Source organism: Bufo gargarizans, chromosome 7 (genome assembly GCF_014858855.1).
Source record: "Bufo gargarizans isolate SCDJY-AF-19 chromosome 7, ASM1485885v1, whole genome shotgun sequence".
NCBI classification, from domain to species: domain Eukaryota; kingdom Metazoa; phylum Chordata; class Amphibia; order Anura; family Bufonidae; genus Bufo; species Bufo gargarizans.
Window position 1 is genome coordinate 169,475,305 of NC_058086.1, and position 72,089 is coordinate 169,547,393.

Sequence of the window (72,089 nt, forward strand, 5' to 3'; positions counted from 1 at the left end):
TGCCTCCTATGTACAAGAATATAACTACTATAATACTGCTCCTATGTACAATAATATACCTACTATAATACTGCCTCCTATGTACAATAATATAACTACTATAATACTGCATCCTATGTACAATAATATAACTACTATAATACTGCCTCCTATGTCTGCCTTTATGTAAAGTCCTGTCTAAAGCCCACACTCCGTGAAGATATAAGTGAGGGACATGGACATGTGGAGTCTCTGTAAGTAGAGATACATAGAGCTAAAAACAACAATAAATTACTAATAGGAGTTTACTATAAACCACCTAATATACCAGAGTCCACAGAAAATCTACTACTAAATGAGATAGACGAGGCGGCAAATCATAATGAGGTGGTTATTATGGGGGACTTCAACTCCGCAGATATAGACTGGGAAACTGAAACTTGAATATCTCATAAAGGAAACAGGTTCTTGGCAATAACCAAAGACAATTACCTCTCCGAACTGGTTCCAGACCCGACTAGAGGGACGGCCATACTGGACTTAGTATTAACCAATAGGCCGGACAGAACAACAGACGTGCAGGTTGGGGGACACCTGGGAAATAGTGACCATAAAGTAATAACCTTCCAATTATCATTCAAAAGATCGTTTCTACAGGGAGGAACAAAAATACCAAACTTCAAAAAAGCTAAATTCAGCCAACTAAGAGAGGCCATAGGCCTAACTAACTGTGACAAAGTGCTCAAAAATAAAAATACAGCCACAAAATGGGATATCTTTAAAAACATCCTAAATTCTCATTGTGAAAGGTACATACCGTATGGGAATAAAAGGTTAAGGAACAAAAAGAAACCAATGTGGATAAATAGAACTGTAAAGAAGGCAATAAATGACCAAAAGAAAGCATATAAATCACTAAAACAGGAGGGTAGCACGGAAGCACTGAAAAACTATAAGGAAAAAAAATAGAACATGTAAAAAACAAATAAAAGCGGCCCAACTAGAGACCGAGAGATTAATTGCCAAAGAGAGTAAAACTAACCCTAAAATGTTCTTCAATTATATAAATGTTAAAAAGTATAAATCTGAAGGTGTCGGCCCTTTACAGAGCAATGAGGGGGGAGTCGCAGAGAGCGACGAGGAGAAAGCAAAGCTGTTAAATATTTTTTTCTCCAATGTATTCACTGAGGAAAATAAACTGTCAGATGACATGCCGAATGTTGAAATAAATTCCCCATTAAAAGTGTCCTGTCTGACCCAGGAAGAAGTGCAACAGCGACTTAAAAAGATTAAAATAGACAAATCGCCAGGACCAGATGGCATACACCCCCGTATCCTAAGAGAATTAAGTAATGTCATAGCCAGACCCTTATTTCTGATATTTGCAGACTCTATACTGACAGGGAATGTCCCACAGGATTGGCGCATGGCAAATGTGGTGCCGATATTCAAAAAGGGTCCAAAAACAGAGCCTGAAAACTATAGGCCGGTAAGTTTAACATCTGTTGTGGGTAAACTGTTTGAAGGTTTTCTGAGAGATGCTATGTTAGAGCATCTTAACGGAAATAAGCAAATAACGCCATATCAGCATGGCTTCGTGAGGGATCGGTCATGTCAAACTAATTTAATCAGTTTCTATGAGGAGGTAAGCTCTAGACTTGACAGCGGCGAATCAATGGATGTCGTATATCTGGACTTCTCCAAAGCATTTGACACTGTACCACATAAAAGGTTAGTATATAAAATGAGAATGCTCGGACTGGGAGAAAACGTCTGTAAGTGGGTAAGTAACTGGCTCAGTGATAGAAAACAGAGGGTGGTTATTAACGGTACACACTCAGATTGGGTCACTGTCACTAGTGGGGTACCTCAGGGGTCAGTATTGGGCCCTATTCTCTTCAATATATTTATTAATGATCTTGTAGAAGGCTTGCATAGTAAAATATACATTTTCGCAGATGACACTAAACTGTGTAAAGTAATTAACACTACAGAGGACAGTATACTGTGTATATATATATACTACAGAGTACAGTATACTGTATATATACTACAGAGGACAGTATACTGTATATATACTACAGGGGACAGTATACTGTATATATACTACAGAGGACAGTATACTGTATATATACTACAGAGGACAGTATACTGTGTATATACTACAGAGGACAGTATACTACTACAGATGGATCTGGATAGATTGGAGGCTTGTCAGATAAGTGGCAGATGAGGTTTAACACTGACAAATGTAAAGTTATGCACATGGGAAGGAATAATGCAAGTCACCCGTACATACTAAATGGTAAAACACTGGGTAACACTGACATGGAAAAGGATCTTGGAATTTTAACAAACAGCAAACTAAGCTGCAAAAACCAGTGTCAGGCAGCTGCTGCCAAGGCCAATAAGATAATGGGTTGCATCAAAAGGGGCATAGATGTCCGTGATGAGAACATAGTCCTACCACTTTACACATCACTAGTCAAACCACACATGGAGTACTGCGTACAGTTCTGGGCTCCTGTGAACAAGGCAGACATAGCAGAGCTGGAGAGAGTCCAGAGGAGGGCAACTAAAGTTATAACTGGAATGGGGCAACTACAGGACTCTGAAAGATTATCAAAATTAGGGTTATTCACTTTAGAAAAAAGACGACTGAGGGAGATCTAATTAATATGTATAAATATATCAGGGGACAGTACAGAGATCACTCCCATCATCTATTTATCTCCAGGACTGTGACGAGGGGACATCCTCTGTGTCTGGAGGAAAGAAGGTTTGTACACAAACATAGAAGAGGATTCTTTACGGTAAGAGCAGTGAGACTATGGAGCTCTCTGCCTGAGGAGGTGGTGATGGGGAGCTCACTAAAGGAGTTCAGGAGGGGCCTGGATGTATTTCTGGAGCGTAATAATATTACAGGCTATAGCTACTAGAGAGGGGTCGTTGATCCAGGGAGTTATTCTGATTGCCTGATTGGAGTCGGGAAGGAATTTTTTATTCCCCTGAAGTGAGGAAAATTGGCTTCTACCTCACAGGTTTTTTTTTTGCCTTCCTCTGGATCAACTTGCAGGATGACAGGCCGAACTGGATGGACGGAGGGCTTTTTTCAGCCTTATGTACTATGTTACTATGTACAAGAATATAGCTACCATAATACTGCCTGCTATGTACAAGAATATAACTACTATAATACTGCCTCCTATGTACAAGAATATAACTTCTATAATACTGCTCCTATGTACAAGAATATAACTGCCATAACACTGCTCCTATGTACCATAATATAACTACTATAATACTGCTCATATGTAGAAGAATATAACTACTATAATACTGCCTCCTATGTAGAAGAATATAACTACCATAATACTGCTCCTATGTACAACACTATAACTACTATAATACTGCTCCTATATACATGAATATAACTACTATAATACTACTCCTATGTACAAGAATATAACTACTATAATACTGCCTCCTATGTACAAGAATATAACTACTATAATACTGCCTCCTATGTACAAGAATATAACTACTATAATACTGCTCCTATGTACAAGAATATAACTACTATAATACTGCTCCTATGTACAAGAATATAACTACTATAATACTGCCTCCTATGTACAAGAATATATCTACTATAATACTGCTCCTATATACAAGAATATAACTACTATAATACTGCTCCTATGTACAAGAATATAACTACTATAATACTGCTCCTATGTACAAGAATATAACTACTATAATACTGCTCCTATGCACAAGAATATAACTACTATAATACTGCTCCTATGTACAAGAATATAACTGCTATAATACTGCCTCATATGTACAAGAATATAACTACTATAATACTGCTCCTATGTACAAGAATATAACTACTATAATACTGCCTATTTGTCCCACAGAGCTATATAACCAGTTTAAAATGTGACAGACTTCCTTTACAATGGCTGCTATTATACCCTCTATAGCGCCCCAGTAGTAACCATAGCCATAGTGACAAAAATAAAAATGAAATAAAAACACTCTCTTCACTGTCGTCCCCTGCCGCCTCTTCTGACCTGCATTGCCTGCTCTGCTGATGTGTCCTCTGACAGGCCTAGTTGTCCATTAAGGTGAAAGGTGGGGCAGGTAGATGTTGAGTGCCTGTATTGCTGTCTTGGGAATGGCTGTATACGTGAATGTAACGCCGCAATGTTCGGGGCACAGATATAACACCCGGGGGTCTAGCCTGGGATGTTCTGGGTTGGTGACGCTCCTGGACCCGCTGGGTCATGTGACCTTACTTTACGTCAGGTTATAGGAAGCAGCTCAGATTCTGAGATCTGCACTTCATTAGTTCGTCTTTGGCTTTGATTTTGAGATTTGCTATGTTTTTCTTCTAACTTTGTCAAGAAAATGAGAAACAGACAATAAAGTGGACGGAGTTGTCAGCAGATTGGCTGCAAGGGGATACGACTGGAGAAAATCCATCTTTTTAAACTGAGACCAGACGATCCGCTTAATCACTTGTCAGCTTTATTTAAATTGAGCGTCCAACTATTAATATCATTTTCATTTCATGTCCAAAAGCCACTAGTTCCTGGACCTATAATATCTTTATGGAGGTCTATTAGTGAACTGTTCCCTGCTTCTGTCACACTGTCATAGACTTACATAATAAAAATCTAGCTTTCTGCAACCACCACTAGAGGGAGCTCACTACATACAGATTATACAACCACCACTAGGGGGAGCTCACTACATACAGATTATACAGCCACCACTAGAGGGAGCTCACTACATACAGATTATACAGTCACCACTAGGGGGAGCTTACTACATACAGATTATACAGCCACCACTAGGGGGAGCTCACTACATACAGATTATACAGCCACCACTAGGGGGAGCTTACTACATACAGGTTATACAGCCACCACTAGGGGGAGCTTACTACATACAGATCATACAGTCACCACTAGAGGGAGCTCACTACATACAGATTATACAGCCACCACTAGAGGGAGCTCACTACATACAGATTATACAGCCACCACTAGAGGAAGCTCACTACATACAGATTATACAGCCACCACTAGAGGGAGCTCACTACATACAGATTATACAGCCACCACTAGAGGGAGCTCACTACTACAGATCATACCGCAACCACTAGAGGGAGCTCACTACATACATATTATACAGCCACCACTAGAGGGAGCTTATTACATACAGATGATACAGCCACCACTAGGGGGAGCTCCCTACATACAGATTATACAGCCACCACTAAAAGGAGCTCCCTACATACAGATTATACAGCCACCACTAGAGGGAGCTCACTACATACAGATTATACAGTCACCACTAAAAGGAGCTCACTACATACAGATTATACAGCCACCACTAGAGGGAGCTCACTACATACAGATTATACAGCCACCACTAAAAGGAGCTCACTACATACAGATTATACAGCCACCACTAGAGGGAGCTCACTACATACAGATTATACAGCCACCACTAGAGGGAGCTCACTACATACAGATTATACAGTCACCACTAGAGGGAGCTTACTACATACAGATTATGCAGCCACCACTAGAGGGAGCTCACTACATACAGATTATACAGGCACCACTAGAGGGAGCTCACTGCATACAGTTTATACAGCCACCACTAGAGGGAGCTCACTACATACAGATTATACAGCTACCACTAGGGGGAGCTCTCTACATACAGATTATAGTCACCACTAGAGGGAGCTCACTACATACAGATTATACAGCCACCACTAGAGGGAGCTCACTACATACAGATTATACAGCCACCACTAGGGGGAGCTCACAACATACAAATTGTACAGTCACCACTAGAGGGAGCTCACTACATACAGATTATACAGCCACCACTAGGGGGAGCTTACTACATACATATTATACAGCCACCACTACACTAAACAGCAGAGTAGTGGTGAGCGAACTTCTGTTCAAAGTTCGGCGTACAAGGTTTCGGGTTAGGCTACTTTCACACTCGCGTCATGGACGGATCAGTTCAGATAATACAACCGTCTGCATTGTATTGTCTTTAACATAGCGAAGACGGATCCATCATGAACACCATTGAATGTCAATGGAGGACGGATCCGTTTTCTTTTGTGCAGATTGTGTCAGGGAAAATCCGTTTGGCTCAGTTTCATCGGACGGACACCAAAACGCTGCAAGCAAAGTGGAATGGAGATTGAACGGAGGCGAACTGATGCGTTCTGAGCGGATCCTTTTCCATTCAGAATGCATTACAATGCAAAATGATCAGTTTTGGACCGCTGAGCCCTGAATGGATCTCACAAACGGAACGCCAAAACGCGAGTGTGAAAGTAGACTTATCCGTTATGGATTCCACTACCACGGGAAGTTATGATCCATGGTGGCGGAATCTCTAACGGAATTCTTAGATCTTGTACGTCGGACACAAGCTCGCTCATCCCTGCAGCCGAGCGGTTTGTGCTGCTTTTATTCCATAGCTGCCTCTCACTTGGAAATGGCGTAGAATAACCCGGATCTTCTCTGGATGTGGCATATGAGCGATATTCTGATTCCCCCTCTAATGCTCTGATATCGGCAGCAGGTAGGCGCTATGCCACGACGTTGCCACGTTCTTCCTGCAGATTTATAAACACACATTTCAGATGCATATGGACCCGGCAGTGGAAACCCCCATTATCTTGCATGGGACGCGGATTGTCATTGGATTAGATGTGGACTAGGACAATTATACACAAAGTAGGTATTTGTGGTTGGCCGAGGGTTTACGATATCGCGCAGATGTGGATTCAGATATTCGGATGAATTAGTGGTTAGACAATAACGGATCCATCACTTCCGGCCCTGCCCTATTTTTACACATGAAATGGCTGATAACAGGGAACAGTAGCCTGGATACAATGTATGAGAGGTGATGTTCAGCGGATCACTGTTCTTGGCCTGAATTTGCAGTAGCCGCGTGGCTGCGTACAGATGAATGTATCACCCGATGTAATAAAATCCTTATTTATCCTCCTGGTTTCCACCCCCCAGTAATGTTTAATGCTTCACTTGTGCTTTAGCTTGCAAATCCTGCAGGAAATAGTCAGTAATTGAAGCAGTTATAGAATTGCGCAATAAATAAGCATGGCGGAATGCGGTTTTTATTTTTAATTCGCTCCTCGCATATGGCCGGGTTGTAAGCAGTAGCCTTAAATTGTGGGAACTGTTGTCCTACTTAGTAGCAGAAATTAATTGATTCTGGTTACATTATGTACAAACACGTATTCTCCAGAGGCCGCGGCTGTGTCTGAACGCGGTGCGATGCTGAAAGTGAGCAAAATCAGGAGAGATAAATGAGTTTACCAACCAGAAATCCTCTGGTGTCATACAGTATGTCTTCCTGAATCACTGCGGGGCCGAAACATAAGGCAAGAGTCATTGGATGTGTGTCTAGATCACAGAACAGATGGGGTTAATTAGCAATAGAGTGGCCATGTTATAAAAAAGAATATCCAAGAACTCTGTACTGCTGGTGTATCTAAGCCTATCATGTGTGATACTGTCTGCTGAGCCGCTGTATCTAATCCTATCATGTGTGGTACTGTCTGCTGAGCTGTGTATCTAAGCCTATCATGTGTGATACTGTCTGCTGAGCTGTGTATCTAATCCTATCCTATGTGATACTGTCTGCTGAGCTGTGTATCTAATCCTGTCCTGTGTGATACTGTCTGCTGAGCTGTGTATCTAATCCTATCCTGTGTGATACTGTCTGCTGAGCTTTGTATCTAATCCTATCATGTGTGATACTGTCTGCTGAGCTGTGTATCTAATCCTATCCTGTGTGATACTGTCTGCTCAGCTGTGTATCTAATCCTATCCTGTGTGATACTGCCTGCTGAGCTGTGTATCTAATCCTATCCTGTGTGATGCTGTCTGCTGAGCTGTGTATCTAATCCTATCCTGTGTGATACTGTCTGCTGAGCTGTGTATCTAATCCTATCCTGTGTGATACTGTCTGCTGAGCTGTGTATCTAATCCTATCCTGTGTGATACTGTCTGCTGAGCTGTGTATCTAATCCTATCCTGTGTGATACTGTCTGCTGAGCTGTGTATCTAATCCTATCCTGTGTGATACTGTCTGCTGAGCTGTGTATCTAATCCTATCCTGTGTGATACTGTCTGCTGAGCTGTGTATCTAATCCTATCCTGTGTGATACTGTCTGCTGAGCCGCTGTATCTAATCCTCTCCTGTGTGATACTGCCTGCTGAGCTGTGTATCTAATCCTATCCTGTGTGATACTGCCTGCTGAGCCGCTGTATCTAAGCCTATTGTGTGTGTTAAGGCTGTATTAGGCCAATTGTCAGCCAGTTTATCGTTAACGAGTAGTGATGAGCGGCATAGGTAATATTCAAATTCATTTTCGAATATTGGTCATAAATTGGCAAATTTGAGAATTCGTGATCTTCAGTCATTATTTTCTTGATTGCAAAAATTGGCAATGTAATATAGTCGCGATAAAAATTCGCAAGTAGAATATTCGCGATCAACACTAAGGGGTAGGCAACTTTTCTATTGGTTGCCAGGGATGTTGCTAAGTGCCGGAATTCACGATTCGAATTTTCGCGATCAACACTATTCACGAATACGAATATATAGTACTATATTCTAAATATTCACGAATTCTCGAAGTGGCGATATTCGTGATTAAAATTCGCAATTCGAATATTTGCGCTCAACACTATTAACGAGTGTTCGCAGGAACCCTCGTTAGCGATGATCTGGCAGTGTAAGGGCTGTTTCACTCGAGCGGATGCCGTGCGTGTCGTCCGCAGCGTCAAAGAGAGCCGAGCCCCGCTCCGGAGAGCGGAGACACGGAGCAGTAACATGATTGATGACGCTCCGTCCCTCTCTGTGACCTTTTTACTACAAAATCACAGTGAGATAAAGTTGTCACCGTGATTTTGTAGTAAAACGGTCACAGAAAGGCTCAATCATAGGAGCGAGTTTTCCGCGCTGGTGCAATGCGTGACGTGAACGCATAGCACCTGCACTGAATCCGGACCCATTCACTTCAATGGGTCTGTGCACATGTACTTTCCACTTATCAGTTCTGCGTTTGTGTGAAAATCGCAGCATGTTCTATATTCAGCGTTTTTCACGCAGCCCTGGCCCCATAGCAGTGAAAGGGTCTTCAGTGGAAAATGCATTGTATCCGCAAGCAAGTGCGGCTGCGATGCGTTTGTCACTGATGGTTGCTAAGAGATGTTGTTTGTAAACCTTCAGGTTTTTATCACGCGCGTGAAAAACGCATCAATGCACATTGCACCCGCGCGGAAAAAACTGAACGCAGTCGCAGGCAAAGCTGACTGAACTTGCTTGCAAAATGGTGCGAGTTTCACTGAACGCATCCTGAACGCATCCGGACCTAATCCGTATCGTTCATGTGAAAGGGGCCTAATACTGCCGCCAATTACCTGATGAACGAGCAAAAATCGTGATCTTTAGCATGCGGAAAGATCATGACTTGCCGGCGGCAGATTGTGCTGTCTAATCTCGCTCTGTAATATCAGCCGTCTCCTCCGCTAGCGAGCAGAACGTTTCCCTCCCGAAAATTGCCTGCTAGATCAGGCAATGTAGGGCAGGCGTTACTGTCTGCTGAGCTGTGTATCTAATCCTATCCTGTGTGATACTGTCTGCTGAGCTGTGTATCTAATCCTATCCTGTGTGATACTGTCTGCTGAGCAGTGTATCTAATCCTATCCTGTGTGATACTGTCTGCTGAGCTATGTATCTAATCCTATCCTGTGTGATACTGTCTGCTGAGCTGTGTATCTAATCCTATCCTGTGTGATACTGTCTGCTGAGCAGTGTATCTAATCCTATCCTGTGTGATACTGTCTGCTGAGCTGTGTATCTAATCCTATCCTGTGTGATACTGTCTGCTGAGCTGTGTATCTAATCCTATCCTGTGTGATACAGTCTGCTGTGTGTATCTAATCCTATCCTATGTGATACTGTCTGCTGAGCTGTGTATCTAATCCTATCCTGTGTGATACTGACTGCTGAGCTGTGTATCTAATCCTATCCTGTGTGATACTGTCTGCTGAGCTGTGTATCTAATCCTATCGTGTGATACTGTCTGCTGAGCTGTGTATCTAATCCTGCCCTGTGTGATACTGTCTGCTGAGCTTTGTATCTAATCCTGTCCTGTGTGATACTGTCTGCTGAGCTGTGTATCTAATCCTGCCCTGTGTGATACTGTCTGCTGAGTTTTGTATCTAATCCTGTCCTGTGTGATACAGTCTGCTGAGCTGTGTATCTAATCCTATCATGTGTGATACTGTCTGCTGAGCTGTGTATCTAATCCTATCCTGTGTGATACTGTCTGCTGAGCTTTGTATCTAATCCTATCCTGTGTGATACTGTCTGCTGAGCTGTGTATCTAATCCTATCCTGTGTGATACTGTCTGCTGAGCTGTGTATCTAAGCCTATCCTGTGTGATACTGTCTGCTGAGCTGTGTATCTAATCCTATCCTGTGTGATACTGTCTGCTGAGCTTTGTATCTAATCCTATCCTGTGTGATACTGTCTGCTGAGCTGTGTATATCTATCCTGGTGAAGTTTTGAGCGTGTATCCTATCCTGTGTGATACTGTCTGCTGAGCTTTGTATCTAATCCTATCCTGTGTGATACTGTCTGCTGAGCTGTGTATCTAATCCTCTCCTGTGTGATTACGGTCTGCTGAGCTGTGTATCTAATCCTCTCCTGTGTGATACTGTCTGCTGAGCTGTGTATCTAATTCCTATCCTGTGTGATACTAACTGCTGAGCTGTGTATCTAATCCTATCCTGTGTGATACTGTCTGCTGAGCTGTGTATCTAATCCTATCCTGTGTGATACGGTCTGCTGAACTGTGTATCTAATCCTCTCCTGTGTGATACTGTCTGCTGAGCTGTGTATCTAATCCTATCCTGTGTGATACTGTCTGCTGAGCTGTGTATCTAATCCTCTCCTGTGTGATACTGTCTGCTGAGCTGTGTATCTAATCCTATCCTGTGTGATACTGTCTGCTGAGCTGTGTATCTAATCATATCCAGTGTGATACGGTCTGCTGAGCTGTGTATCTAATCATATCCTGTGTGATACTGTCTGCTGAGCTTTGTTATCTAATCCTATCCTGTGTGATACTGTCTGCTGAGCTGTGTATCTAATCCTATCCTGTGTGATACTGTCTGCTGAGCTGTGTATCTAATCCTATCCTGTGTGATACTGTCTGCTGAGCTGTGTATCTAATCCTATCCTGTGTGATACTGTCTGCTGAGCTGTGTATCTAATCCTATCCTGTGTGATACTGTCTGCTGAGCTGTGTATCTAATCCTATCCTGTGTGATACTGTCTGCTGAGCTGTGTATCTAATCCTATCCTGTGTGATACTGTCTGCTGAGCTGTGTATCTAATCCTATCCTGTGTGATACTGTCTGCTGAGCTGTGTATCTAATCCTATCCTGTGTGATACTGTCTGCTGAGCTGTGTATCTAATCCTATCCTGTTGATACTGTCTGCTGAGCTGTGTATCTAATCCTATCCTGTGTGATACTGTCTGCTGAGCTGTGTATCTAATCCTATCCTGTGTGATACTGTCTGCTGAGCTGTGTATCTAATCCTATCCTGTGTGATACTGTCTGCTGAGCTGTGTATCTAATCCTATCCTGTGTGATACTGTCTGCTGAGCTGTGTATCTAATCCTATCCTGTGTGATACTGTCTGCTGAGCTGTGTATCTAATCCTATCCTGTGTGATACTGTCTGCTGAGCTGTGTATCTAATCCTATCCTGTGTGATACTGTCTGCTGAGCTGTGTATCTAATCCTATCCTGTGTGATACTGTCTGCTGAGCTGTGTATCTAATCCTATCCTGTGTGATACTGTCTGCTGAGCTGTGTATCTAATCCTATCCTGTGTGATACTGTCTGCTGAGCTGTGTATCTAATCCTATCCTGTGTGATACTGTCTGCTGAGCTGTGTATCTAATCCTATCCTGTGTGATACTGTCTGCTGAGCTGTGTATCTAATCCTATCCTGTGTGATACTGTCTGCTGAGCTGTGTATCTAATCCTGCCCTGTGTGATACTGTCTGCTGAGCTTTGTATCTAATCCTGTCCTGTGTGATACAGTCTGCTGAGCTGTGTATCTAATCCTATCCTGTGTGATACTGTCTGCTGAGCTGTGTATCTAATCCTATCCTGTGTGATACTGTCTGCTGAGCTTTGTATCTAATCCTATCCTGTGTGATACTGTCTGCTGAGCTGTGTATCTAATCCTATCCTGTGTGATACTGTCTGCTGAGCTGTGTATCTAAGCCTATCCTGTGTGATACTGTCTGCTGAGCTGTGTATCTAATCCTATCCTGTGTGATACTGTTTGTTGAGCTTTGTATCTAATCCTATCCTGTGTGATACTGTCTGCTGAGCTGTGTATCTAATCCTATCCTGTGTGATACTGTCTGCTGAGCTGTGTATCTAATCCTATCCTGTGTGATACTGCCTGCTGAGCTGTGTATCTAATCCTATCCTGTGTGATACTGTCTGCTGAGCTGTGTATCTAATCCTATCCTGTGTGATACTGCCTGCTGAGCTGTGTATCTAATCCTATCCTGTGTGATACTGTCTGCTGAGCTGTGTATCTAATCCCATCACGTGTGATACTTTCTGATGAGCACCTGTATCTAAGCTGAGTATCTGTGATATTTGCTGTAACTGATGTACTTTCTAATATACATTGTCTATCACTTTTTCCCTATTTTCATGCAGAGGCTGAACACCCACACAGATCACATGCTTCTCACAGCTGAGGGTTTGTGACTATTGTGTCTTCTCTAGACAGCCCAGTCCTGATAGTTTGATACAATGTATCAGTGCAGGAGAAATGTAGCAGCCGGGGTCCAGGATGTGTGACACCCAGGTTGTCGGGGGCTTTGTGTCGGGATCAGATGATTGAAGGACGCTCAGGACAAGTGGTTTTATGTTGTTTTATTCCAAGAAGCATCATGGCAGCCAATGCCTTGTCAGGAGACTCTAGTTACCCCATTTCTTACAAGCAGTTTGGGGTACATTTACATGGATTGCAGGCAGGATATGCACGACCTCCACATCAGCCACACAGCAATCATCTGGTTAGGAAAAGCGGGGAATGAAAGTTGGGAGCAGTCAGAAATCTCCCACATCAGTAAGTACAGTCACGACCCAGGCAGCAGAGGATCCCCCGGCTGCTATGGGACACGTCGGCTTCTTACACAGCTTGGTTTGCACCAGGTTGCAATGAAAAAAATAAAGTTTAATCAGCAATGAAAAGTTCTGCAATTTTCTAGCATCTGTGTGTTTATAGCTCTTTACCATTTTCAAGGTCTCTGCTTGCTGTCAGTGTGTTTGCATTCACCGGGAGCGATCTGCTCTGGCCTGAGAGGTGGATACAATTGTATCAGTCTAGACCAGGCATGCTCAACCTGCGGCCCTCCAGCTGTTGCAAAACTACAACTCCCATCATTCCCGGACAGCCTACAGCCAACAGCCTACAGAAGGGCAAGGTGGGAGTTGTAGTTTTACAACAGCTGGAGGGCCGCAGGTTGAGCATCCCTGGTCTAGACAGTGCTCTGGACTCCTCGGTGATACATTGTATAAACTACTGGTGCAATCTGTGCTGCTGTTCAGTACACAGAGCATTCCTAGACCAGACACAATTGTATTCAGATGAGAGGAAGACTAGTCACTGACAGCAAGCAGAGATTTTGAAACTTGAGAGGAATTGAAGTGCAAAGAATATTAGAAAGTTGCAGAAATTATTATGCTTTCTTTACATACAGGACTCTGGATTACCATTGTTGATAGTGTCGCCATCAGAACATTTTATACCCCTCTTTACACCGACAATCACCAGTGACTTTAATCCGTCTTCACTTTACGCCCCCCTACTGACGAGGTTATGGGGTATTACCACTAAATCTGCCTCTGATTACTGGTATAGAACCAGAACAGAACACATATCCATGTGAGGAATACTCTGTACGATGGATTTAGAAATCTGACATCATATAACCTTATGGCGGAACACATTCTATAAGATCAATGGATGTTTACGGACACATCCAGGAAAATGTTACCTGCGGAAACAAGATATATCAGTGGTCACTGTACTGCCTCTGAAATCACAGAGATTTCCACTGAATTCCATATGTTTTTGCTTTGCAAAGATTTAAAGGGCGCGTCAACTATTGCAGTTAGAGGGGAATTTACAATTTCCAGTGCTTTTGGAGTCAGTTTTGTGAGGTTTCACCAAATTTATGAATAATATATTTGGCGCAAGTGCAAAGTGGTGAACATTTCTATGTCTGTAAAAGTACACCAGGGCGAGGCTCACCACGGATGCAGAATTTGACCAAATATCGGAAAAATATGCACTGATTGTCACACGCCGGCTTCACTTGTGACTTTTATATTCCGAAAAACTGGCCCAGCAGATTTGATAAATGACCTCCTTAGTGCAAAAAAATAGTAAAATAGTATAAAGCAATTTAGCAAATAGCTTCAGTGAGAACATACTCTACTCTGCAGACCGTCACCATAGCAACAGACTACAAACAAACCCTGTGTAGTCGGATCCTACAGTCGTGTTACTTTTGTCCTTTTCCCGCCTCTTCTCCTATCTGCAGGTCATTAAGGAGAGGGGGACAGAAGGGGTGAAGAAACACATGATCCTAGTCTGTACCCATGAAGACCCATTCTCCTGCATAGCAATTGTACAGGATTTGGTAAATTTTTGCAGAAGCATACACATGCTGTAGGACAAGGAAAAATCTTCTAAAAATTGCAACAATCTTTCCAATACCATCAGACAACCTATATATAAAGCTTCCTTGTCTTTGGCCAACACAAGGTCCCCTGGTCTTGTGATGTGTACGTCTCCACTGGTCACTCGCTGTTGGCCTTGAGATGTTGATCTGGAGCTGACACTTCACTAGTAACAATTAAAACAAAAACATACAAAAATAAATACAATATCTGTTAGTATTCCAGTATGCAGCGTTGAAACCTCCGGTCGCGATCTGCCGGCAGTGACATGCCAAGGTGTGCAATGGTCAGTCACAGTGATGACCGCTCCTCCAGTGACACCACAGCTCTAGGAGTGTCCATCCATATAGCCATGCTGGAGACACCTGGAAAGTCCAGAGATGATGGTGCAGCAGGGACACCAGGAACTATTTCAGGCAGAAGAGATCCAATGGACACCCCAGGATCTGGACACAGGAAGCCTCAATCTAATGAGCAGCTCGGTTCCTGCTGCAGGGGGTACAGAGGAGCAGAGCTCTGTCCAGGACAAAAGGCTGATTGGCGAGTGACTGCTCACAGCTCGTACAGGTAAAGTGCTCCCTGTGCCACGACTTCCCGTCATACTGGTGAAAGTGCTCAGAGAAAATCATCTACAGGATGAAAGTACACAAAATATAAATACTGCAAAATAGTCATAAAAAATTCAGCTTCATCCACAAATTTACATTCAGTAGACGGTAGTAGTTATATCCTTGTACATTGGAGGCAGTATTATAGTAGTTATATCCTTGTACATTGGAGGCAGTATTATAGTAGTTATATTCTTGTACATTGGAGCAGTATTATAGTAGTTATATTCTTGTACGTAGGAGCAGTATTATAGTAGTTATATTCTTGTACATAGGAGGCACTATTATAGAAGTTATATTCTTGTACATAGCAGCAGTATTATAGAAGTTATATTCTTGTACATAGGAGCAGTATTATAGTAGTTATATTCTTGTACATTGGAGGCAGTATTATAGTAGTTATATTCTTGTACATAGGAGGCACTATTATAGAAGTTATATTCTTGTACATAGCAGCAGTATTATAGAAGTTATATTCATGTACATAGGAGCAGTATTATAGTAGTTATATCCTTGTACATTGGAGGCAGTATTATAGTAGTTATATTCTTGTACATAGGAGGCAGTATTATAGTAGTTATATTCTTGTACATAGGAGGCAGTATTATAGTAGTTATATCCTTGTACATAGGAGGCAGTATTATAGTAGTTATATTCTTGTACATAGGAGGCAGTATTATAGTAGTTATATTCTTGTACATAGGAGGCACTATTATAGTAGTTATATCCTTGTACATAGGAGGCAGTATTATAGTAGTTATATTCTTGTACATAGGAGCAGTATTATAGTAGTTATATTCTTGTACATAGGAGCAGTATTATAGTAGTTATATTCTTGTACATTGGAGGCAGTATTATACTAGTTATATTCTTGTACACAGGAGGCAGTATTATAGTAGTTATATTCTTTTACATAGGAGGCAGTATTATAGTAGTTATATTCTTTTACATAGGAGGCAGTATTATAGTAGTTATATTCTTCTACATAAGAGCAGTATTATAGTAGTTATATTCTTGTACATAGGAGCAGTATTATAGTAGTTATATTCTTGTACATAGGAGCAGTATTATAGTAGTTATATTCTTGTACATAGGAGACAGTATTATAGTAGTTATATTCTTGTACATAGGAGCAGTATTATAGTAGTTATATTCTTGTACATAGGAGAGCAGTATTATAGTAGTTATATTCTTGTACATAGGAGCAGTATTATAGTAGTTATATTCTTGTACATAGGAGGCAGTATTATAGTAGTTATATTCTTGTACATAGGAGCAGTATTATAGTAGTTATATTCTTGTACATAGGAGAGCAGTATTATAGTAGTTATATTCTTGTACATAGGAGCAGTATTATAGTAGTTATATTCTTGTACATAGGAGAGCAGTATTATAGTAGTTATATTCTTGTATATAGGAGGCAGTATTATAGTAGTTATATTCTTGTACATAGGGGCAGTATTATAATAGTTATATTCTTGTACATAGGAGCAATATTATAGCAGTTATATTCTTGTACATAGGAGCAGTATTATAGTAGTTATATTCTTGTACATAGGAGCAGTATTATAGTAGTTATATTCTTGTACATAGGAGGCAGTATTATAGTAGTTATATTCTTCTACATAGGAGGCAGTATTATAGTAGTTATATTCTTCTACATAGGAGGCAGTATTATATATTTGTTTTCCATCCTCACCTCATCACATGCAGTGCAGCGTGGCCTCTCACTTTCACAGTAATGCCTTCCACACCACAAGCGATTGCCTTTCCAGAAATAAATTAGGTTCACCAGTGGCTCTCTGCACTGGCAGCACACAAAGCATGCTGGGTGCCATTGCGTCTTGTACCCTGCCTGGTCAGCGTAGACTGCTGGAGCATCAGCGGGCATTAAGTGTTGGCATAACTCACACAACTAAAAGAGATCAGAAGAAATTCAGTAACATCATTCCATTATATCAAGTTACTATAAATTATGAGTCTTCACACAAACGTTTTTTGCGTTCCGTATACAAGCAGTTTTTTTAGTTCTGTATACGGTCCATATACGGAACCATTCATTTCAGTTGTTCCTAAAAAAAAAAAAAGGAATGTACTCCGTATGCATTCCGTTTCGTTCAAAGATAGAACATGTCCTATTATTGCCTGCAAATCACATTCCGTGGCTCCATTGAAGTCAATGGGTCCACAAGAAAAACAGAACACATATGGAATGTACTCCGTATGTCTTCCCAGCCCAGTTTTTTATATGTAATTACTGTATACTATATATGCCATACGGAAAAACGGAACGGAACCGGAAACACTACTGAAACGAAAAACGAAAAAAATTAATCCATTAAAACCGGCCTGCAAAACACTGAAAAAGCCATACGGTCGTGTGAACAAGCCCTTAGTTTTATCTTTTTTTTTTGCTGCTGCAACCACAAGTCTTTCAGGATTTTTAGCCAATTTGTAGGAAACTGAGCCTTTTCCATGGGAGATGAACACGTCAGGATATGATCCGTGGAGAGGGTGCTGTACTCACATAATCCTTCTTGGCTGCGGGCTCCTCTGCGGCGCTGTTTGCAGTCTCTGTAGTGTTGGGTTTCTTTTCATCTTCTTTGGCACTACACGGTAACGCCACCTCTGCCACCCCCATCACATTCTCCTTGTATTGCTTCACAAAGGCTTCCATTGCAGACTTCTCACCCTCTTTCAGGCCTTTGCAATATTGGGGGTTATAGTCATAGCAGGGTAATTGCTTAATTAGCTGCAGGCGTCGATAGTGTGCCCCTTCTGTGCCAGCCACAGGCTGCATCTTCTTAGGGATTAATTCCATATAATGCATGGCCTGGAAAGACATAGATCATTGTTATATGAGCATTATTAAATGTACACTTGATGAGTAGGCTCCTTCTGGTACGCTGCTCCCTCTCCCCTCTCACAGCATGCAGTTTTACACACACCTGCAGCTGCATCCCCCTCCTCTCACACCTCCTTGTCTGTTTTACATCGACTGATGTTTTCTTGACTGTCATTTACAGAGATCCCCCAGTGAACAAAAGACAAACTATAGGTTGTGGGAAGGTGAGGAGGACGACATTTTAAATCTTTTGTTGATTATATAATGTGATGTCCCCAGTGATCGATGAGGGTTCTATTGGTCGGATCTTCATGGATCTAACATTCATCACCTGTCCCATAGATAAGTAATGCAGATTAAAGTCTAGAATATCCCTTTAAGGTAGAAGGGAACATTGCAACATTGTTGCGCCATTGTATACACTATAACACTGTGCACCAAGGAGATGCTCACACTATGGCGTCTTGATCAGGGATTATAATACTCTTGATATACATTTGACCAGAGGACAGGAGGAAATTCATGAAGAACTCAACGTACCAGTTTTTGGTTGAGTCCAGGCGGTGCCCACTCATAGGTGACGGTCAGGAAGGTGGGATCTTTTCGGGAGGTAATAGGGTTGGTAATGATCATACGATTCCTCTTGTAGACCCGCGCCCCTTCGCTGCCTTTCACACGCGCGGTCAGTCCTGAGTAGCGGGTATCTGAGAGCAGCTGCCCAATTCTATAGTCTTCTTCTACTTCTGGGGGTAGAGCGTGGTCTTCACGAGGGCAGTGGCAGAGCTCACACAATTTCCTGTAATAATATGAGATTGTGGTGTGAGCTGTAGTACATGGACATTTCTCCGGGATGTACTTCAGTTATGAGATGAAGAAGTGACTTCTGGAAAAGGTCATTCGCTTCTTTGCAAATTGTGACAGCAAAAATGTCGGCCATAATGATGCTTCTAGGGATTGCCACAGGCCCTTAGGTTATGTGGACCTAACAAGAAGTACTCAGTACCACCATACAGTGCTTAAATAAGACCACCATACAGTGCTCAACTGATACCACCATACATAATACCACCATATAGAGCATGGACAGCATTAGTGCTCAACCACAGTGTACTCAAATAATACCACCATGCAGCTCTAAAAAAATACTCCTATAGAGTAAATAAATAAAACCACTTTACAGAGCACATATAATACCAGCATACTGTCACGGACGTTCCCGGGACAGGTGGCAGGAGATCGGTGAGACTGGCAACACGTGGTTTGAGCTGACAGGTTTTCCGTTTGGATCAAATGACATCTGTGTTGTTTCTGGTGCTCGCCGCACCCTCTTTCCCCAGGTGTGGCTATTAGGGTCATATAACCTTCTCTAGTTATTGTTGTTTCTCCCACAATGCTGTGCAGTTTATGGCTTCAGTTTGAGTTGTGGATTGCTGGTGTGTGGATCTCGGCTGAGTTCCTGGTGCTTCTATTGCTCCTTTGAAGTTAAGTCTTTCCTTTCCCTTTTGTATTTTGTTTGGGTTCTGTGTGTTGCATTTCCCTATTGTTTGTATTAGGCCTGAAGGAGACTCCTGTTCATACTTCCTTTTGGAGAAACAGGTAGTCTCATCCCTGCCATTAGTACCAGGGTCCTATAGGGCTTGATAGGACTCTAGGTATTCCTGCGTATGAACTCACCTACCTTTAAGGTCTGTTCATACTGGTAGTCAGTCAGGATTTTGGTTAGGGTTTTCACTAGGAGGTGTCCATTTTCCTTCCCTAGTTCTCAGGCCTGATTCCCTGTTCCCCCCTTCCCTCCTATACTCGGTGTGGTGTGTCCCTCCCACAGAGAAGCGTGACACATACATAGAACCACCATAGAATTTTTAAATAATACTATCATACATACCTGTCCATGCTCCAGTGGCAAGTCCGGCCTCTCTGTTGCAGCCAGGGTTGTTCCATTGCGGTGGCGAGCAGCCTGACTGTCAAGCCTATCCGGGAGCAGGGATGCCGGGCCGATCAGGCTCAGTGCTGGCGTCACATGCTTCCTGTCAGTGGGAGATTTAAGCAGGCAGCTGCAGGCACTCATTTTGCCACTCCTGGATCTTGACTTCTGTTTTGGCTTTGACCTTGCCTCTGACCCCGATTATATTTCTGATGTTACCTCCTGGAATTGACACTGCCTGTTATTTGACTCTGTGATTATATCCTGTTTTGGCTCTGACGTTTTACCTCCTTTGTCAGACAGTATTTGTACCTCTTTTTGTTTAGGCCCCTGCACTTTGTTAAGTTAGGGACCATCGACCAGTTGGGGGCCGTCATTTAGGACGGATTGTCTAAGTAGGTAGAAATAGTGGTGTAGGGCTCCACTATTCCCTATCTAACATGACAATACGTTACTCAATACCATCATACAGAACATAAATAATACTACCATACAGTGCTGAATAGAGAACCCCAGATGGTAGCAGATCAGTTACCCTTTCTGCCTTTATTTAGCCCCTAGTACAATCTGAGGAGTGATGAGTCCAGGAGACTGGCTGTATCCGGCATGTCTTTGGAGGGTCTGCAATGAATATACCACACATTTCCTAGCAGGAATGACTTTCCCAGGCTTCATTACGAGACACCGATGACTGCATATGGGGGTGACACAGAAGCTTTGTGCTCCAGATTCCTACAGCCTCCCACCACAGAGGCGATACCAGCCCTGACCTTTATACTTATCCAAAAATTCCAGACCCAGACGTTCATTTTATCCCCCTCACTTTCTGCCAGAGAAGTCCTGATTAATGCCTGGGCTTTACATCTGCTCTGCTGGCACCAGGACGGGCTCACATGTGCGAATGTCTCAGGTGAATCTGTAATGACAGACTGAAGGTTTCGTGTTCTATCAGTGTCGGACTGATGTCCATTGGGCCCTCTGGAGGAAACTATTCTGAGGGCCCACCCTCTGCACATACAGAACCTTAAGGGCTCGGTTTTATTAGGGTCCCATTATTGTCAGAGCTTAAGCCCAGCACCGGATCCTCTGGTGGGCCAGTTCAACCCCATCTATAGATTCACTTTGCTGCCTATACCCTTACCAAGACAGAGTGGCACCAACCCCAGGGGTACATACCCCAGCAGCCACCCTATTGTGGAATACACATGGAACGGTGCCCGTGTATTGCGGATCCGCAAATGCGGTCCACAATTCAGCCACAGAGCGCACACGTTCGTGTGCAATAAGCCTTAATCTGATCACCTATCCTGAGGATACCAGAAAACCCCCTTTAATCATCGGTTTACAACTTTGCAATATCCTTTCAGATCCTCACCATTGCTGTCAATGAATGAGAACATCCTGGTTTCCATTCAGAGGCAGTCGGCTCCTCCTGCTCTTAGTGGATACAATTGTATCCAGAGCTCTATGAGGTAACCCCATAATCAGTAGCTTCACAGATCTCTCTGCTATGTTTGCTACAATGTAACATTCTGTGATTACATCACAGAGCTTTGTCTAGACTGTTACAATTGTATCCACTTCTCAGCGGAGAGCAGGAATCGCCATGTGCAGGTTTATTGCCTCTGAATGGAAACCAGAATGTGCTCATTTAATGACAGCAAACAAAGTCTAGTAGAACATTGCAGATTTATTTATTTTTTGCTTCTTTTCTCTAAAAACGGAAACCCCTTTAAGAACTTTGCAAGACGATTCCGTCACCCTTTGGTTATCCAGACATAGCCCCATCCACAATTCATATGCTTAGTGTTTTATTCCAGAAATCCTTACAATAATGGGACGCGTTTCGGCCCGTCCAGCCTTCGTCAGCAAACCTGCCATTTGTTTGGAGTTCGCTCTTTTCTCGTGCGGGCACAACGTCTAGTCGAGTGCTGATCTTCCCTATTTGCTCTATAGCCCCATCCACATTATTACATAGACCTCCGCCGGTCACAGCCCGTCAAACAGGCGACGAACAAACCTTCGACAACCTCTTCCGGCCCACACTGTATCAAAAGAATGAAAACCTCTGCGTTAATTGAGGCGTTTACATGCTGCAATTAAGTCTGAAGACCTGTGGTACGTTTTTCCCTGACTGCTCGCTCATTAGTTTGTAGTTCTGCGAGTTTATCGCTCGCTTTGCGTCACTGATCATCCGAGCGTGCACGAGACCTTCCAGACAGCTGGCTGACTACTTAAAGCTGCAGATTAAAAGGACCAGGCAGGATAACAAGTCAATATGTTTCCCTCATTTTCAGAATTACTTATAGCGCCAGATACGCTCCATAAATTGCTTCATTATTGAGGCGCGTGATTGATACAGAATATTCATTTGTCGCGCGGATTCCTGTTCAGAATGTTTATAATCGACATGAATCGACGCCTGGTTCTCGCCTCCGCTGCAGATGACGGTCATTAATAATTCACAAAAAGGCTGCTGAAGTAGCACCAGGATCGTTCGCCTTCATTTCTCATCTCACAACGCGTTGGTTATAGGCTTTGTTTATTTCAGTTTAATTTTGTACTTAGTCTTTGCTCTTATGGTGCCGTCTATCTGCGATTATGTCTCCCGCTCGCTGCTGAGACTCATCACGTTCTAGTGTCATTTGTCATTTCTTCTCTACTCTCTACAGACAAGAGCTTCCTGGCAGCCCTTAAAGAGAAACCCCTCAAAAATAAAAAGAACCCTAAGGATGGCACTGTTATGTGGGCACCTTACTGTAATATGCTGATAAATGGATGCTGTATGGTAGGGTTATTTGTACATTGTATGACCATACATCATAAGGGATAGGGGTACCAACAGAAGGTATCCCACAGGGTAACTATCACTCCTCTTAGAGCCCCCACAGGGTTTGTCATATAATGAAAGATGCCAGAATTTGGGGTCCCTTGCTTTATGATCAAGGGCCAAAGGGCTAAACTACATGTTTCCCTATGTAATACCTTAAGGCCCCTTGCAGACGAGTGTGTCCGGATTAGGTCCAGATGCGTCCCGGTGCATTGCGGCAAACCCGCGCGAGTAGGTACGCAATTGTAGTCAGTTTTGACTGCGATTGCGTTCCGATGTTCAGTTTTTATCGCGCAGGTGCAATGTGTTTTGCACGCGCGTGATAAAAAACTGACTGTGGTACCCAGACCTGAACTTCTTCACAGAAGTTCAGGTTTGGGTTTGGTGTTGTGTAGATTGTATTATTTTCCCTTATAACATGGTTATAAGGGAAAATAATAGCATTCTGAATACAGAATGCATAGTACAATAGCGCTGGAGGGGTTAAAAAAAAAAGAAAAAAATTAACTCACCTTAATCCACTTGATCGCGCAGCCGGCATCTCTACTGTGTTCTTCTTTGAGGAATAGGACCTTTGATAAGGTCGCTGCGCTCATCACATGGTCCGTCACATGAACCATCACCATAGTGACGTGGTCCTCAAAGGTCCTATTCTTCACAAATGCTGCGATTTTCACGCAACGCACAAGTGATGCGTGAAAATCACCGCTCATGTGCACAGCCCCATAGAAATGAATGGGTCCGGATTCAGTGCGGGTGCAATGCGTTCACCTCACGCATTGCACCCGCGCGGAAATCTCGCCTGGGTGAAAAGGGGCCTAAGGGTAAGTTCGCATCTGCAGCATGCCTGGCTGTTGGCCGGAGAAAAAACGCTGCATGCAATGTTTTTTGTCCGGCCGAAACCTGCTATTTATGCTGGAAATTGGTCTCATCACCACCAGACCTCAAGTCAACCGGGATCTGGAGGCGAGTTGTAGAATCCGACAATGCCGGATTTGACGAAATTCCGCAGGATGCTCTCTGCTGGATCTGCTGTCGCACATGCAAACTTACCTTTATTTGGCGCCTCACTGTCATATGGTTAAGGTCGTGCAGTGCACAAATAACCCTACCATGCAGTGTGCAGTTGTCGGCATATTACAGTAGGGTGCCCCAATAACAGTGCCATAGAATGGCTAAATAACACATCTATATAGCTGCCTAAATAACAATCCTATCAAGCGCTGACAACTTCACTGCAGCACTAGCACACAAAGCACATACCGCCATACAGTGGTCAAGAGTAATACCGCCATACAGTGACCAAAAACAGCATCTCAGAAAAAGTGCTCAAATAGCAGCGCAACATGTACACCCCAGAGAATGCTCCGCTTCTCAAGGCGAGGGTGGGGTAGGCAAGGGCCACAGTTATCTGGAGCTGATCCTGCTGGGGATGTAGGACTATAAGTCTAGGCAGGGCGACAACCCTTGTGGCAGCTGGCGTAGTGGCCATGTTGGTTGTCACCTACATTTCCTGGTAAAAAAGGGCGACTGAGGGCTTCAGACTGGGATTTTTATTGCTACTTGCAGCAATTACATGAACCCAGATGTGATCTCTCTTTGGAAACCAGAGGCGTTTCCTGATCATTCCTCATCTGTCTGATTGAATCCGTTCTCAGTTGCAGAAGTTCACAGTATAATGACCTTACCTCCAGGAGTGCGGCTGGAATCCTGTACACGTCCCCTTACACCTCATGCAGGGGGGGCTCCTCTCTGCGCCCTGCTGCCCCACTGGCATCTGGAAAACAAGAGGAGACGCCTGTAAGATCCGGGCAGTTCACAGCTGATTGCACACTCACACTCAGACATCATCCAGGATTTGTGTAGGCATCACCACCTAGGATTTTTGTGGTAGTTGCAAGAGCTACAGAAAATAAGAAAGTAATTGACTAAGATTTGAGGTCACATTGGATGCTGTTGACTCGTTGCCCTCATCTCCATCCGGGACTACTCCCTCTGCTAATGATTTAATGCCTGTGGAAAGAGGGAGCCCTGTGCAGCTTCACAAAGCCTACTGCCAAGGGTGCTAGGACCAGCCTGAGTTTGGGCCTGTCTGCAGACCCCATAGCGGTGCCCTTGAGTTTACCTCTCACATTGTTACGTTGCTACATGTGATCATCCACACAACGTCCTATGTCAGGTGGAATAACAGTGATGGAAGAGGAAGGGAATGTTCCACCCATCATCCATACTGCACTGGACCATTACTTTGAGTCTATTTTCATCTTGAGAAGATTAAAATGGTGCAACATAACCCGAAAGGCATGTGTTAATCTGCCTCACCTGTCCCCCTCAGGAGCATAGCTCTATGGTCGGACTATAGTGTGTTTTGTGGAAGGCATTTGGTCCCTGCAGGAGATCGTTCAGATACAGCCAGCTGGAAGCTCGAACAGCACGGTCCTTTGGTCCCAGGGGCTTAGACTGTTTAGCTGAGATATGTGGAGTCCAATGAAGTCATTACAGCCGTTACCTCTGTCACAGCAGACAGAAATAAGCCTGGCAGCTTCTCCGAGACCTCGCAAGACTTCACCAAACCAGGAAAGTGGACATGGAGAATTTTTTTCCTTTCAAATAAAAAAATTCTTCAGCTTGTACTTAGTGCATTCCTCGCTTATCACTGAGCTATAACTCGTTCTGGGAAATGAATGGAAGGGAGCGGATGACAAGTGGATTGTAGTGTTATGTACAGTGTGGAATGTAGGAAATGCTGCAGTGCACCGGTTATTAGAAAATACATTTCCTTGCAGGGACCTATAATGGTCAGAGCTTCCTTTTTTTTCTGATATAGCACCAAATCCAATGACTAAGAATTTACAATTGAGTTGAGATCTGTAGGCACCACCTCTAGTGGTGGCTGTATAATCTGTATGCAGTGAGCTCCCTCTAGTGGTGGCTGTATAATCTGTATGTAGCGAGCTCCCCCTAGTGGTGGCTGTATAACCTGTATGTAGTGAGCTCCCTCTAGTGGTGACTGTATAATCTGTATGTAGTGAGCTCCCTCTAGTGGTGGCTGTATAATCTGTATGTAGTGAGCTCCCTCTAGTGGTGGCTGTATAATCTGTATGTAGTGAGCTCCCTCTAATGGTGGCTGTATAATCTGTCTGTAGTGAGCTCCCCCTAGTGGTGGCTGTATAATCTGTATGTAGTGAGCTCCCCCTAGTGGTGACTGTATAATCTGTATGTAGTGAGCTCCCCCTAGTGGTGGCTGTATAATCTGTATGTAGTGAGCTCCCTCTAGTGGTGACTGTATAATCTGTATATAGTGAGCTCCCCCTAGTGGTGACTGTATAATCTGTATGTAGTGAGATCCCTTAGTGGTGACTGTATAATCTGTATGTAGTGAGCTCCCCCTAGTGGTGACTGTATAATCTGTATATAGTGAGCTCCCCCTAGTGGTGGCTATATAATCTGTATGTAGTGAGATCCCTTAGTGGTGACTGTATAATCTGTATGTAGTGAGCTCCCCCTAGTGGTGACTGTATAATCTGTATGTAGTGAGCTCCTCCTAGTGGTGGCTGTATAATGTGTATGCAGTGAGCTCCCTCTAGTGGTGGCTGTATAATCTGTATGTAGTGAGCTCCCCTAGTGGTGGCTGTATAATCTGTATATAGTGAGCTCCCTCTAGTGGTGGCTGTATAATCTGTATGTAGTGAGCTTCCCCTAGTGGTGGCTGTATAACCTGTATGTAGTGAGCTCCCTCTAGTGGTGGCTGTATAATCTGTAGGTAGTGAGCTCCCCCCTAGTGGTGGCTGTATAATCTGTAGGCAGTGAGCTCCCCCCTAGTGGTGGCTGTATAATCTGTAGGTAGTGAGCTCCCTCTAGTCGTGGATGTATAATCTGAATGTAGTGAGCTCCTTTAGTGGTGGCTCTATAATCTGTATGTAGTGAGATCCCCTAGTGGTGACTGTATAATCTGTATGTAGTGAGCTCCTCCTAGTGGTGGCTGTATAATGTGTATGCAGTGAGCTCCCTCTAGTGGTGGCTGTATAATCTGTATGTAGTGAGCTTCCCCTAGTGGTGGCTGTATAACCTGTATGTAGTGAGCTCCCTCTAGTGGTGGCTGTATAATCTGTAGGTAGTGAGCTCCCCCCTAGTGGTGGCTGTATAATCTGTAGGCAGTGAGCTCCCCCTAGTGGTGGCTGTATATTCTGTAGGTAGTGAGCTCCCTCTAGTCGTGGATGTATAATCTGTATGTAGTGAGCTCCTTTAGTGGTGGCTCTATAATCTGTATGTAGTGAGCTCCCCCTAGTGGTGGCTGTATAATCTGTGTGTAGTGAGATCCCCTAGTGGTGACTGTATAATCTGTATGTAGTGAGCTCCCCCTATTGGTGACTGTATAATCTGTATGTAGTGAGCTCCCCCTAGTGGTGACTGTATAATCTGTATGTAGTGAGCTCCTCCTAGTGGTGGCTGTATAATCTGTATGTAGTGAGCTCTCTCTAGTGGTGGCTGTATAATCTGTAGGTAGTGAGCTCCCTCTAGTGGTGGCTGTATAATCTGTAGGCAGTGAGCTCCCCCCTAGTGGTGGCTGTATAATCTGTAGGCAGTGAGCTCCCCCCTAGTGGTGGCTGTGTATTCTGTAGGTAGTGAGCTCCCTCTAGTCGTGGATGTATAATCTGTATGTAGTGAGCTCCTTTAGTGGTGGCTCTATAATCTGTATGTAGTGAGCTCCCCCTAGTGGTGGCTGTATAATCTGTGTGTAGTGAGATCCCCTAGTGGTGACTGTATAATCTGTATGTAGTGAGCCCCCCCTATTGGTGACTGTATAATCTATATGTAGTGAGCTCCCCCTAGTGGTGACTGTATAATCTGTATGTAGTGAGCTCCCTCCTAGTGGGCTGTATAATCGTGTATTTCAGTGAGCTCTCTAGTGTGGTGTATAATCTGTCATGTAGTGAGCTCCTCTAGTGGTGGCTGTATAATCTGTAGGTAGTGAGCTCCCCTCTAGTGGTGGCTGTATAATCTGTATGTAGTGAGCTCCCTCTAGTGGTGGCTGTATAATCTGTGTGTAGTTAGCTCCCTTAGTGGTGGCTGTATAATCTGTAATGTAGTGAGCTCCCTCTAGTGGTGGCCTGTATAACTGTAAGTAGTGAGCTGCCCTCTAGTGGTGGCTGTATAATCTGTATGTAGTGAGCTGCCTCTAGTGGTGGCTGTATAATCTGTATGTAGTGAGCTCTCTCTAGTGGTGGCTGTATAATCTGTATGCAGTGAGCTCCTCTAGTGGTGGCTGTATAATGTGTAGCGTGAGCTCTACTCTAGTGGTGGCTGTATAATCTGTAGGTAGTGAGCTCCTTCTAGTGGTGGCTGTATAATCTGTAGGTAGTGAGCTCCCTCTAGTGGTGGCTGTATAATCTGTAGGTAGTGAGCTCCCTCTAGTGGTGGCTGTATAATCTGTATGTAGTTAGCTCCCCCTAGTGGTGGCTGTATAATCTGTATGTAGTGAGCTCCCTCTAGTGGTGGCTGTATAACCTGTATGTAGTGAGCTCCCTCTAGTGGTGGCTGTATAATCTGTAGGTAGTGAGCTCCCCCCTAGTGGTGGCTGTATAATCTGTAGGTAGTGAGCTCCCTCTAGTGGTGGCTGTATAATCTGTATGTAGTAAGCTCCCCCTAGTGGTGGCTGTATAATCTGTATGTAGTGAGCTCCCCCTAGTGGTGGCTGTATAATCTGTGTGCAGTGAGCTCACCCTAGTGGTGGCTGTATAATCTGTATGTAGTTAGCTCCCCCTAGTGGTGGCTGTATAATCTGTATGTAGTGAGCTCCCCCTAGTGGTGACTGTATAAACTGTATGTAGTGAGCTCCTCCTAGTGGTGGCTGTATAATCTGTATGTAGTGAGCTCCCTCTAGTGGTGGCTGTATAATCTGTATGTAGTGAGCTCCCTCTAGTGGTGGCTGTATAATCTGTATGTAATGAGCTCCCCCAACTGGTGGATGCATAATCTGTATGCAGTGAGCTCCCACAACTGGTGGCTGTATAATCTGTATGTAGTGAGCTCCCTCTAGTGGTGACTGTATAATCTGTATGCAGTGAGCTCCCTCTAGTGGTGGCTGTATAATCTGTAGGTAGTGAGCGCCCTCTAGTGGTGGCTGTATAATCTGTATGTAGTGAGCTCCCTCTAGTGGTGGCTGTATAACCTGTATGTAGTGAGTTCCCTCTAGTGGTGGCTGTATAATCTGTATGTAGTGAGCTCCCTTTAGTGGTGACTGTATAATCTGTATGCAGTGAGCTCCCTCTAGTGGTGGCTGTATAATCTGTATGTAATGAGCTCCCCCAACTGGTGGCTGCATAATCTGTATGCAGTGAGCTCCCACAACTGGTGGCTGTATAATCTGTATGTAGTGAGCTCCCTCTAGTGGTGACTGTATAATCTGTATGCAGTGAGCTCCCTCTAGTGGTGGCTGTATAATCTGTATGTAGTGAGCTCCCTCTAGTGGTGGCTGTATAACCTGTATGTAGTGAGCTCCCTCTAGTGGTGGCTGTATAACCTGTATGTAGTGAGCTCCCTCTAGTGGTGGCTGTATAATCTGTATGTAGTGAGCTCCCTTTAGTGGTGACTGTATAATCTGTATGCAGTGAGCTCCCTCTAGTGGTGACTGTATAATCTGTATGTAATGAGCTCCCTCTACTGGTGACTGTATAATCTGTATGTAATGAGCTCCATCTAGTGGTGACTGTATAATCTGTATGTAGTGAGCTCCCTCTAGTGGTGGCTGTATAATCTGTATGTAGTGAGCTCCCTCTAGTGGTGGCTGCATAATCTGTATGCAGTGAGCTCCCACAACTGGTGGCTGTATAATCTGTATGTAGTGAGCTCCCTCTAGTGGTGGCTGTATAATCTGTATGCAGTGAGCTCCCTCTAGTGGTGGCTGTATATTCTGTAGGTAGTGAGCTCTCCATATTTATTATATATAGATCTGCCTAATATGAGAAAAACATGTATATTTCTTCCAGTCCCACCTGTGCCGCCATGGTGCCAACATGAGGCTGAGCTGCAGTTCCACACGCAGCCCACAGAGATGCGGACAATGGTGAGTACTATACATAGCAGGAACTCATTGAACATGTCATGGCTCCTCAGTCTACACCATGTCCTGACCCCTGGAGAGGTCACATCTATTCGCCCGTTATCTGGACTGATACGAGAAGATTCCACTTTAGTCCATAAAGCGACAGATCCTCCAGTTATGATCCACTTCCTCATGCACCATCTCAGTCCCTATAGGCCCCTCAGCGGACTGTGTGGCTGTCATCTCTCGTCCTCGGTACCCAGCAGCCTGAGGCGCTAAATACACGAGGCTCAGGGACAGAGATGAAAGGCAAGTCTCCAACAGGACAGCACAGGGCGGAGCGGGGCTCAGTGACGTCTGGGATTCTACATGAAGACATTGGAAGGTTGACTAGTTACAATGTATCAGTGGAGTCCTGGATCTGTGCTGCTGATGTGTTTATCACTTGGATGGGATACACTGTAGCAAAGCATCAGCTGCATGAGCAGGACTAGGTCTGTTCACACTTTAGGGTATGTTCAGAGGGTTTTAGGATATCAGCGGGAAGGTATATAGAAGTGACTGTATATTCTAGTATATGGCATGTACATCGGAGCTGGCGGTGTATGTTCTGTCCAGCAACGTAAAAAATGGCTAAAATAGGCTGTACAAAATCCAGCATCCTTGAAGTTTGTAGTGGAAACAGTCAACAAGGAGGCCGAATGATACTAGGAGGCAACAAGCAGGCCGAAGGCTATTGACTGAGCTTCTCATGGCGTTGTGTGTCGTCTTACTATGCTTCATGTGGCTACCTACCACAACTCACACATTATATATCATGCTCAGTAACGAGAGCGAAGGCATACGTATTCCAGGCTGCAGTGAGTATTAAGGGGTTAATCAGCCTATTCAAAGCACGACTATATTATAAACCCAATGGTGTACATAGAGTCACAGAAAATTAAAATCGGGTCCGTCAACAGCAACTTGCTGATGATCTCCACTAAAATGTAATGCAAACAAATGTGAAAATAAAAATCAGTTTCAGAGATGCAGGATTTAAAGTTTTTTTTTTTTTTTTTTTACTCTGGGGTCAATGTCGATCATAGACGGAGTGTCACTTTAACTTCAGGCTGCAATGTCACTAACAAGAAGCCAAATTCAGACTGGGGGAGGGTGAGTTAATGGTTAACCCCAGATAAGAGGGGTGTCATGTAGTCCGCACAAGAACTCATCTAGGCCTATTCACAATGCACAGACATTTCGTAGAACTTTGGCGCGGTTCTACCAGTTTGCGCCCTGTGCTGTTTGCATTAATAAGTGCGCCCCTGTATTTCCACTGCCCTGTATGTCTGAATGTGGCGCAGGTCTCGGACTCTCTGCAGCTTCATACAATGGGACCTGTGTGCTTACAGCGTAGACTGCGAATAAACCTCGGGATTTGCATCTGGAATCAATTTCTTGATAATAGTGGAGCAGAGAGGACGACCCTCCTCCAACCCTTCCTGGCAGCAGCTCCAGCGCCACATCCGGAACCGCGCACCTGGATCTGATGCAAAACTCCTCCACAATTGAGACATTTAGTGCAAGTTCCCGGTCTGAGGCTGCGGATTATCCCGTGTATCTAAGGAGGGGGATACCAAGCAGTCACCATAACGTACACGTATGTAAGAGCAGCCGCAGACCCAAGAGAATACACAGAATGCGTGTATCTAATCTTACCATGTGTGATACTGTCTGATGAGCTGTGTATCTAATCCTATTATGTGTGATACTGTCTGCTGAGCTGATGTATCTAATCTTACCATGTGTGATACTGTCTGCTGATCTGTGTATCTAATCCTATCCTGTGTGATACTGTCTGCTGAGCTGTGTATCTAATCCTGTCCTGTGTGATACTGTCTGCTGAGCTGTGTATCTAATCCTATCCTGTGTGATACTGTCTGCTGAGCTGCTGTGTATCTAATCCTATCCTGTGTGATACTGCCTGCTGAGCTGTGTATCTAATCCTATCCTGTGTGATACTGTCTGCTGAGCTGTGTATCTAATCCTATCCTGTGTGATACTGTCTGCTGAGCTGTGTATCTAATCCTATCCTGTGTGATACCGTCTGCTGAGCTGTGTATCTAATCCTGTGTGATACTGTCTGCTGAGCTGTGTATCTAATCACATCATGTGTGATACTGTCTGCTGAGCTGTGTATCTAAGCATATGTGACACTGCCTTCTGATCTGTGTATCTAATCTTACCATGTGTGATACTGTCTGCTGAGCTGTGTATCTAATCCTATCCTGTGTGATACTGTCTGCTGAGCTGTGTATCTAATCCTATCCTGTGTGATACTGTCTGCTGAGCTGTGTATCTAATCCTGTCCTGTGTGATACTGTCTGCTGAGCTGTGTATCTAATCCTGTCCTGTGTGATACTGTCTGCTGAGCTGTGTATCTAATCCTGTCCTGTGTGATACTGTCTGCTGAGCTGTGTATCTAATCCTATCATGTGTGATACTGTCTGCTGAGCTGTGTATCTAATCCTGTCCTGTGTGATACTGTCTGCTGAGCTGTGTATCTAATCCTATCCTGTGTGATACAGTCTGCTGAGCTGTGTATCTAATCCTATCCTGTGTGATACTGTCTGCTGAGCTGTGTATCTAATCCTGTCCTGTGTGATACTGACTGCTGAGCTGTGTATCTAATCCTATCCTGTGTGATACTGTCTGCTGAGCTGTGTATCTAATCCTGTCCTGTGTGATACTGTCTGCTGAGCTGTGTATCTAATCCTATTCTGTGTGATACTGTCTGCTGAGCTGTGTATCTAATCCTATCCTGTGTGACACTGCCTTCTGAGCTGTGTATCTAAGCTCAGCATGTGTGATACTGTCTGCAGAGCGGTGTATCTAATCCTATCATGTGTGATACTGTCTGCTGAGCTGTGTATCTAATCCTATCCTGTGTGATACTGTCTGCTGAGCTGTGTATCTAATCCTATCCTGTGTGATACCGTCTGCTGAGCTGTGTATCTAATCCTGTCCTGTGTGATACTGTCTGCTGAGCTGTGTATCTAATCACATCATGTGTGATACTGTCTGCTGAGCTGTGTATCTAAGCATATGTGACACTGCCTTCTGATCTGTGTATCTAATCTTACCATGTGTGATACTGTCTGCTGAGCTGTGTATCTAATCCTATCCTGTGTGATACTGTCTGCTGAGCTGTGTATCTAATCCTATGTGATACTGTCTGCTGAGCTGTGTATCTAATCCTGTCCTGTGTGATACTGTCTGCTGAGCTGTGTATCTAATCCTATCATGTGTGATACTGTCTGCTGAGCTGTGTATCTAATCCTGTCCTGTGTGATACTGTCTGCTGAGCTGTGTATCTAATCCTATCCTGTGTGATACAGTCTGCTGAGCTGTGTATCTAATCCTATCCTGTGTGATACTGTCTGCTGAGCTGTGTATCTAATCCTGTCCTGTGTGATACTGTCTGCTGAGCTGTGTATCTAATCCTATCCTGTGTGATACTGTCTGCTGAGCTGTGTATCTAATCCTGTCCTGTGTGATACTGTCTGCTGAGCTGTGTATCTAATCCTATTCTGTGTGATACTGTCTGCTGAGCTGTGTATCTAATCCTATCCTGTGTGACACTGCCTTCTGAGCTGTGTATCTAATCCTATCCTGTGTGATACTGTCTGCTGAGCTGTGTATCTAATCCTATCCTGTGTGATACTGTCTGCTGAGCTGTGTATCTAATCCTATCCTGTGTGATACAGTCTGCTGAGCTGTGTATCTAATCCCATCCTGTGTGACACTGCCTTCTGAGCTGTGTATCTAAGCTCAGCATGTGTGATACTGTCTGCAGAGCGGTGTATCTAATCCTATCATGTGTGATACAGTCTAGAGAACTACAGTTGTACATTTTCCCTCACACTAAGGCGAAGTAGGAGAACTACAACTCCCATTATGGAGGTATTTCTGGCACATCTGGTTGGCGGCCCCGCGCACATTGCCTGGTCTTGTTGTGCTGCGCCTGACAGGAGTTCTCTGTCCTGAGGTTCCAGTTACAGAGTCTCTACCTTCATCTGATCGGGTTCATTTGCAGACTGGGTGCGGTTACCTGCCCTGCTGCACCTCGGCCGCCGCTGCCAGAGCCTGTCTGTCTGCATGTTTACCAGCCAGCGGCGAATGGAGACGGCAGGAATCTACAGTGACAGGCTGGAAACTGCAAAACACTGCAGCAGTTACCCCCAACATCTGATCATAGACACAAGATCAAACTGAGAGGCAAAAATAATGATATAAACATAATAATAATAGTATCTGAATAAGAGGGGAGCCAACAGAGCGGGTGTGCCTAATAAAGGTCCATTTCTGGTCACCTGTACTGATCCCAAGTTACATTCTGTATTATACTCCAGAGCTGCACTCACTATTCTGCTTCTGCAGTCACTGTGTACATACATTACATTACTTATCCTGTACTGATCCTGAGTTACATCCTGTATTATACTCCAGAGCTGCACTCACTATTCTGCTGGTGCAGTCACTGTGTACATATATTATTTATCCTGTACTGATCCCGAGTTACATCCTGTATTATACTCCAGAGCTGCACTCACTATTCTGCTGGTGCAGTCACTGTTTACAAACATTACTTATCCTGTACTGATCCTGAGTTACATCCTGTATTATACCCCAGAGCTGCACTCACTATTCTGCTGGTGCAGTCACTATGTACATACATTACTTATCCTGTACTGATCCTGAGTTACATCCTGTATTATACTCCAGAGCTGCACTCACTATTCTGCTGGTGCAGTCACTGTGTACATGCATTAGATTACTTATCCTGTACTGATCCTGAGTTACATCCTGTATTATACTCCAGAGCTGCACTCATTATTCTGCTGGTGCAGTCACTATGTGTATACATTACTTATCCTGTACTGATCCTGAGTTGCATCCTGTATTATACTCCAGAGCTGCACTCACTATTCTGCTGGTGCAGTCACTGTGTACATATATTATTTATCCTGTACTGATCCCGAGTTACATCCTGTATTATACTCCAGAGCTGCACTCACTATTCTGCTGGTGCAGTCACTGTTTACATACATTACTTATCCTGTACTGATCCTGAGTTACATCCTGTATTATACCCCAGAGCTGCACTCACTATTCTGCTGGTGCAGTCACTATGTACATACATTACTTATCCTGTACTGATCCTGAGTTACATCCTGTATTATACTCCAGAGCTGCACTCACTATTCTGGATAGGACAGGATGTAACTTATGATCAGTACAGGATAAGTAATGTATGTACACAGTGATTGCACCAGCAGAATAGTGAGTGCAGCTCTGGAGTATAATATAGGATGTAACTCAGACTGTGTATCCTCTGATGAATTCAGTGGTTCCTCCCATTATAGATATATATATATAAATAGTACACCTCCGGTCCAGTGCGGGGCCCCGGTTGTCACCTGCCTGTACGCGGCCACCATCTATAATACAGGCAGACAGATGTGGAGGGCGGCAGCGTGACATTGTCTTCTCTTTTTCTCAGCTGTTTCCTAGTTATATCTACTCCTGGGAAAGCTGGGTGACAACTGTTTTGAGAAGCCTTACATCCTCCATAGTGGTTGTCACCCAGCTTTTCAAGGCTCCTGAATGGCAAATATAGCCTCTGTCAGAGCTCTGACTCCTTTGGTTTACAGTTTGTGTATGCTGGGAGTTGTAGTTACACAATAGCTTGTAAGAAAATCATTTTAGACTGCTGTAATAGCCTGGGAACAATACCTGGCATGCTGGAGTTTGTAGTACCCCCAACAGCTGTAGAGCATTGCTTCCCAAAGATAGGAGGGCCACAGGTCTATGTAAGAAATGGTAAAATCATGCTGAGACTTGTAGTTCTACAACAGTTGGGCCCCCAGTCTATTAGTAAAGCCGTATAAATGACAGGTTGTGCTGGTACTTGTGGTTCAGCAGGATGCACTGACAGGTTATATCAGCTCAGGTAACGTGTCCAGATTGCCTATCCAGAGATGGTGGGAGTTGTAGTTTCACAACAGCAGGAAGAGTCTATGATGGAGTTGTGCACCTACCTTCTGGGTCCCAGCGCTGAGCTCCATCTCCGGGGTTGTCAGGGTTGTCACTCCTCTTCCTCCAGCGCCTCTGCTCCGAGCTTCCAGCACAGACTGATTCATACGACTTTAACCCAGAGCTGAAACTCCTAGAAAACTCCGGCAGCCAATCCCCGGCCGGGTCCGCCTCACACCCAGCGGGCTCCGGGCGGGGTGTCACTCGCCTATATCCCCTCTGTCTAAGCAGGGAACACCCAGACGGTGTGAGGTCAGCCGGGCGGCGGGGAGCCCAGGAACGCCTGATCCACACGTCTGCTTCCACCAGCCGGGGCCCCGGGCCCCGGGACAGTCACCGGGAATCAGAGTCTGGGGGGCAGCGATGGACAGTACATGATGGGCTGAGATACAGAGGCTCAACAGACTGTATCACACATGATGGGCTGAGATACAGAGGCTCAACAGACTGTATCACACATGATGGGCTGAGATACAGAGGCTCAACAGACTGTATCACACATGATGGGCTGAGATACAGAGGCTCAATAGACTGTATCACACATGATGGGCTGAGATACAGAGGCTCAACAGACTGTATCACACATGATGGGCTGAGATACAGAGGCTCAACAGACTGTATCACACATGATGGGCTGAGATACAGAGGCTCAACAGACTGTATCACACATGATGGGCTGAGATGCAAAGGCTCAATAGACGGTATCACACATGATGGGCTGAGATACAGAGGCTCAACAGACTGTATCACACATGATGGGCTGAGATACAGAGGCTCAATAGACTGTATCACACATGATGGGCTGAGATACAGAGGCTCATCAGGCTGTATCACACATGATGGGCTGAGATACAGAGGCTCAACAGACTGTATCATACATGATGGGCTGAGATACAGAGGCTCAACAGACTGTATCACACATGATGGGCTGAGATACAGAGGCTCAATAGACTGTATCACACATGATGGGCTGAGATACAGAGGCTCAATAGACTGTATCACACATGATGGGCTGAGATACAGAGGCTCAACAGACTGTATCACACATGATGGGCTGAGATACAGAGGCTCAATAGACTGTATCACACATGATGGGCTGAGATACAGAGGCTCAACAGACTGTATCACACATGATGGGCTGAGATACAGAGGCTCAATAGACTGTATCACACATGATGGGCTGAGATACAGAGGCTCAACAGACTGTATCACACATGATGGGCTGAGATACAGAGGCTCAACAGACTGTATCACACATGATGGGCTGAGATACAGAGGTTCAACAGACTGTATCACACATGATGGGCTGATATACAGAGGCTCAACAGACTGTATCACACATGATGGGCTGATATACAGAGGCTCAACAGACTGTATCACACATGATGGGCTGAGATACAGAGGCTCAACAGACTGTATCACACATGATGGGCTGAGATACAGAGGCTCAACAGACTGTATCACACATGATGGGCTGAGATACAGAGGCTCAACAGACTGTATCACACATGATGGGCTGAGATACAGAGGCTCAACAGACTATCACACATGATGGGCTGAGATACAGAGGCTCAACAGACTGTATCACACATGATGGGCTGAGATACAGAGGCTCAACAGACTGTATCACACATAATGGGCTGAGATACAGAGGCTCAACAGACTGTATCACACATGATGGGCTGAGATACAAAGGCTCAATAGACGGTATCACACATGATGGGCTGAGATACAGAGGCTCAACAGACTGTATCACACATGATGGGCTGAGATACAGAGGCTCAACAGACTGTATCACACATGATGGGCTGAGATACAGAGGCTCAACAGACTGTATCACACATGATGGGCTGAGATACAGAGGCTCAACAGACTGTATCACACATGATGGGCTGAGATACAGAGGCTCAACAGACTGTATCACACATGATGGGCTGAGATACAGAGGCTCAACAGACTGTATCACACATGATGGGCTGAGATACAGAGGCTCAACAGACTGTATCACACATGATGGGCTGAGATGCAGAGGCTCAATAGACTGTATCACACATGATGGGCTGAGATACACAGCTCAGCAGACTGTATCACACATGATGGGCTGAGATACAGAGGCTCAACAGACTGTATCATACATGATGGGCTGAGATACAGAGGCTCAATAGACTGTATCACACATGATGGGCTGAGATACAGAGGCTCAACAGACTGTATCACACATGATGGGCTGAGATACAGAGGCTCAACAGACTGTATCACACATGATGGGCTGAGATACAGAGGCTCAACAGACTGTATCACACATGATGGGCTGAGATACAGAGGCTCACCAGACTGTATCACACATGATGGGCTGAGATGCAGAGGCTCAATAGACTGTATCACACATGATGGGCTGAGATGCAGAGGCTCAATAGACTGTATCACACATAGGATTAGATACACAGCTCAGCACACAGTATCACACAGGATAGGATTAGATACACAGCTCAGCAGACAGTATCACACATGACAGGATTAGATACACAGCTCGGCAGACAGTATCACACATGATAGGATTAGATACATCAGCTCAGCAGACAGTATCACACATGACAGGATTAGATACACAGCTCAGCACACAGTATCACACAGGATAGGATTAGATACACAGCTCAGCACACAGTATCACACATGACTGGATCAGATACACAGCTCAGCAGACAGTATCACACAGGATAGGATTAGATACACAGCTCAGCAGACAGTATCACACAGGATAGGATTAGATACACAGCTCAGCAGACAGTATCACACATGATAGGATTAGATACACAGCTCAGCAGACAGTATCACACAGGACAGGATTGGATATACAGCTCAGCACACAGTATCACACATGACAGGATTAGATACACAGCTCGGCAGACAGTATCACACATGACAGGATTGGATACACAGCTCGGCAGTCAGTATCACACATGACAGGATTAGATACACGGCTCTGCAGACAGTATCACACAGGATAAGATTAGATACACAGCTCAGCAGACAGTATCACACAGGATAGGATTAGATACACAGCTCAGCAGACAGTATCACACAGGACAGGATTGGATATACAGCTCAGCACACAGTATCACACATGACAGGATTAGATACACAGCTCGGCAGACAGTATCACACATGACAGGATTGGATACACAGCTCGGCAGTCAGTATCACACATGACAGGATTAGATACACAGCTCGGCACACAGTATCACACAGGATAGGATTAGATACACAGCTCGGCAGACTGTATCACACATGATAGGATTAGATACACAGCTCGGCACACAGTATCACATGTGGTAGCAGAGGATTCACTACTGGTTAGATTTGCCATTCAGGATGCCAGGAAAGCTGGGTGACAGAAGGGCTATGCTGGCGGCTTGCATTGATTTTTTTTCTATGGCCGCCAGGGCAGATGCCGGTCACTCTGGAGGCTCCGGGTGCCTAGGCTGGTATACTGCAGGCATCATAGGGGGCACAGGGGTCACGAGGAGGGAGTCATCAGGTGGCAAGGCTCTAGGACCCGCATCCCTTAAGGGGTTAATCTGCACACTGGAGCCTTTGTCCAGGACTCCGCAGACTGCTCCCAGAAGTTTCCTGCAGGCTGCCCCTCCATCGCCTTCCACCCCTCCTCTCCTGTTACAACCACAAGGGCCAGACGCAGCGTTGCCAGACTCCGAGGCAAAGCGAGCCGGCGCCCCCCGTCTGACGGGCCGGGCAGCATGACGCCCATTGCCGTGCCCACGCTCGGGGCAAGGTGCCTGCTTCTTCCAAATTCTATTCAGACATTTCTTAGTTAGATCTGTTCCTGGGAAAGCTGGGTGAAGGATAATGTGTCACCCATCTTTTCCTGACCTCTGAATGTCTTGTGATACAGGTGGATGGCGGGTGGCTGGCGGGTGGATGGCGGGTGGCTGGGGGGTGGATGGCGGGTGGATGGCGGGTGGATGGCGGGTGGCTGGCGGGTGGATGGCGGGCGGATGGCGGGTGGCTGGGGGGTGGATGGCGGGCGGATGGCGGGTGGCTGGGGGGGTTGCTGTTTTTGCAGCAGGTGCATGGATTTCTGCAAAGCGCATTGAGGCAGTCACAGAAACTTCTGCTGCGTGTGAATAGACCCTTAGGCTGCTGACACATGTTCAGGTTTATTGATGCAGTTTTTGATACCAAAACCAGAAGCGGATTGAAAAAAAAGAGACGTTGTATCTGCTCTCAATCCTTTCTCTGCTCTTATGATCCACACCTGATTTTGGCTTAAAAAACGGCATAAAAAAGCATGACCCTGATAACCCCCCCTATAAGGTAATCTTTTTTGCGGATCTGTGTTTTGCGGACCACAAAGTGCATAAGATCATGTGCATAAGTCCTGATGTAGGCAGCATTCGGTCAGTCCTTTTTCTGTAGGGAGGGGCTCCCGACAAGGAGCAATAGGCAGCAGCCTGTATTCTGCTCGCAAGGCTATGCGGTTTGGGGAATTGCTCTTCATGCAGTTGTCTGGACTCAGTGCAGATGATGTGGAGGCGGCTCGCTGTTTGCTTTGTGGAGCTCGTGTTGTTTAATCCTGTTTAGGACAATAGTATTTCACATCTGACGGCGTATAAACACGTGTGCGTGCGTGTGCGCCGTGTGTGTGCGAGCAGCTCCAGCCAGAGTCAACATCTCCTGCATGTTTATATACAGAAGCGTTTCATCTCCCCAGATCGTCTCGTTCCGCCACTTCTGCAAATCAAGGCGATCCAGTCCCGCGGCGATGACATCGCAAAGGCTGATTAAAGCGAAAATCAGAAATGGATTAAAAGGACTCCAGATGTTGCGCGGCCTCCTGCCTGCTCGCTGGTTTTCTCCACCCATGTGTATTTCGTTATGACCCAGCTTTTCCTGAGCCCTGCATGGAAAATCCGCCTAGTTATACAATGACGTGTGCCCTGCCCCCCCCCCATATAATGTATAATTAGGCAAATATGCCATTCAGGGGGGTCACGGAACCGTCTGTGGAGGCTTCAATGGTGACAATATTTCAAATCACCCAGTGTTCCCAAAAACTGAAAAGAACTATTAAAATGTAACAGAACCGGAAAATAAAAGCAGAACATTGATAACAATGTTACTAAACTAAGTTGTGGTCACAAAATTGAGGTTAAGGCGGTCATTTATTCGGTGTTATAGCGGATTTAGGTTGCAGATTTTGTCACAAAGTTGTTTTGCAACAAAATCTGTGACTTTACCCAAGGTGTGGCGTGGGCGTGGAAGAGGGCGCGTGGGCGGGTGGAAAATGGCCTTAAACTAAGCCAGGAAGGGAGCTGGCGTAGATTACAGTGTATCGCACGGCGGCAGCAAACGCCAAAGTTATGTACAGGCCAGCGCCTCTACACAGCGCACACGGATTAAGACCGGTGTATCAATCGCTGGTCCAAATAAATGTCCCCCTAGGTCACAAAATAGTCACCTGTCTCACAAAAGTAGAATTGGTTACACAATGCTATTCTGTGTCACAAAACTGTAAAACTGTATTCCACGTGCCAGCATGATGTAACGGGTCACAAAACGTGATCACAAGTCACAGACAGTGATTTGGGTCACAAAAGTAGAACGGGTCACAAAATAATATTGGGCAGCAAAATTTGGAGGGGACTGAGTGACCGCTGTGACAGGGCGAGTACCCGCAGCGGGGCCCACACGGGGGTCTGCTTTTGCCTGCTGGGGGTGCTTTCATTTGCTCACCATTACCAGTGTCGTTGGCACGGAGCGGAGTCGCCGTGCCCCGGGGTGACCTGGAAGTCCCACCACTAATTGCTTCATACCAGTTCACATTAATCTGCTCTTAATGGGGGGAATTCATCAGAGACTCGGAGAGCAGCAGCTCCAGGGCTGAGTGGCTCCGCTTTTCCACCTGCCTCTTCCCCCTGAGGTACAAGGAGGGAGGTGCAGAGAGATTTATAAATGGGGTCAGACAGAGCACTCAGTACTGAGAGACCGGCGGCCATTACTCAGCCCCACCTGGATGACGGTGAAATGCCCTGCAAGAGTCTCATGTGTGCAACACTCTGCAGAATATTCTGTATCAACCAAAATGCAGAAGAATAATGGAAAATTTGGATGATTATGGCTTACAGCTTATGAAACGCCAAAGTCACAATTTTGAGGTCCCCTTTGCTCAGGGGATATGGATTAATTAGCTGACTAGAGGGCGACACTTTGAGCCGAGAATATTCAACCTTTTCACAAAATTCTAATTTTAAGCTGCATTACTGAAATAAATGGACTTTTGCACGATATCCTAATTTTTCGAGTTTCACCTGTATATAGTGTATGCAGAATCCATACTGGCTGATATCATCTTACATAAGGGCCCCTGAGCTTATGCTGAATATGGTGCAAGTTTTTAACCACCTCAAGATGCAGCTTTGGTTGAAATTGGGAGAGTGGAAGGGGCGCAGGGCACTGCTCTAAGCTCTAAAATGAAAGGGGATTCCACCTGAATGCAGCATGTGATTGTCCAGGATTAGAAAAACCATGGCGGTTTTCTCCCCAAATCAGCACCACCCCTGTCCACGAGTTGTGTGGGGTATTGCAGCTCATGGACTGGTGCTAAGATGCAATAACACATGCACCCTGGGGACAGGTATGGATTTTTTTTTTGTTTTCTTTTTTTTTTTTTTTTTTTTGCGGGGGGGGGGGGGGGGGGGGGGATTCTTTTTTTCTCATCCTGGACAGCTCCTTTAAGATAAAATCCCTGGGGCCCATATAGATTAGACAACCAAGAGGGAGGAGAGGTGTGACTGTACGTGAAGGGGTGCACTTAATTTTGCAATGGGGTCTAGATGTTATGAAGATTCTTGCAGTCCTGAGATTCCCTCTGTTATCAATGGGTTGGTGTGAATGAAAGTGAATGGACATTTCAAGGTCAGGACCAAGCTCAGGCACGACGAAGATATGACACAGAAACTTCCAGCTTCTCCACGAATATGCCGGGCATCTCTCCATGTGCTGCCATTCTGGGCCTGTGCCCTGTGTTCATTAGGGTCCACATTCCCCCCCCCCCCCCACCCACCCCCCCAGATGCAGAATAGGAGGTCGGCCACCCCAGGATTGAGTCAGTGATCACTCGGGACATTGTATACCTCTGGAGAAGTCTATAAACTCAGCCGGTTACAATGTTGCCGCCCTCAGTGGAGCTGGTTCTTGGTTGGCAACTCTGTATCCTAATTATAGCAACATTCCTTCAAGCCTTGGAATTCGGGAAATTAGTTGAATGTCCAAAATAAATGTTTTCTCTGCACAGACGGAGAAAAAAATACGATGTCTCAATTGACAACTCCAGTGAAGACCTTGAAGGGTCGCCCCCCCGGGCACAGCTAGTGCCATGTTCTTATATGGGGCAGTATTCATGAGGATAAGATAGGTGGCTGTGTGCCCGGCGCAGGGTAAGAGGAGGAATGTGGTTGGGTGGAAGCAGAGAAGGAGTTGAGTTTCCCAGTATTTCATCTTTGAACCTGGAGAAGTTCTTTAAGTCTGGTAATTTCTATGGAATCCATCTTCATAATTCCTTACAGATGTGCCGGCTGGAGGTCAGACACTTAGAGGGCAATATTTAAGGTGCCTGTTCTTCGAATATTTACCCACATGACCAACTGGAAGTACAGGGCCCCTAAGGACCAGTGACACCAAACAGATTCAATGTCTGACTGAGGATCCTGCAGAATCTCTGTCACTGCCAAGCTTTATCTGTGGCTGTCAATCATCGTGTATAGTCTGGCTGTCAATCATCGTGTATAGCCTGGCTGTCAATCATCGTGTATAGCCTGGCTGTCAATCATCATGTATAGCCTGACCGTCAATCATCGTGTATAGCCTGGCTGTCAATCATCTTGTAAAGCCTGGCTGTCAATCATCGTGTATAGCCTGGCTGTCAATCATCTTGTATAGCCTGGCTGTCAATCATCTTGTAAAGTCTGGCTGTCAATCATCGTGTATAGCCTGACCGTCAATCATCGTGTATAGCCTGGCTGTCAATCATCTTGTATAGCCTGGCTGTCAATCATCTTGTAAAGTCTGGCTGTCAATCATCGTGTATAGCCTGACCGTCAATCATCGTGTATAGCCTGGCTGTCAATCATCTTGTATAGCCTGGCTGTCAATCATCTTGTAAAGCCTGGCTGTCAATCATCGTGTATAGCCTGGCTGTCAATCATCTTGTATAGCCTGGCTGTCAATCATCGTGTATAGCCTGGCTGTCAATCATCTTGTGAAGCCTGGCTGTCAATCATCTTGTGAAGCCTGGATGTCAATCATCGTGTATAGCCTGGCTGTCAATCATCTTGTAAAGCCTGGCGGTCAATCATCATGTATAGCCTGGCGGTCAATCATCTTGTGAAGCCTGGCTGTCAATCATCGTGTATAGCCTGGCTGTCAATCATCTTGTAAAGCCTGGCGGTCAATCATCATGTATAGCCTGGCTGTCAATCATCTTGTGAAGCCTGGCTGTCAATCATCGTGTGAAGCCTGGCTGTCAATCATCATGTATAGCCTGGCTGTCAATCATCTTGTGAAGCCTGGCTGTCAATCATCGTGTGAAGCCTGGCTGTCAATCATCATGTGAAGCCTGGCTGTCAATCATCATGTATAGCCTGGCTGTCAATCATCATGTATAGCCTGGCTGTCAATCATCATGTATAGCCTGGCTGTCAATCATCTTGTGTAGCCTGGCACGTCATCATCGTGTATAGCCTGGCTGTCAATTATCGTGTGAAGCCTGGCTGTCAATCATCTTGTGAAGCCTGGCTGTCAATCATCGTGTGTAGCCTGGCTGTCAATCATCGTGTATAGCCTGGCTGTCAATCATCGTGTGTAGTCTGGCTGTCAATCATCTTGTATAGCCTGGCTGTCAATCATCGTGTGTAGTCTGGCTGTCAATCATCGTGTGTAGTCTGGCTGTAAATCATCGTGTGTAGCCTGGCTGTCAATCATCGTGTGTAGTCTGGCTGTCAATCATTGTGTGTAGTCTGGCTGTCAATCATCCTGTGTAGTCTGGCTGTCAATCATCGTGTGTAGCCTGGCTGTCAATCATTGTGTGTAGTCTGGCTGTCAATCATCCTGTGTAGTCTGGCTGTCAATCATCGTGTGTAGTCTGGCTGTAAATCATCCTGTGTAGTCTGGCTGTCAATCATCCTGTGAAGCCTGGCTGTCAATCATCGTGTGTAGCCTGGCTGTCAATCATTGTGTGTAGTCTGGCTGTCAATCATCTTGTATAGCCTGGCTGTCAATCATCGTGTGTAGTCTGGCTGTCAATCATCGTGTGTAGTCTGGCTGTCAATCATCGTGTGTAGTCTGGCTGTCAATCATCGTGTGTAGTCTGGCTGTCAATCATCGTGTGTAGCCTGGCTGTCAATCATCGTGTGTAGTCTGGCTGTCAATCATCGTGTGTAGCCTGGCTGTCAATCATCGTGTGTAGCCTGGCTGTCAATCATTGTGTGTAGTCTGGCTGTCAATCATCTTGTAAAGCCTGGATGTCAATCATCGTGTGTAGTCTGGCTGTCAATCATCGTGTGTAGTCTGGCTGTCAATCATCGTGTGTAGCCTGGCTGTCAATCATTGTGTATAGTCTGGCTGTCAATCATCTTGTAAAGCATTGATATCAAGCCTCCCTGTTAAAGGAACTGACCTTTCTTCTTGACCCTATAGACCTGTCAGAGACATCAGAATTAAGCTTTGCATTTCATACCTTGAGAAGATAGAGTAAGAGACATTAGTACTTGCCATTACTTTTCAGTGATGGGCGGGGCTGTGACAACCTCTCCTAAAACAGGTGGTGAGCAAATCTGTGCTGTAGCTAGCCTTTGCCTCGCCCTGTGTTACCATACCCTTGCAGTCCAGCTTGTTAGTTGTTATTGGAAGCAGTCAGCAAGCTAATGTACAAACAGATATATAAACCTAAAGTGTTGTCTAACAAACAACAAATGAATGCCCAATATATTAAATATATATATATATATTTATTTCATAATAATAAACAATTTTATGATTATTGGGATATTTAAGATAACAAAAAAAGGTTTGAAGAATCAGCAGAACATGTACAACTAGGCCTTAACAGTTTAGGTGAGCTCATGGATTCTGCCGTGGTGCCCAAAAATAGGTTCCTGCGAGTACTTTACCAGCCCCAGTCCAACCACCTGAACCATTTCAGCCAAATGTCTTAAAAGAACACCCCAGGCAAAAATGATTCTGCAAAAATTGTTCTGCCCAATGCATGGCCTAAGGGGGCGGAGCATGACACAAAGAATCAAGAAACAGCAAAGAGCTGCTCCCTAGGCCCTTTAGACATAAGATGGAGTTCTCCTTTAAGAAAACTATTTCTCTTCACTGTTAATGTGTAATTTCTCAAAACAGAATATTTTCCAGACAAAATGCATCTGACCTCCCATATGTTATTTATTAACTCATTTCACATATGTGAAATATGAGACAATTAAACGTACAGACTCACGTCTGCCCATGTAGGGTCAGCTGCACCAGAACCCATCCCACAGTTTGCTGTGGAACTACAAGTGCAAGCAAACCCTGCAATCCTCTTCCTGATTACAGATCCATTGGTCAGTTGATGCTGAAGGACTACAAGACCCAGCAAACAATGCCAGGGAACTGTTGTAGGGCTGTAGGTAATTTAGAGGTTAATAATAAAACTGGATCCCAGCCAAAATGCAGCGTCTGTGCTCCTTTATGTCTGTCTGCCCCCTGGAGGCTGAGAGGTGAACTGCACACAGATGCCACCTGTTCTCGTAGAAGCTTTACAGGTGCACTAGATGGGGAAGGATTCAAAGGGAAATTTTATAGTAAGGGTGGGTTCGCACCGTATGGCTTTTCAGTTTTTTAGGCGGTCCACAAAAAACAGATCCGCAAAAAATACAGATGGCCCCTAACGGAACATCTGGCCCCTAATAGAACAGTCCTATCCTTGTCCGTTATGTGGACAATAATAGGACATGTTCTATCTTTGAACGGAACAGAAAAATGGAAATACGGAAATGGAAGGCATACGGAGTACCTTCCGTTTTTTTGAGGATCCATTGAAATTAATGGTTCCGTATACGGAACACAAAAAACGGAATGGAAACGGAAAAAAATAAAAAAGTTTGTGTGCAAGAGGCCTAAGGAGGACCTTTCATCAGTTTTGACATAGGCTAATTATGGTATTACCTTGTAGGGCGGCCCCACTGATGCCATGGGCTGTGGCCCCCCGTTCGTCCACTGTGGCCCCACCGATGATTTGGTGTGCTTTATGATAATGAGCAGTATACTCGCTATAGGGCGGAGACGCAGTCTTCTGCTGTGGGCGTCTCCTTCTCCCTAGCTGTGAGCGCGATCCAATCAGAGCGGACCGCTCACAGCCAGGGAGAAGGAGACGCCCACAGCAGAAGACTGCGTCTCCGCCCCATTGCGAGTATACTGCTCATTATAATAAAGCGCACTAAATAATCGGGGGGGCCACAGCGGACGAACGGGGGGTGGGGGGCGGGCAGGCATCAGTGGGGGCTGCCCTACATGGTAATACCATAATAAGCCTATGTCAAAACTGATTAAAGGTCCTCTTTAAGACTATGCACACGACCGAATGTGTTTTGCGGTCTGCAAATTGCGTATGCTATGACATCCGTATGCCATCCGTTTTTTTTTTTTTGCAGATCCATTGTAACAATGCCTAAAACGGACAAGAATAGGACGTGTTCTATTTTTTTTTCCGGGGCTACGGAACGGACATACTTATGCAGATACGCTGTCCACATTTTTTGCGGACCCATTGAAATGAATGGGTCTTCATCCTATCTGCAAAAAAAAAAACGGAATGGACACGGAAACAAACAACATTCGTGTGCATGTGGCCTAATACATAGAAAATACAATGGCATAAAATGACATACATGAGATCTAAGGGGCCCACTTCCAACACAGAGTCGGACACTGCACAAGTCAATGGGGGAGGATCCGTTTTCTCTGAAACAATGGAAAATGGATCCGTCTCCTATTGACTTTCAATGGAGATCATGACGGATCCGTCTTGGCTATGTTAAATATAATACAACCAGGTCCGTTCATAACGGATGCAGGCGGTCGTATTATCAGTAACGGAAGCGTTTTAGCTGAACCCTGTCGGATCCAGTAATAACGCTGGTGTGAAAGTCGCCTGTGAAGGAACATTTTAGCATTAAAAAGATGTAAATATAAACTCTGAGGAAAGCCCGATCAGCAGCAGGGGCTATCTTCTGCCCTGACAGTTTGTTACAATGTATCAGCTTGGTTAACTGACAGAGCATTGGATACAATTATAACAGTCCTCACCTATTAGGCCAGGAGATACTTTTAGGCTCTGAATGTCTTGTAAATATATTGTTGACATTCACTGACAACAAGCAGAGGTATTAAACCCGATGAAGCATTAAAGCACAAAGTGTATTACAATGTTGTTATGATGACACAATAAGGCTTTGGTTTTGGTTATTGACCTCCTTGATATCTGCTCCAGGAGGTTGAGGGTAGTGGTTGCAGTACTGCAGGATCATGGAGGTAATAAAATCAGCGCCGGCATCTCCTCTGTGACCTGCGTGGATGGGAATCTGCTCAGCAGTGAAGTGCGCAGAGCGTGTATCAGCAGTGCTGGAACCGTGTAATTATTCAGTGATTCTTCGGAGCCGTGTGATTGATATATAAAAGCTTATTTTTAGCCGCATCTGCGAGGCGCGTGTTACACGTTACGTTCCTCCTCCTTTTATCACACCTCTGAAGCTGCCTCTGAATCTCGACACGTTTTGTGCATTTTCTATTGATTTTCTTAAAGAAACAGTTGTGGCGAACTCTAGGACGCATCTAAGTTGTTATACGAGGGGTTAAAAGAGTCTTGTACAAAGAGAACAAGGGGGTCCGATATCTATGGCCTTAGTGTTTATTCACATGGTGCGGACGAACTGAGATTTATTGCTGCAGTTATTGTGGAATGCAAAATGCTGCAGGATTTTTGCGACACTAGACCACAATTTGATTACATCGTGTGAATAGACCCTTAAAGGCAGTCTGTTAGTGGTTTTGACCATGCTAAACTCCTGACCGCACCAGGTAGGTGCCTGGAGAAAGCAGGACAAATATACCTTTAGTAGAGTTTTTTTTTTTTTCATCAGGAGTAGCGTGAACATGAAGTTTTATTCCGCCAGGTTCTGCTCCTGCAAGTGCCCAGGAGGCGGAACTTCACCTTTGCTCTGAATGTCAACTGTAGTGGTCTCCTACCTGGATGCTGCAGCTGTGACTCACAGCATAGGTGTCACGGACGTTCCCGCGACAGGTGGCAGGAGATCGGCGAGACTGGCAACACGTGGTTTGATCTGACATGTTTTCCGTTTGGATCAAATGACGTCTGGATTGTGTCTGGTGCTTGCCGCCCCTTCTTTCCCGAGGTGTGGCTATTAGGGTCATTCTTAGGGAACTCTTCTCTATTTATAGTTGCTTCTCCCACAATGTGCGGTCTATATTTTCTGTGCCTGTGGACTGATGTGGTTGGATCTCAGCGGAGTTCCTGATGCTTCCATAGCCTCTTTGAAGTTAAGTCTTTTCTTTCCCCTTTGTATTTTGTTTGGGTTCTGTGTGTTGCATTTCCCTATTGTTTGTATTAGGCCTGAAGGAGACTCCTGTTGGTCTTTCCTTTTGGAGGAACAGGTAGTCTCGTCCCTACCATTAGTACCAGGGTCCTATAGGGCTAGATAGGACTCTAGGTATTCCTGCATATGAACTCACCTACCTTTGGGGTCTGTTCATACTGGTAGTCAGTCAGGATTTTGGTTATGGTTTTCCCTAGTTCTCAGGCCTGATTCCCTGTTTCTCCCTTCCCTCCTATACTCGGTGTGGTGTTTCCCTCCCACACTGAAGCGTGACATTAGGACACTTTACAGTGAAGCTCCGCCTCCTGGACACTTGTAGGAGCAGAAATGGCAGAAAATAACTTCATAGACACACTGCTCCTAGTGCTAATAGCAGCTTAACACTGTTAAAACTGCTGACTGACTCCCTGTAAGGCCTGAACTCCACAGGGAAGTGGAGAGACACAAAATATGTTAACCTGATGTGATTATCGTGACTTTAAAGGGGTTTTCCATCTTCAGGGGCATTTTGAACGGACATACCCCTACGTGGCCGGACCTGCAGATGGTAGCATACCTACCTGCTCCCCATTGCAGGATTCGGCTTCTGTGCTCCCCAGGTCCATCCTGTTTGACGGCCGCTGCAGCCAATCACTTTGTTCCCTCTTGCATCAGGTCAATGAGTCAAGTGAAACAAGGGGCGCGGGGCAGCGCTGCAGCCAGTGATTGGCTTTAGAGGCCGTCAAACTGGATGCTGACATGTAGGGACCGGATGGCGGCAGCAGCTGCGGGGGAGCAAAGGAGCTGGAACCCAGTGGCGGGGATTAGAGAACGTTGCTTCCTCCTGCAGGCGTGTTGGGGACGTCGGCCTGAAAGGCCCCGGAAGATGGAAAACTCCTTTAATGTGGGGGGAAAAAAATCATGGTAAAATATATGAAAAAAATATATAAAAATCTGAAAAAAAGTCCAGATTTTTGTGTTTTCCCCAACATTAGGCTAGGGCTACACGGAGACATGCGTCACTACATTGCGATATGTGTTGTGCAACATTTTCTGTAATGCTAGTCTATGCTGAAACGCGACAGTGCACAAAAATCCAACTTGGATGGATTTTTTGCGACTGCCGTGTCGCAGCGTGTTGCACGTCGCCGTGCGACGCCATAGACTATGGTTACAATGAACGTCGCTGTGTAGCCCTAGCCTAAAGCTGGGGCACATGATCCCACAATTTTACAGCAACCTGAGGGCAATACAATGTAGCACCCAGTAGTATCACCCTAACCTCAAAGTGCAGCTCCACCTTCAAATCCCTTTAAAGGGGCCACAAAGCCTAGAAATAAATGGACAGTCCACTCCTAACCTCTTAGGTGACCTGCTGGCTGGACTTGGCTAAATAGGTGTCCATTCTCTTATTGCAGGCAGATCAGCAGGAGAGGCACCCTGTCTGCACCCCATAAGGAGGAGAATAAAAACGGACATCTCCTGGTATAGGCATGTATTTAGACCGCGGTAGAGGTGAGATGATATGACTGTCAGTGTTACTGTAGTACAGTATACATTTCACATCACTGAAAGGCAGACTATGCCGCTACGGGGTCCATGTTCAGGGGTCCCACCACTCAACTCATTCTCTTGCTTTCCATCCTAAAAAAACACAGCATTTTCCTGCAGTCGCCACTAGAGGGAGCTCAATGCAAACAGATTTTATAGCAGTGATCACCAACCACCGGCGCTCCAGCTGTTCTGAAACTACAACTCCCAAGATCCTCCTTTCACTTCTAGGAGAATAGCTGAGTAAGCCCCCTTTCACATGAGTGAGTGCAATGCGTGACGTGAACGCATAGCGCCTGCACTGAATCCTGACCCGTTCATTTCAATGGGGCTGTGTACATGAGCTTTTTTTTTCACGCATCAGTTCTGCGTTGCGTGAAAAAACACAGCATCTTCTATATTCTGCCTTTTTCACGCAGCCCTGGTCCCATAGAAGTGAATGGGTCTTCAGTGGAAAAACGCATCGCATCCGGAAGCAAGTGCGGGTGCGATGCGTTTTTCACTGATGGTTGCCAGTAGATGCTGTTTGTAAACCTTCAGTTTTTTATCACGCACGTGAAAAACGCATCAAAATGCATTGCACCCGCGCGGAAAAAACTGAACGCAATCGCAGACAAAACTGACTGAACTTGCTTGCAAAATGGTGCGCGTTTCCCTAATCCGTCACGCTCGTGTGAAAGAGGCCTAAGTGTGCATGCTGGAAGTTGTAGTTTCCCAGCAGATGGAGCGGCGAAGGTTGCTGATCCCTGTTTTATAGCTTCCATGAAATTCAGTGGGAACTGTATAAATTTGTGCCAGTTGCCCAGTGTAAATGTATTGAGAAATACGGTGAACAGGAAGAGCGCCACATTTACAAAGAACGTGTTTTTTAAACTCCTCCGCTTAGTAAATTTGTTGCCGTTACCAAGGTGGGGGTTCATCAGCTATTAAATAACTACAACTCCCAACATTTTTAAGGCTCATGTCTAAACAATAAATTTTCTGAACAAGTGAACAATCGTTGTCATTGTCGTGAATATTTTGCAGCCAGAGACGGGTGAGATATCGGAATGCCAGGGGGTAAATGACCCGCGTGTCGCCGGAGATCCTGCATAGAATTGAAGATTTGGTTCTCCCGGTGGCAGGGGCAGCGAAGGGGTTAAACGCGCCTTGCTCTTGTGTCTGTTGCCGATCTCTCGCCCCGCGGCGATGTCTCAGCCTCCTCTAATGGACACAATTTATGAGCTCTCACTATAAGCGATTCCTCCTGGTACCAAGAGCCTTTTACTGACTGAGAGCAGGAACATTATTGCTCCAATGTTATGACAGGCACGGCGGGCGAGCGGGGGGCGGGCGAGCAGGCCTGCCACTGTGCCATCTCCGCTCTGACCTCTGCCTCATCTAGATACTGTACATGGCGGGTTCATCGATCTGTCACTGCAGCTGGGACCAGACTGCCGAACCATTAAAGGGAACCTGTCACCATGAAAACGCAATTCAGTCTGCAGATCGCCCTTAGTCCGCCGAGTGCGGGAAATGAGTGTTATACCACTACTCCCATCATTGTATTACTTTCTGTATAAAGATGAGTGTCATTTTAACAGACCCTGAGGACACAATAGAGAAATTTGCCTATCGACCATCCAGACGTAGTTTCCTGTGGGACAGTTCCATCCAAATCTCAACATTTTCTATACGATTTTGGGAGCGCAGGATAATATGGCTACAGACTGATACACTGTAACAAACTCTCAGCTATGTGAGCAGAACCTACTGGATACAAGACAACAACAGCTGCACAAATAGCTGTCAGTTTGCTATAATGTATCAGTCTGGAGTCCAGGCTGTTCAGTATTGTCTGGACTGGATACAACTGTATCCACTTCTCATCCGAGAGCAGGACGCGCTTTGTGCAGGTTTAGGCCTCTTGCACACAGTTTATTTTTTTTTTCAGTTTATGTTCCGTTTTTTTGCGCTCCGCATACAGAACCATTCATTTCAATGGGTCCGCAAAAAGGTACTCCGTATGCCTTCCGTTTCCGTATTTTCGTTCCATTCAAAGATAGAACATGTCCTATTATTGCCCACATAACGGACAAGGATAGTGCTGTTCTATCATAGGCCAGCTGCTGCGTTCCGCAAAAAAAAACGGTATGCACACAGACGTCATCCGTATTTGTTGCGGATCCGTTTTTTGGCAGACCGCAAAATACTGAAAAAGCCATACGGTCATGTGCAAGAGGCCTTACTGTCTCTGAATGGAAACATGTTCGCAGTCACTGAATAGCGTACACATCTTATAAATGGCAATAAAATTAAACAAAAACTCTTAGAAAATATAAGAACTTTTCGTTTAAACACAGATTAGGCTTTATTTACATAGAACCAGAACATTCCTCTGAAGCCTCATGCACACGTCCGTGAAACATGGACCGCGTGATACCGGCCTGGATTTCTTCTGAGTGCAGGAGCGCACGGCGTCATTGGTTGCTATGATGCCGTGCGCTTCCTGCAAACGCCGCAGTACAGTAATACACTGGTATAGATCATACCAGTGTATCACTGTACTGCGGCGGCAGCAGGAAGCGCACGGCGTCATAGCAACCAGTGACGCCGTGCGCTCCTGCACTCAGAAGAAATCCAGGCCGGTATCACACGGTCCGTGTTTCACAGACGTGTGCATGAGCCCTAAGTTTATAATAGGAAAATTATTAATTATTATGTATATTTTCTTCTACTTATCCCAGAGCATTCACTGAATGCAGTCTTCTAAGTGCTCCTCCCACATACGGACACCAGGGGGCAGTAAAGTAACACAGTTCTGCCATTGCCCCTGCAGCTCCGGATCCCCCAGGACCGCTCTCCCAATGTCTGCTCTGATGTTCCAGGCACATTAGATATTTGTTACTGTGTCCACATTAAATCACCGTAGGTTAGAAGACGGAGCAGCCGGCGCGGGGCGATGTGTTTCTCCTTGCTGTTTAATTCATAAACTCAGAAGCGCCTGCTGACGATCCATGAGATTGCGCCTGTAATAAGGAGACGGCTGTGTTTACACCCTGCACAACCACATTGTTACCTAGGACCCTGTGATGTGTGAGGAGCCGATACTACTACCATGTCGCAGAGTTATATTCTTCCAAGGCTACTTTCACACTAGCGTTTCTGCGGATCCGTCATGATCTGCAAAAATGCCTCCATTACAATAATACAACGGCACGCATCCGCCATGAACGGATCCGGCTTTATTACGTCTTCTATAGCCATGACAGATCCGTCATGAACACCACTGAAAGTCAATGGGGGACGGATCCATTTTCTATTGTGCCAGATTGTGTCAGAGAAGACGGATCCGTCCCCATTGACTTACATTGTGTGCCAGGACGGATCCGTTTGGCTCCGCTTCGTTAGACGGACACCAAAACGCTGCAAGCAGAATGGAGAAGGAACATAGGGAAGGCAAACTGATGCATTCTGACCGTATCCTTTTCCATTCAGAATGTATTATGGCCAGACTGATCCGTTTCGGACCGCGTGTGGGAGCGGTATAGTATTGACACTTATACTCACATAATATCCCCGAATATACTTCATACGGTCTCTTAGATCTGGGGGAACCTTGATGGAGGTATTTTTCTGGTTGCTCTTCTTTTTGTATGTTTTTATAAGGTCTGCGTTTCCATTTTGGGTAAATATGAGATCCGCAATCCTTGCAATAAACTGCTGAGAATTGGTGTTTAATTCGCCGTCTATCCGAGAACCGCTGTTATTCCTTTTCCTAATGGCTTTTATAGTCAGTCAATTTATTTTAAAATGAAAAGGCCAATAAAATGTATATTTTTTCTTTTTATCGTATGAGTTCAGCTCTCCAGACTCGTTCAGTGATTTATTAGCGGGCGAATCAGGAAAAGAACCACCAACCTCTAGATCCCGGCAGGCTGCGTGTGAGATACATTATCAGGGGCAGAAGTAACACTCAGCAGTAATTTGCGCTGCATAGGGGGGACATTTCAGCCGCTCTTTTGGATATACGACCGCCGCTGAGGTGTAAAGTATAACGATTAAGCCTTCCTATAAAAACCTTATAGGAGCCGAGATCAGAAGAGACGGTCAACATGCAAAGACTCATATTTGATTTTAATGCAAATTTGCTCCATAGGTTGCGATCTGACCTCTATTTCTATGTAAATGCTGTGAAAAATCTGAAACTGTTCAACTGTGAAGCTCTAGGTTCAGTTAGGGCTTATGCACTAAACACGGATACCTTCTGTATGCATTCCGCCCCTAATAGAGTAGTCCTATCTTTATCCATAATGCGGACAGTAAGAGGACACGTTCTATAACAGCCATGCGGACACAGAATGCACATCCAGTCATTTCCGTTTTTTTGTGGCCCCATTGAAGTGAATAGTTCCACATACGGGCATAAAGAGAATCGAACGGACACATAAAAAAAATGCGTACATGTGCATGAACCCTCTTTTTTGTAAAATGGACAGAACCTCACAGTATATAACATATATAGGATATACTGTATACTACACAACAGGTGTGAACCCTATAGTGATATAAAGACTTCACCCTTATAATAGGACGGACACCGAAGCATCAGTCATTGTCCTGTACCCCCAGTGTCAGCGTCATTATCCTGTACCCCGAGTGTCAGTGTCATCATCCTGTACCCCAAGTGTCAGTGTCATCATCCTGTACCCCGAGTGTCAGTGTCATTATCCTGTACCCCCAGTGTCAGTGTCATTATCCTGTACCCCGAGTGTCAGCGTCATTATCCCGTACCCCGAGTGTCAGTGTCATCATCCTGTACCCCGAGTGTCAGCGTCATTATCCTGTACCCCGAGTGTCAGCGTCATTGTCCTGTACCCCGAGTGTCAGCGTCATTATCCTGTACCCCCAGTGTCAGCATCATTATCCTGTACCCCGAGTGTCAGCGTCATTATCCTGTACCCCAAGTGTCAGTGTCCTTATCCTGTACCCCGAGTGTCAGCGTCATTATCCTGTACCCCAAGTGTCAGTGTCCTTATCCTGTACCCCGAGTGTCAGTGTCATTATCCTGTACCCCGAGTGTCAGCGTCATCATCCTGTACCCCAAGTGTCAGCGTCATTATCCTGTACCCCGAGTGTCAGCGTCATTATCCTGTACCCCGAGTGTCAGCGTCATCATCCTGTACCCCAAGTGTCAGCGTCATTATCCTGTACCCCAAGTGTCAGCGTCATTATCCTGTACCCCAAGTGTCAGCGTCATTATCCTGTACCCCAAGTGTCAGTGTCATTATCCTGTACCCCAAGTGTCAGTGTCATTATCCTGTACCCCAAGTGACAGCGTCATTATCCTGCACCCCGAGTGACAGCGTCATTATCCTGCACCCCGAGTGTCAGCGTCATTATCCTGTACCCCAAGTGTCAGTGTCATTATCCTGTACCCCAAGTGTCAGTGTCATTATCCTGTACCCCTCAGTGTCAGTGTCATTATCCTGTACCCCAAGTGTCAGCGTCATTATCCTGTACCCCAAGTGTCAGCGTCATTATCCTGTACCCCAAGTGTCAGCGTCATTATCCTGTACCCCAAGTGTCAGCGTCATTATCCTGTACCCCGAGTGTCAGCGTCATTATCCTGTACCCCGAGTGTCAGCGTCATTATCCTGTACCCCAAGTGTCAGCGTCATTATCCTGTACCCAGAGTGTCAGTGTCATTATCCTGTACCCCGAGTGTCAGCGTCATTATCCTGTACCCCGAGTGTCAGCGTCATTATCCTGTACCCCGAGTGTCAGCGTCATTATCCTGTACCCCGAGTGTCAGCGTCATTATCCTGTACCCCAAGTGTCAGCGTCATTATCCTGTACCCCGAGTGTCAGTGTCATTATCCTGTACCCCGAGTGTCAGTTTCATTATCCTGTACCCCAAGTGTCAGTGTCATTATCCTGTACCCCGAGTGTCAGCGTCATTATCCTGGACCCCAAGTGTCAGTGTCATTATCCTGTACCCCAAGTGTCATTATCCTGTACCCCGAGTGTCAGTGTCATTATCCTGTACCCCGAGTGTCAGTGTCATTATCCTGTACCCCGAGTGTCAGTGTCATTATCCTGTACCCCGAGTGTCAGTGTCATTATCCTGTACCCCGAGTGTCAGCGTCATTATCCTGTACCCCGAGTGTCAGCGTCATTATCCTGTACCCCGAGTGTCAGTGTCATTATCCTGTACCCCGAGTGTCAGTGTCATTATCCTGTACCCCGAGTGTCAGCGTCATTATCCTGGACCCCAAGTGTCAGTGTCATTATCCTGTACCCCAAGTGTCATTATCCTGTACCCCGAGTGTCAGCGTCATTATCCTGTACCCCGAGTGTCAGTGTCATTATCCTGTACCCCAAGTGTCAGCGTCATTATCCTGGACCCCGAGTGTCAGTGTCATTATCCTGTACCCCGAGTGTCAGCGTCATTATCCCGTACCCCGAGTGTCAGCGTCATTATCCTGGACCCCCAGTGTCAGCGTCATTATCCCGTACCCCGAGTGTCAGTGTCATCATCCCGTACCCCGAGTGTCAGCGTCATTATCCTGTACCCCAAGTGTCAGTGTCATCATCCTGTACCCCAAGTGTCAGTGTCATTATCCTGTACCCCGAGTGTCAGCGTCATTATCCCGTACCCCGAGTGTCAGCGTCATTATCCTGTACCCCGAGTGTCAGTGTCATTATACTGTACCCCAAGTGTCAGTGTCATTATCCTGCACCCCGAGTGTCAGTGTCATTATCCTGTACCCCGAGTGTCAGCGTCATTATCCTGTACCCCGAGTGTCAGCGTCATCATCCTGTACCCAGAGTGTCAGTGTCATTATCCTGTGGCCCTAGTATCTTTGTTCTGAACTCCTAACATGTGAATGGGCCTCATGTATAGGGCAGTAGACCGTGTGGCCTCCTTCATACCGCCCCGTATTCTCCCCTAGAAGCAATGCTGTGAACCTCGTTATTAGGTCATCGGAGGCACAATGCTCACCGCGGCTGCAGTGAAGGCTCCTAGGCGTCTAGGGCTCTGTACAATGCAGAGGTAATATGGTCGTGTGAATAAGGTTTTACTGGACCTCGCGCTGTTGTGGTGGCCTCTGGGTGGATCTTTTTGGAGAGGCCATGACAGATGCACTCAGTAGCCTGTGAAGTATAGTTTCCAATGGAGAATATGGTGGCAATAGATATCAACGAATGAAGAGAAGGAAGATCTTTAATGCTGCTGCTGAATTCTCCTGGATATCCTCCATGTGCGCACAGTCAGCGGCATTCTGCCGCCATTATATAGTGAAGGGTGGGGTCCAGAGGAGCCCCCCAGGGACATGCAGCAAAGCAGCGAGAATTTACTGCAGGAAACAAGCCGCAGCCTCGATGAGACCAATTTACAGAGTGTTCTTTACCACTTTGCTTCCAATTAATGGCGCTGTCACTTCTCAGGTAGAGCTGTAATTACATGCAAATCTCGGAGAATAGCTCTGATTAGGCAGCGGCGAGGTCCGCGCAGCGCAAGGCGCTCTGATGAAGCTTAAATCAGGGGTACAGAAAGGTGGCGGTAATTACCTGGAAGGCGCCGGTTTCCTTTGGATTTTACAGTCAGAGGATTTCCGTTTGTAAAGTGAATCTTCCTTCCAGGTCACTGCGAGAAGAAAAACAAGTAATTAGCAAGATGAAAACAGAGAACAAAAGCGGAGAGCGCATGAGCTGTACTGTTACTAGTTACTCATAACGGGAGCTTTACAAGATACGGTTTCTGTGGCAATTAAGGAAATGACAAGGTTTCAGCCCAAAATGGAGGTGGATGAGGTGGTGTTCTCTGTCCTGTGATCCCCAGATGGCGGCTAGCACATTACCCGCTCACAGAGGATACTGGCGCCATCTTGGGAGACATGGTGGGCACTCACTACCCTGTTGTGGGTGAGCACTGAACCAAGGCCTGCTGCAGCAGTGAGTGCACACCGGACTGTGCACGAGGACGGGGAGGCCCTATCCTGTGAATGTGATCCCGAAGAGTGGCGCAGTAGCACCGGCAGCCATGATGAGGGTGCAAAAAAGGGAAAGGTCTGCACACCAGGACTGAATTATAGAGTGGGGAGGTAAAGCAGGGGTCACCATAGCTATGGTGCCCCAAAAACAGCTGCAGATGCCAAACGCAGGCTCCAGCACGCATGGAAGGATAGGGAGTCTCCCTACCCACAGGATGGCTGCAGAGAAGACGACTGTAGTGACCTGCAGAAGATGTGAGGGTCTGCAGAGGAGACGACTGTAGTGACCTGCAGAAGATGTGAGGGTCTGCAGAGGAGATGAGTGTAGTGACCTGCAGAAGATGTGAGGGTCTGCAGAGGAGATGACTGTAGTGACCTGCAGAAGATGTGAGGGTCTGCAGAGGAGACGACTGTAGTGACCTGCAGAAGATGTGAGGGTCTGCAGATGAGACCACTGTAGTGACCTGCAGAAGATGTGAGGGTCTGCAGAGGAGACGACTGTAGTGACCTGCAGAAGATGTGAGGGTCTGCAGATGAGACCACTGTAGTGACCTGCAGAAGATGTGAGGGTCTGCAGAGGAGACGACTGTAGTGACCTGCAGAAGATGTGAGGGTCTGCAGATGAGACGACTGTAGTGACCTGCAGAAGATGTGAGGGTCTGCAGATGAGACCACTGTAGTGACCTGCAGAAGATGTGAGGGTCTGCAGATGAGATGACTGTAGTGACCTGCAGAAGATGTGAGGGTCTGCAGATGAGACGACTGTAGTGACCTGCAGAAGATGTGAGGGTCTGCAGATGAGACCACTGTAGTGACCTGCAGAAGATGTGAGGGTCTGCAGATGAGATGACTGTAGTGACCTGCAGAAGATGTGAGGGTCTGCAGATGAGACGACTGTAGTGACCTGCAGAAGATGTGAGGGTCTGTAGATGAGATGACTGTAGTGACCTGCAGAAGATGTGAGGGTCTGCAGATGAGACGACTGTAGTGACCTGCAGAAGATGTGAGGGTCTACAGATGAGATGAGTGTAGTGACCTGCAGAAGATGTGAGGGTCTGCAGATGAGATGACTGTAGTGACCTGCAGAAGATGTGAGGGTCTGCAGATGAGACGACTGTAATGACCTGCAGAAGATGTGAGGGTCTGCAGATGAGACGACTGTAATGACCTGCAGAAGATGTGAGGGTCTGCAGATGAGACGACTGTAGTGACCTGCAGAAGATGTGAGGGTCTGCAGATGAGACGACTGTAGTGACCTGCAGAAGGTGTGAGGGTCTGCAGATGAGATGACTGTAGTGACCTGCAGAAGATGTGAGGGTCTGCAGATGAGACGACTGTAGTGACCTGCAGAAGATGTGAGGGTCTGCAGATGAGACGACTGTAGTGACCTGCAGAAGATGTGAGGGTCTACGGATCAAATAACTGAAGTGAGATCTCAGCCTTAGGGCTCATGCACACAAACGTATGTATTTTGCGGTCCGCAAAACATGGATCCACAAAAGAACAGTTGACATCCGTGTGATGTCCATGCTGCATAGTTTTTTTATTTTTGCGGATCCATTGCAACAATGCCTGTCCTTGTCCCCAAAATGGACAAGAATAGGACATGTTCTATTTTTTGCGGACATGCCGACACACGGACACGGAATGCACACGCAGTCATTTAAGTTTTTTCAAAATAATGGAATGGACACTGAAAAAAATATACATTTGTGTGCAGGAGCCCTTGGTGATACTTTAGTACCGTGCCTTACGGAAAATATTGTCCAGTAAAGTTGTTGTTTGCAGCAAAGATGTACGTGCCTCCGTCTACCGCATTCTGCGCCATCCCACCACCTGCAGAGGGCGCCACTTATCGCTCATATAACACCAATCATATTGTTATCATAAGAGATACATTGTGTACATCACTGCATGAGGGTGTAACAATGTATCACTGTCACTTCCCCCGCCTGCCGCTCAGCGCGCCGTGACTTATACATCGCGGTGATTCCTGCCGGCGGAAGGACAGGACGTCATCTGTATATTACAGGCGCATTCTCCCTAGCGTCAGGGTCTGAAAAAGCCCGGTGCCCCCTCACACTTATTTCGGTTGGATGTCTAACGGAGTGAGGGGCGAAATTCATAAAATGTCATTTATTTCAGAAAATAATTTTGAAATGTTCCCAGACTCTGCTACACGGCGCGCACCAGATACATCATCCTGCCCGCCGCCTGACTGACTCCTGGCATATTGATGTATTCCTGTTTTTTCGCTCTTAATTAGAGAAAGGCAGAGTAGTTTGCAGGGCAGAGCGGCGCGGTCACCTCAGGACGGGGTGGGAGGTACGAGCCGCCGGTCATTTCATGTCAAGGAGTCTGCTTGCTCCTGGTTGTGTTTGCAAGTGTAATGACATTTTATAGGATCTCAAGTTTTGGCTCAATGCGACTATGGCCGAGTATAGCGAGGGGAAAAACAGCGCCAAATACCGGATGCCATATTACCAGCAGATATATAATAATGTATAATCAAGGAACCTACAACTTTGTGTCAATTTCTAGCCATTTCCAAAATCTTTGCTTGCTGTCAGTGAACTGGACCATTCTCTTTACATCCAGAGGCCGAATTCCTGTGCATTCCTAATACATGTCCCATCATACTTTACACTGTCAAGCCAAAGCAGCTAAATGATCCATGAATTGGTGATAACTATATTGTTTGGATAAATCCTACCATCTCTTGCTCCTCGGGGGCGGGGCTCTTCTATCTGTGCACCCCCTCTGAGAAGCTGCTGGAGCTGCTTGATTTGTGTTTTTACTTCGGTTTTACAAGACATTCACACTAGCTGCTGGATTTCAGACAGTGGGTGCGGTCTGTAATCCCCCATGCTATACACTGCAGCATTACCCTGTAAGAGAGGGATATCATGCAATTTTCATCCCATTTCATGATTAAAATGCAACAATGGCAGTGAAAAATGACACAAGGGTATAGCTATAGAACAAAAGGAACAGAATTAGAGAGTTGTAGAACTATGCTTACTGATATGGCGATCAGGACCTGTGGCAAACATAGTGACAACCCCCCTTCAAATGTCTTATGCCAGGCATCGTCAGGTCACCACCACCTAGACCAATTATAACTTGTGCAGTGGATAAATAAAGAAATAGGAAAACAAAAACCAGCAGGTGGCGCTGTACAGATACATTTTATTGGATAGCTCAGGGGCTATAGTAAATTTTTAATTACATGCAATTACAAATGTATTCCGATCCAGGGGCTGGTTTGAAAACTGTAGAATGTTTTTCATGGGATGACGCCTTTAACAAAAATGTTGCTCACTTTATGGTTAGAGTCCCTTTATATAAAATCACATTCATATTAATAAAGCCGCCTCCCTCTTGATCGATTTGTCAGATATTACAGATCAATGGAACCAGTGACATTTACATGAAATGTAAGAGATGCAAAGAGCGATGATCATTTATAATGGAAGTAGTAAAGGTGTCCCCCGTCACCAGTGCGACAACCACCGGGCCCGATCCTGGTACAGAAGGGATTGTACCGTCTGATGGTGGCTGATTTGTTAAATAAAACCTGTGTGGAGTTATTCACATTAAGGGTTAAATAGCGTGTAAATATGGTGCTAGTATGAGGGGAATGTGGATTGCGCCATTATGTACCCACTGCGATTCACCCTATTACATGAGCATCTGGCACTATGGACGGTTTTATTATATGGACACTCATGCCAGTAGGTTTTTTTTAGATGATACTTATATGTTTGGCTTCATTATTTGTACACTGTATGGCAGTAATGTTTGGTTAATGTATTATAGAAATACTTGGACACGCTGCGGCACTGTACAAGATTATTGGGAATTGTCTGAGGCTATTATGTAGGCACTCTATGGATTTATTATTTGTACACTGTATGGCAGTATTATTTGGGTGCTATGATTTAGCGTTATTTTAACACTCTATGGCACTATTATGTGGGCACTGTATGAGTTTGTAATTGGGAATTATATACACCTATTACGTAGGAACTCTGGATTTATTATTTGTACACTGTATGGCAGTATTATTTGGGTATTGTTATATGGAATTTATTTGGACATCACTCTGTGGGCACTATATAGGTTTATTATTTCGGTCTCGTCAGAAGCTATTATGTAGAATATCTGTAGCACTCTGGAGTTATTACGGGCATTGTACTGATGCTGGCATTGTGTGGGCACTGGATGGCAGCATTATGTGGGCACTGTACAGGTGTTTGACAGCCTAGGATAGTGCAGACAGGATTCTGTTATACGGTATTGACTATTTTGGACAGGTTTGGATTGAACAGTTTAGTTTGGTAGATTTTATGGGCAGATTTGGTTGTATAGATTCAGTTGAGCTGAACTGGTTGGACCAAGTTAGTTACATTCTGTTGGACAGGTCTCCTGGTATAGATTGAGGTGGCTGCATAGATTCTATTAATTTGGTTGGATAGATGTTTTTTGGTAATAGATTTATCCGATTTGGTTGCAGAGATATTTGGATAGGTTTGATTGTATAGTTTCAGTTCAACAGATTTCGCTGGATCAATTTATTTGGATAGTTTGGATGCCAGATTTTGTCTGACTGATGACAGATCTGAGCGACAGATTTGATGCTTTTTATCAGCAGAAGATCCGTGGATCCTGCCCTCATCCTCCACCATTACCCTACCTGAAATTTCTGATTTTCTCATGGCGAATAAAAGCTAAATTGTGCCTGAATTCGCCTCCCTCGGTTGTCGCATTGATTTGCTCTTTCATGTATCGCCAGGAAATTATTAGAAACAATTTATTTTGTCCCCCGGGTAGAATGGCGTCATTGTAGTGCAAATCTCCTCTGCGGAGGAGGCAATTTAATACATTTCATGGACTGAGACGCTTCGTATTCGGAACAGTAAATCTCGGAAACGTTTCCCAGAAAATATTCTTCTCTCTGGAGACTGGAAATGAAATTGTTGCAAAAATTTCACAATCGAATCCTGAAACTGATACAAATCCCCAATGTAATGAACTACTGTAATCTATTAATACAGCCTACTGTGGGACTACAACTCCCAGCAGGTCATACAATTTATAATGCTACTCCCAGCTCATGTGCTGGTGACGCCCTTGGGCTCCTCAGGCAACAGGGCGGCAACCGTGACAGCCTCTTCCGCTTCCCCCATGCTTTGTCATTAGATACATACCATAGAAGCAGCCCATTCAGATGCTATGGGGCCCTTAGAAAAAGAGGGCCCAGCCCTAGGTAGTCCTATGCCTACTAGCAAACATGGGATTGGGGCACAGTGGACGAGGAAAGGGTAAACATCCAGCTCCACTACCCTGGGGGCAAAACCCAGCACCATTACTCATCTTTCAATGATCTCATTTCTCATTCACCAGTCACATCCGGAGCTGCATTCTCTTAATTCTGCTGGTCCCTTCTTGATATCGGTCAGCACTATACTGACAGACACAACCATAAAAATCATGCATGCCTGGTTAAGTTGTAGATGAAGCCATTTTAATGCCAAACTACTATAAAGTGCATCACAATGCAGCACACTAGGGAATGACCCCTACGACACTGAACAAACAGGGAGCAGAAGGAACACGCCCTGCATGGAAAGAAAGTGTAAAATGTCACATTTGTAACTCTTTGTATTGCTACTGTTTGTCGCTATGGAAACCAACTACAACTAATCAACCATGTCCTTCTGGCCAATCCGTCTTTTTTCTAGGTTTATTGGGATAGGGTTATAGTTGCATAGTTAATACGGGTGAAAAAATACATAAATCCATCGAGTTCAACCAAGGGATCGGTGAGGACGCGAATCCCAGAAGGAAGTGAGACTCAGATTTCTACACGTTTCATAAGCATTAATGTCATTTACTTCTAAGAATTTATCTAGACCCTTTTTAAAACTGTCCCCTGTTCTGCTGTGACCACGTCCTGAGGACGTCTATTCCACAGATTCACAGCTCTTACAGTAAAGGAGTTTTGAGTTTGACGCTTCTGGAGACTGAGCTTCTTCCTCTCCAGTCGGAGGCAGCGCCCCCTCGTCTTCTGAGGCCATTTTCATGGAACAGTTTCTAACCGTATTTTTTTTATGGCCCATTTATATATTTGTACAGGTTAATCATGTCCCCCTTAGAAGTCTTATCTCAAGACTAAATAAATTCAATTCTTTTAATCTTTCTTCATAACTAAGACCCTCCAGGCCCCTTATCAGTTTAGTCGCTCTCCTCTGTACTCACTCCAGCTCCAGGGCGTCCTTTCTATGGACTGGTGCCCAGAACTGAACTGCATATTCCAGATGAGGCAGCACCAACGCTTTGTAAAGTGGTAATATTACATCCCTGCCCTGCGAATCCACGCCTCGTATAATGCATGACAATATCCTGGTGGCCTTAGAAGCAGCTGATTGACATTGTGCTGTTATTTAATCTATGATCTACAAGGAGACCCAAATCCTTCTCTATAAGTGACTCCCCCAGTGATACATCACTGTGTGTATTATCCCTGTACTGTGACATCACTGTGTATTATCCCTGTACTGTGACATCACTGTGTGTATTATCCCTGTACTGTGACATCACTGTGTATTATCCCTGTACTGTGACATCATTGTGTGTATTATCCCTGTGCTGTGACATCACTGTGTGTATTATCCCTGTGCTGTGACATCACTGTGTGTATTATCCCTGTACTGTGACATCACTGTGTTTATTATCCCTGTACTGTGACATCACTGTGTGTATTATCCCTGTACTGTGACATCACTGTGTTTATTATCCCTGTACTGTGACATCACTGTGTTTATTATCCCTGTACTGTGACATCACTGTGTTTATTATCCCTGTACTGTGACATCACTGTGTGTATTATCCCTGTACTGTGACATCACTGTGTGTATTATCTCTGTACTGTGACATCACTGTGTGTATTATCCCTGTACTGTGACATCACTGTGTGTATTATCTCTGTACTGTGAAATCACTGTGTTTATTATCCCTGTACTGTGACATCACTGTGTTTATTATCCCTGTACTGTGACATCACTGTGTATATTATCTCTGTACTGTGACATCACTGTGTGTATTATCCCTGTACTGTGACATCACTGTGTATATTATCTCTGTACTGTGACATCACTGTGTTTATTATCCCTGTACTGTGACATCACTGTGTATATTATCTCTGTACTGTGACATCACTGTATGTATTATCCCTGTACTGTGACATCACTGTGTTTATTATCCCTGTACTGTGACATCACTGTGTATATTATCTCTGTACTGTGACATCGCTGTGTTTATTATCCCTGTACTGTGACATCGCTGTGTGTATTATCCCTGTACTGTGACATCACTGTGTGTATTATCTCTGTACTGAAGCACGGAGATTATTACTATAAGATGCAGAACTTTACATTTGTCCACATTGAACCTCATTTGCCAAGTTGATGCTCGATCCCTCAGAGTGTCCGGTCAGCTTGTAGTTTACAGACATCTTCCATAGACTGTACAGTTCCAAACAGCTTAGTGTCATCTGCAAAAATAGAAATGGTGCTATTAATCCCGTCCTCGATATCATTCATAAATATTCTGAATAGGAATCACTGACCACAACTCCCTGGACACGATCCTTCAGCCAGTTTCCAATCCATATACAAGCTATACCTTCCAAGCCTATAGGTCTATAATTACCTGTGGAGGACCTAGATCCAAGGAGACACATAAGTCTGCAGAGGAGCTGCAAACACAAAACGTTAGGAGATTCTAAATGTGCAGCAGCAAGTATGCTGGGAAGAGAGAGGTTCCAGTAAGGTGAGAATGTCAGCACCCTATGCAGAGACAGGAGCTTATAGGGCAGGAATCAGCAACCTTCGACACTCCAGCTGTTGTGAAACTACCACTCCCAGCATGCACACTTGCCTGACTATTGTCAGAACTCCCATACAAGCGAATGGAGCATGCTGGGAGTTGAAGTTTTGCCAGAGATTGCTGATCCCTGTAATAGGGCTTTCTAACAGAAGTGCCCAGCCCCCGTGCTTGCGCCATTGTGCGGTTCCCAGCTCTGCAAACACCGCGGCACTGCACTTCCTACTGCGCGCTCATTCTGTGAAGTGATGTACTCCTCTGAACCAAGTGACATTTTTAAAGCTCCCTTAATGATTTCTGGTTCATTATCTCCAGCTATCAGCGCTCGATATTCCAAGAGACTTCCTGGAAACATTGAATCTTAAAAATTCTCATGCAAACATCAATAAAGTGTAATCAAACGAGCGCTCAACGATAGCTGCCAGATACCTCGGAGCGAGCGGCTGTGTACTCAGCGTCCTCATCTACAACTCATCAGAAGACGCTCAATACGGGGGCGAGACAGGGGCGTAAAATGAGCCATCACCCCACTGAGAGAGCAAGAAGACGACCAAGACATGATGACAGCGAGAGAGGCACTCACAGAGCCAAAGCCGGAAAACGGGGTGCAACATGTGACTAATGGGACCCATAACAAAACCTGGAGTACGGCCCCATAAGCAGTAACAGAATAATGCAAACAGTGATGTCACAGTACAGGGATAATAAACACAATGATGTCACAGTACAGAGATAATGCACACAGTGATGTCACAGTACAGGGATAATACACACAGTGATGTCACAGTACAGAGATAATGCACACAGTGATGTCACAGTACAGGGATAATAAACACAGTGATGTCACAGTACAGAGATAATAAACACAGTGATGTCACAGTACAGAGATAATACACACAGTGATGTCACAGTACAGGGATAATAAACACAGTGATGTCACAGTACAGGGATAATACACACAGTGATGTCACAGTACAGGGATAATACACACAGTGATGTCACAGTACAGGGATAATACACACAGTGATGTCACAGTACAGGGATAATAAACACAGTGATGTCACAGTACAGGGATAATAAACACAGTGATGTCACAGTACAGAGATAATACACACAGTGATGTCACAGTACAGAGATAATACACACAGTGATGTCACAGTACAGGGATAATAAACACAGTGATGTCACAGTACAGGATAATACACACAGTGATGTCACAGTACAGGGATAATAAACACAGTGATGTCACAGTACAGAGATAATAAACACAGTGATGTCACAGTACAGGGATAATACACACAGTGATGTCACAGTACAGGGATAATACACACAGTGATGTCACAGTACAGGGATAATACACACAGTGATGTCACAGTACAGGGATAATACACACAGTGATGTCACAGTACAGGGATAATACACACAGTGATGTCACAGTACAGAGATAATAAACACAGTGATGTCACAGTACAGGGATAATAAACACAGTGATGTCACAGTACAGAGATAATACACACAGTGATGTCACAGTACAGGGATAATAAACACAGTGATGTCACAGTACAGAGATAATAAACACAGTGATGTCACAGTACAGAGATAATACACACAGTGATGTCACAGTACAGGGATAATACACACAGTGATGTCACAGTACAGGATAATACACACAGTGATGTCACAGTACAGGGATAATAAACACAGTGATGTCACAGTACAGGGATAATACACACAGTGATGTCACAGTACAGGGATAATAAACACAGTGATGTCACAGTACAGGGATAATACACACAGTGATGTCACAGTACAGGGATAATACACACAGTGATGTCACAGTACAGGGATAATAAACACAGTGATGTCACAGTACAGGGGTAATACACACAGTGATGTCACAGTACAGGGATAATACACACAGTGATGTCACAGTACAGGATAATAAACACAGTGATGTCACAGTACAGGGATAATACACACAGCGATGTCACAGTACAGGGATAATACACACAGCGATGTCACAGTACAGGGATAATAAACACAGCGATGTCACAGTACAGGGATAATAAACACAGTGATGTCACAGTACAGGGGTAATACACACAGTGATGTCACAGTACAGGGATATTATACACAGTGATGTCACAGTACAGAGATAATACACACAGTGATATCACAGTACAGAGATAATACACACAGTGATGTCACAGTACAGAGGTAATAAACACAGTGATGTCACAGTACAGGGATAATACACACAGTGTTGGAAAGAAAAGGAGACAAATGTGCTTCGTAGCTGAATTGATCACACAATGCACCCGTGTATGAATGAAGCTTACCAGTATTCTGTGGGCACAACTCAGGTAACCCTGTGGTAGCCTCAGTCACTGCCGTAGTTGCAGCTTTCCTCCCCAGATACTGGTCCCATTTCGCAAATAAAGAGAAAAAAAAAAAAAGGGTAAAAGAAGCGCTGCTACAAATATAAAACTATAGTTATTAGAAGATAAAACATCATAAAACATGCGAGAGGTAAAATAGCATATCGAGCGACGCGTTTCAAGGGCGAACTGCTCTTTCTCAAGCACATAATAATAGTTGCTTGAGAAAGAGCAGTTCACTCTCGAAACGCGTCACACAAGATGCTATTGTATCTTACATGTTTTATGTGAGAGATAAAATATGATAAATATGATAAAACATTTCTTGGAATTTCTGAGCCCCAGAGTATCTGCTACATCTGGCAATTAAAGTGTCAACCCCAGTGCCCCCCCAAGACTTCCTACCACAGTACCCCCATGACAATGCCTGCCAATGTGCACCATGTGCACCCAACAACAGTGCGTACCTCTGGTCTAGGGAGTCATTATTACAAGTGGCCCCAACATCCTGGGGGCCCAAAGTCCACCGACTGATAGGAAGGTAGAGCAATGGTGCAATTACCTGTTCTGGTGCACAGTAATGTAATCCTGGACGGACCCCCACTACCCCCTCACCATACCAGAGACTATGTCATGTAATACAGATTCCGGATGGGGATGGGACCCCCAATACGTGGAGGTCCAGATATAGCATCGGCGACATGACTGCGCCCAATGGGGTGATGTATAATCTTGTATAATAATGCAGTTTCATATGCCATTCGGGATCTTTAAAAAAAAAAACGGGTGGTGGCCCCCATTCTTGCAGTTTTTTGTTTTTTTTTCATGTAAAGGGCAACACTCCCTTCCTTCTGGGATTCGCATCCCCCCCCCCCCCCCCATCCCTTGGTTGAACTTGATGGACTTATGTCTTTTTTCAACCGTATTAAATATGTACAGTCACTTTGCAATTTAACCAAATTTCCTTTAGCAAAGTCGTGTTCTAGGACGTGGAAGCGATCGCTTCCCCCTCTGCCTCTGGCTGACCATCAAGACGCCAGGTGGTCTCCAGCGCGTTCCGAAAGCCGCAGCAAACGGTCGACTCTTCATTATCGTGACAAAGCATAGAGCAATTCCTCAATAGAACAACATAATGGGTCACATATGGAGCTCTGCTCTTATGAGGCAGGCAGAAGGGGTTAACTACGAACACGAAGGAATCCCCTGTCCTGATTGAACACATTCTAATTGGGTTAGTGGCGGTATGACAGAGGATGGCAGGCTTATTGCGGGGGAGCTGGTTTCATCAAACGACTGCTGATGACTCATGTGTCCCCATTTAGGGGGTCCCCGCTGAGTCCCCGGTGTTGGGGACGGGGTGTCATGTTTTGATGCTGAATCTCACGACTCAGGGTCCTCTTGTCTTGTGATGACAGCCGGTATGTGACACATCCTCTGGGGTGAAATCTGACGCTGTCACATCAGCCCATGTCACTGCCCCCTATAGGGCGGCACAGCTATGACAAGTGATGGATTCCGCTGCCTCCCGCCCACATACACTGAGGCGGCTGGTGACATTCCTGGAGAAATCCCACATTTTAATATACGAGGCAATGAGTTAATGAGACGTGCTCTCGCCCAGATGGTGGTTTGCACATTATATCAGGGCTGTGGAGGCTGCGGGAGGGGGGAGGGAGGTGAACACAGAGTTTAGTTGTATTAAAGACAAAGGCGTCTGAGGATTTCTTTTTAATTAAAGATTTAGTTCAATGAGATTCATATGTCACCGCCGGGCTTGTAGATCCTGCACTCGTGTGTTGGTGAAGCCGAGGCCCCAGCCGGTCTCATAAATGCTGGATTGGTGATAAATCTGGTGACCGGCAGCCAAGGAAGTGCCGTAATCTGGAGGAGACATGCCTGGGAAACCCTTACGGTGTGTGGGCGAGCAGTATCCTGCCAAGAGAGGAGCACACGTGGCGGCAGGATGTCCTGTACATATCGCTGAGCTGTTAGTGTCCTATCACTACTAGGGGTGACCGACTGTCGTATGTGATGGCTCCCCCGATCATCACACCAGCAGTTGTCAGCCCTGCCATGAAAGGAGCACACGTGGCGGCAGGATGTCCTGCACATATCGCTGAGCTGTTAGTGTCCTATCACTACTAGGGGTGACCGACTGTCATATGTGATGGCTCCCCCGATCATCACACCAGCAGTTGTCCTATCCAGCAGTGTCCTATCACTACTAGGGGTGACCGACTGTCATATGTGATGGCTTCCCCGATCATCACACCAGCAGTTGTCAGCCCTGCCATGAAAGGAGCACACGTGGCGGCAGGATGTCCTGTACATATCGCTGAGCTGTTAGTGTCCTATAACTACTAGGGGTGACCGACTGTCATATGTGATGGCTCCCCCGATCATCACACCAGCAGTTGTCCTATCCAGCAGTGTCCTATCACTACTAGGGGTGACCGACTGTCATAT

At 45.3% G+C, this 72,089-nt stretch overlaps 1 protein-coding gene across 1 annotated transcript; it reads right to left on the reverse strand.

The window, feature by feature from the left end:
* Positions 1-13,019: 13,019 nt before the first annotated feature.
* Positions 13,020-36,299, reverse strand: LMCD1 (LIM and cysteine rich domains 1). The gene is made up of 6 exons (XM_044301700.1): positions 36,185-36,299; positions 24,745-24,833; positions 18,843-19,098; positions 17,985-18,290; positions 17,157-17,372; positions 13,020-15,478 (listed from the first exon to the last, which is right to left on the reverse strand). Exons 1-6 carry the CDS (start codon positions 36,284-36,286, stop codon positions 15,317-15,319), a joined length of 1,131 nt encoding a protein of 376 aa, XP_044157635.1. The 5' UTR covers positions 36,287-36,299; the 3' UTR covers positions 13,020-15,316.
* Positions 36,300-72,089: the final 35,790 nt, after the last annotated feature.

Coding starts and splice junctions, on each gene's coding strand:
- LMCD1 (XM_044301700.1), bottom strand. CDS start 36,286: ATGAATCAGTCTGTGCTGGAAGCTCGGAGCAGAGGCGCTGGAGGAAGA. Junction 19,099..24,744: donor TTCCAGCCGCACTCCTGGAG/GTAAGGTCATTA, acceptor ATATTATTACAG/GAAATTGTGTGAGCTCTGCC. Junction 17,373..17,984: donor CCGCAGCCAAGAAGGATTAT/GTGAGTACAGCA, acceptor GATCTCTTTTAG/TTGTGTGAGTTATGCCAACA.